Source organism: Orussus abietinus, unplaced genomic scaffold, assembly GCF_000612105.2.
Source record: "Orussus abietinus isolate OABI.00-Male unplaced genomic scaffold, Oabi_2.0 scaffold25, whole genome shotgun sequence".
Lineage (NCBI taxonomy): Eukaryota > Metazoa > Arthropoda > Insecta > Hymenoptera > Orussidae > Orussus > Orussus abietinus.
In genome coordinates this window covers 1,310,875-1,381,053 of record NW_019394504.1, presented here as the reverse complement: position 1 = coordinate 1,381,053, position 70,179 = coordinate 1,310,875, and the positions used below count along the sequence as shown (strand labels likewise).

Here is a 70,179-nt window from a genome sequence, read left to right as displayed (position 1 = left end):
AAATGTTCCGTTGTGCTATTTCTGAAGCATTTACTGTTGCACTTCGGGCTTCCATGGGCACCTAAGAAGTAAAAAAATTAGTCGAATCTTTTTTAATATCTCTCTAATTCAATTTGAATGTATCATTTTCGATTGTTACTGCACCAATTGAACTTGCAAAAGGCGGCTCGAAGGCAGTAAAGCTCTTACAACATAATTGCTGAGAATTTAATGTTTTCATTTCTTAAAATATGGTTGTGTATTTTTCGTACGTTCTCATAACTGAAATGCTGATTAAATAATTTTCTATTAGTTATTCCATTGCGTGAAAGTTCATATTCAGAATAGATCATCTACATTACCGACGTATAATCGTGATAGTTAGAATGTTCGTGTGAAGATGACGCCACATTCCAGCGAATTTTTCGTTAAACACGCGGACAGGAAAATCTTTACGAGTTTCGTCAAAACGAATTATTTCGACTGCTTTCGACATTTCGATCTCCAACCGACTTCCACAGAATTATTCGGTAATGTCAATGAAGTATGCATTTAACACCTTTTTCTTGGTACTTACACCGAGTAGTGTCATACATAATTGTTTCATCATACTTTCCATCCTTTGCTCTTTACGTATCTTCTTAACCTAACTTTTGTTATTTATGATGCATCATAGTCTGTTAAAGTAAGACCGTCCGAATTAATTATGTCGATAGTTTGCATCTGTGTGGAATGTAATCTTTGACCTTTTTGTCCTACCATTTCACACAGTTATATAAATGTAATGTTACTTACGTTTGATGGTAATTCTGGTAACGTTTCATGTACTTGACTAATGACTGCTTAAAGTTGATATTTTCTAACACACTCTTTTTAACAGAAAACTGTGAAAAATGGAAGAGTATTCAAGAGAACCTTGTCCTTGGAGGATAATAGACGATTGTGGAGGAGCCTTCACTATGGGAGCTATTGGTGGAGCGATATTTCAAAGTATTAAAGGGTTTCGCAATGCCCCTAGTGGAATGAACAAGCGCATGTTGGGTAGTTTAATGGCAATTAAACAACGGTCTCCTATAATTGCTGGGAACTTCGCTATCTGGGGAGGGATGTTTTCAACAATAGATTGCACGTTAGTGCGTATAAGGCATAAAGAGGACCCGTGGAATTCGATAATCAGCGGTGCTGCCACAGGAGCTATACTATCGGCGAGAAATGGAGCGATGGCAATGGCAGGCAGTGCGATCATTGGTGGAATATTGTTGTCTCTTATCGAAGGAATGGGTATCCTGCTAACTCGTCTTTCTGCGGAACAGTTCAAACCACCAAGTCTTATGGATGATCCTTCCCAATTAGGTGTACCTCCACAAAGCCATCCATCGTAATTCATATTTTAATGTCTTAGTTTTATTTTAAATTAGAATGACTTATTCAAGCGTCAATGCAGTCCGCCGAAAAAAGTATTTCTTGATTACAATCATCGGTACTGGTACTGTAAATCTGAACAGGTTTAAATTCCTTAGACTAAGAAACAAATAATAACGTTTTATGTTAATTTGTAATTAGAGTATCGTTTATTTTTCATTACCTGTTCATTGAAACATTAAATTAAATCATATATATACATCATAAAGATAAACAACTTGAAATTATAAATCGTGTTATATTACAAAAAAATCACAAGATCTTTTTGGCACGTTGTACATGGCTTCTTTCGTTATACCATTAAGCATTAATAAAAAATTGTATTAATATATTTTGTTAAAGTATCTATAAGCTTAATCATCTTCTTCTTCTTCTTCACTAAAGTGTGATGTCAATGATGGAATGTCAAGATTAAGAGCTTGATTTAACATATCTGTAAAATCATTTGATTTTTGTGTAATGGGTTCTGCTTTCCGAGCCATCGGCGGACTCTTGCTTGCATTTAAGGAATTAAGGATGTGAAGTTGTTCTACCTAGACATTTAACAATAATTTGAATAATTTTAAGCAATCTGTGACATTTATTAGAATGTTTAACATTCGATGGTTAGTATTGACGTACCTGAAGAGCATGTATTTGAGAATCAATGTTTGATATTAATTTCAAGATGAACTCTTCTTCTTGTTTGAGATTCTTTTGACAACCAATTAATTCTTTTGGAGTTTCCACAATCGGAGCGTTAATTGGTGGATTGGGCGGTTCCATTTCATAGAGATTATTTGTAGGTTAGAAATCGTTATATTAAGGTTAGGTCACCTGACTGACGTAGTCTGAAGGGCAAGAAGTCAGTGCTGCCACAACCTCGAATTTTGACTCGGATTTACCAACGTATTATTTGAAAGTGCTCGTTTCGTAAAATGTTTCTTTAAAGGTTTCATATTTCAAGTGAGGTTTCTACAAAAAAATCACGACGGAATCATCCGTTGAACATGTAAGGAATATCCATGATTTTATTCCATAAATCATTGCATTCCAGAAGTTAAGCGAATTATTAGTAATGAATTAATGCATTTTCCAGAAATCGCAGAATTGCCAATTTTTACTTCACTTTTTCATCAAAGTCACGCATGAAAAGGAATTAGCAGTCGACAAGATATAATAGAGGTCAGTTAGGAAATAAGTTATATTGTATAAGTTGGAACAATAGCGGGAAGTCGTAGTCATCATTGTTTTATTAACTAAAAACTAGGGTCTCGTGTTTCTCGGTTTAATACAATAAAACTTTATTCCTTCTACATAGTCTCTACGTAATATCGACTAAGCATAAATTATAATAATAGGAATTTCTGTGGATCACATTAACCCATGACTATAAGGTAACTACGGTTCTAGAATGTAAAGTAACGTTTTCGATTCGAACGGCTTCCAAGAAAACCATCTATAGAAGCGTATGGTTTAATTGTCGAACATATCACCGATTGGTAATCAATATTAACATGTCGATAAAATAAATAAGAAACTAAGGTTAATACATTAATAACGATCACCAACAGGTATAGTACCGATTTGGAAAGTTTATCTCACGGATACGCAAATGGCGAAGTCCAGGCCTTTTTGAAAACCTAATTTGGGAGGAGAAAATTCAAACTACACCAGAAACGATTTTCATTTCTATCAACTGATTCAAGGTTTGCGTAAGATCCTATTTACACGTACATACACGAAAACTTCAGCAAGACTTTATATACGTTGCTTATATGCGTGATACTCTCAACGTTTAGTTTCCGCTCGAGATAATTTATACAAAATCAAATTTGGGACTGCAGTTGTTGAATTCATTGGAAGGATCGGTATATTGGATGTAACCTAGGGAAATGGTCAGGAAATATTTACCCAACGTAAAAGTCAATTACGTATACGCTTCATACTTCGTCGAAACGTTAAGTAAAATAAATTACGACGTCGACGGGGAATTTTAGTTATCAATTATTTTTCATAATTATGCTCGGCGTATTCGTAAGCTGCTCCATGCTCCGAATGAATGATGACGTTTCACTCAGAAAAAGCATTCCTCTGGAAGTGCTCTGTAACTGTACATTGATATATCATTGCTGTACAATTTTCTGGTGGAACCAGTCTTAACGTCATTTACCATTTGGGGTCTTTTTACTGGATTTGTTAAATCGCCCGAACGAAACGTACCACGCTTAAAATAATTAACGATTGTTACCTCAGATTTTTCAGACACACGTTAGACTTATGTTCAGTAAAGTCATCCGACAGGTACACTTGTACCTTGGAGTCGAGTCATATAAATTAACATTATCGAGGGTTAAATATATTTCCGAAAGTTAGTATCAGTCATCTGATTAGTATCTTAATCCGAGCTAGTCCAGGTTTTCAATCTTCCGCTTTGTTTCACAGCGCTTTTAATGCTCTACTACAGAAGCGCCCATCTTCACAGTTCCTGCAGGCATTGAATGAGAAGAACTGGCGTCACTAAGTGTCCTAGAAAAATGCATCGTCCAATACTGGAGTCTCAAGGTCGTTCAACAATCGGTCCAGTAGGACATCACAAGTAGGATGTCCTTCCAGATGAAGCTGCCAGACTTAGCGAGGTCCATACTATTAAAAGCGTTTTCGCTTTGCACTTTACGTAATCCACGCAATTATGTCTAGAGTAAGGTGGTTCAGAATTCACGTATCAATTTCAATATTCAACCAGGAGAGCGGGTACTTTCCGAATTTCTTATCGGCCGGCGGAAGATCTCCAGGCAGATACCCCTGAAGAAAGCGGCCCCGTTCCTCGAGGTTGGCGCTATTAAAAGCCCGTTCTTTATATCGGCTCCGACTGTCAGAAACCGCGTAGGCTCCACGAGGGGCAGAGCAAACCAGGGCTCACGCTAGGGCTTAGTTCGGAAATTATGGTTGCGTGACCAGAGCTTGCAAAAGAACCGGGAGAGTCCTCCCCGCGTGGTTCGCGCGGCCGAGTGGCCGGTGGAGTTGCGCGACGTCCTTCCGATGGTATTCGAGGTCGAGGAGAAGTCGGGCTCCCCAAGGCTCCTAATAGATTTTTCTTTCAGGGAATTATCCCCGTGGAGGGTCCGGATTTGCTGCTCTCGATCGATTGTTCCGGCGACATGCGCAAAACTCGGGGCCAAGGGAGACAACCTGACCGATCTGCCAATAGCATTCGAATGTCACCCCAGAGGAACCCGAGGCACGACCCAGTCTCGTATTTACAGATAGACCGTGGAATACTTTGAGATACTTGGGGTCTTAAACGATATCAGTACTGCCCAGGAGGGTTACATCTCAAAAGAACTTTGCGTCATAGAGGAAAAAGGTTCCGTACTCGTTCGTATCCCTGGTAGCATTCATGCATTCACAAAGTCCTCATGGCTAGAGAACCAACTCGAGGACGACTTGAATTTTTGTCAATGCTCTGTACAGATTCCACGAGCATTATTTCTCCCATCTAATCGGCGCTTTTTCATCCTGCAGGTTTTCATCGCACCATTCCTGTATTCCGTTTACTTCATCTCCTATGCCAAGTTCGAAGTCCTTGGAATTCTTATCAAGACATTTTTCCACGTCTCCGTCCATTGTCTATTCGTTACCGTCCAAATGCAAGTGTTCGGTATCCCGAGAAGAGGTCCTGGATCCTCTTCTTGGAACGTCTCTCGGTAAGATTCCTTCTAGAAAGTGTAAACCCGGGGAACAAAGCCAGGTCCCAGGTCTCGTCATTCCTTGGCCGAGGAAGGCGGTGACTCCCTGCTGTTGTCGCTGGCGAAATTGGGTAACCCCAGTCCTCCCATTTCAAGACCAGACCCTGTGGGCGAGTTGCTGCTGCTCTTAGCCCCGCTGATGGGGACGGTCGAGGCGGATCCATCCGCCGGTATCAGGCCCTCTTTCATCCGCTTCTTCTGCTTCATCCGTCGGTTCTGGAACCAGATCTTCACCTGGGTCTCGTTTAGCTGGAGCGCCGAGGCGATCTCGATGCGCCGCGCCCGCGTCAGGTACTTGTTGAAGTGGAACTCCTTCTCGAGCTCGGTCAGCTGCTTGTTCGTGAAGTTCGTGCGTCCGGTATTGTTGAAGCTTCCGGAGACGCCCGCGAGGGGACTTCCGGCCAGGCAGCTCACCGCCCCCGCGGTCGAAGACGACGCGTACACCGAGCCCCCGATGCCGACGCCGACGCCGGCGCCGCCCATCGACCCGCTCCCGAACTCGCCCCCGTTCGGATTCGTCTTTGGCGCTGAAACAGGGGAATCTTTATTTATTTCATATTTTCAAAAATACCTCCGTCAAGATATCTACGCATATCTTCGCAAAGGAAACAAGAAGGACGAGGAACTGCGCGTTTACTCTAATTTAAGAATCAAGTACTGTGTACCCGTAACAATCCCCGAAGAGGGTTCGAGCGAATGAATTGTACCAAAGACCGACGCCAGTCACGGTGCCAATTAAACGCGCCTTGACAATGGCTCGGATAGCTCCGTCCCGCTAATTTTGGCGGAAGGTGTAGCTGCGCTGGGCAATATGTACAGATTAAACCCTTTAAGTGACAGCCGTCCGATGTCCAATACAGCTGGTCAGTTCGGAGGAAATAGTTCTGGGATCGTGGGGTGCGGGGGCGATGGGGTTGCACCCCCAAAGGCTGTTCGAAGTTCGACAGTTTGATGTTGGAGGACTTCCCGGGGAAATCGGTGGATTGTCATTTTACTCGGCGACTCGAAGAAGCACAGGAAATTCCTCGACGTCGACGCGGAGAGGAAATTCCCGTGGTACATTATGAAAATTAGTAGGTTATTTAGATTGCAGACAGGGGCTGGTCAATTTGCGTAATGGAAGAGGGCGGACGACAAGTGACAAGCCACCGCCTTGGCATCGCGCCTTGACGTATAAGTTGGCCTTCCTTTTGCCCTGCTCTTTGAAGAAGCAAAAATTCCGAAAATATTCCTTACGTTATTCCAATGATTTCTCGCGTACACTGTAACATAAATTGTATATCCTGCACGTACATTACCCGCGATATGGCCCGGAGACTACGGGAGAAAGCATTTCGAGGTACTCCGTACTCCGTTTATTTCACTTAATTTTCTGGAAACATTTCGAGCCGGGGTAAAAGGTGCGAGAAGGGAACGCGACGGGAGAAAAAGGAGAAACACAGATGATCCGTCTTGTGGCTCGTTACTTAGTGCTCGCGATGTCACAGGGAGGCGTCTTTTTATGAGTCCTCTTTGTGCGTTTATTAAAAAGAAGGAGGGTTTAAATATCGCGAAACTATGTGAAATGATAAGAAAGCCCATTTTCGAATAGATCCATAAATGCCAGAAATAGTTTTAATGTCTGCATTGTGGCGTTATAAATATCCCTTCTCTAAGCTGCGGGAAATGTATCGATGAATGGTTCAGTTAATTTAGAAAAAGAAAAAAAAAATAGAAACAAATTCGAAGGCGAACTCCCGAGTGCATTTGGCGCGAGTTCCGTGATAGCGGCGGCAGGAGTGGGGAAAATAGACGAGAGATCGTAGACTTTACGGGTCTTCCGTTAGTCCGATAAATTGATGAATGAGTCGCGAGGACGGGGAACATTTTCATTCCGTCTCGGCCGTGCGCTTAATAGAACTTGTCCAAGTTTATTATTCGGCCAGAGAAGCGTGAGCTTAATGGTTGCCCGCTAAGTTCCGTATTCTGCACGGAGTGACCGATCTGCTGCTTTTCCAGTGACCCTTTCCCTCGAGGTCCGCCTTTACGTTTCCAGCTTTTCTGGCCCATCCCTAATTAATTTCTATCCTTACTTCGGAGAATGAAATTCATCCGTTTCGTTTCTAGGAAATGAAAATGCAGAGTCGATAGCCAGGGCTCTTTACGTGGAGGTTTTTGACGCTGCCGCGTAAGGGTCGGCAATTTTCCGCGTTTCGCTTGGTAAAAAAATCGCAGAATCCTGACAATCGAGGGCTAGGAAGTTTTCCTCTTCTTATGAGTCGCGACTTCCGTCACGGAAGGTGTTCTGAAATTCCTTTAACGAGCATCCACCCGATGGTCTGAAACGAGTCGGCAGGACAGCCGGCCGGCGGAGCACAATGGTGTTATCACGGGCGAATATCCGAGGGAGATCTAAAGTACCGGCGGAGTCCGGCGAATCGCGACAGAAATCGTGATAGCACCGTCGGAAATAATATGTCGCCGGGACAAATGAGAAATGGGAAATGGCAGGTCGCCGAAGGAGGGCACGGGGTGAGCCACCGATAGTGCCGAGTCTTGTCAAGGAAGCCGTTGACATAGCTAATTACGAGGCGTTACTCAACTTTTCTCATCGTTTCATTTCGCACATGCTAAAGAGACGTTACTTCATCCCAAATATAATTTTAATCCTCCCTCAAATCACGCCCTGATTGCCTCTACAGTTTTTACCCGTAACCTCACTCAAGGGATCGGAGATCGCCTCGATTCAAATATTTGTACAAGAGGGAAGCCCGGGTGTCGTAGCGTATAATCGAATTCCGAAACTCGATACCCTTTTAACACAGCCGGTCGATACGATTTTTATGTGTTTTCAGGGCAGGCTGCCATTTAATTCCCCAACTGGAGCGGTTATGTTATACCCTTGCGCGCGGTCGCCATCTTGGAAATCTTAAGCAGCGTCCTTTTCCATCCTCGCGGGAACTACTTTGTTTTCTGGTAAGTTTCATTAAAATCTGCAGTTATAGGTGGAGTTTATATGCAGAGTTATACATTTTAATACATTTTCAGGGAAATGCCACTTTTGGGGAAGCCTGGAGCCTATCGCAAGGGGTTGGTGCTCGTGGCCGTCGGGACGGGAAGGTAACATTATCCCGAGGTTCTCCCTGCTCCGCTTCCATCTCTCCTTGGCTTACATCATCTGCGGGGCCTTCTGGCTTTTAGCCTTTGAATAATATTTGAATTGCGTAATGCGTTTTCAACAGGGGGTCCTCGCCGAATAAAGCAGATGATCCTGTGTGCCGACGGGATTGGCGGTCTTCAAATTCGGCGATGGCCGCGTGCCACCGGGGACCAGAAATTCACCCCTTCACCCACCCCTCCATCGAAATATCGAAATTCAAAGTCGGTAACACTTTACTTTATAATAATTTTAATTAATCTACAAATATAGACTAGGTTGCCCGTAAGTTTAGAATTTTTTTAATGAGGATTGTAGATATAATTGAATAAAATTCGGTATCCGAAAATCGCGATACGCAGACGCGTGTTAATCGGTTATACCGATTATATATAGAACGCCGCGTGCGTCTTCGATCTCGCATTGAACGCACTTATATCGAGAGATCGCATGTTCATTAACGCTTCAACGATCGCGGCTAGTAAGACACGCGAAATGTGGACAAGTTGAAAGGAAGGATTTTTTCCGATGAAAGGCCTCTTTGCATAGAAACGCGGGGGACACCGTACAGATAGCAGCGCGAGATAAATCCGTCAGGTTGACGATGCAGGTCCAGTAGTAACATTGACCGGTTATGTCTGCGGAATTAATTTCACGTGGAAGTACGCTTAATTAGAGATCTACGCAGTTTCTATGTCTCGCCATTAACCTGACATAACCGTAATACCTCGTACCGTGCGTAATCTAATTTGCCAATCCCGACAATCTCTCTATTTTCTATTTCTCCCCTCTTCTACCGCGTATCCACGGAATCACCTCTGATATTATTATTAAAATTTATGCCGCGTCAGTTATCCCAGATCCGCGAGGTCCGATAACAGAATTCCACGTCCCTGGCTCTTCTACGTGAAAATGCATATCGAGGAATAAAGAGATTCCCTAAATTAGTCAATTTTCAATTTCCATTGATTTTTATGAACCAACTCCGTCTATTTTGAACAAACTCCGTCTAAAGTATAAATCTCGGAATTTAATAATTAAGCCGCATAAATTATCCCCGATCTGCGACATCTGATGAAATTCTAAGTAGCTGATTGTTGTTTTTTTAATTTTTCTTTTTAATGGGAAATTCATCGTTGAGGAACCAAAAGATCCCTGAAATTGGCCATTTTTCATGTTTCGTTGATCTTTATGGACTTGCATTTTGACTGAAGTCTGTTTAAAGGGTGTTTCTGAATTTCAAATGGAGCCTGCCCTTTTCGGGCGGTTCGATAATCGTAGGTGCGCGAAACGTTAGAGCGAACCGCAGGATAGCCGGCCAGGAGGCCGGCTACGTAAAATAATAATATTAAGCCAGGTGAGATTTAATCGGGGGCCTTTGAACGAAGGCAGAGAGAGAGAGAGTGGCATGCACGACCAGGACGTGCTTTAACGGTGTAGTCGTAAGTGCCCGCCTACATTTACAGTAGTTACAGTAGGTACGTACTCGGGGCCTGCGCCCGTTCGAGCGTAGGACTACCCGAGTATTAACCGCGGTATTAACCGCGATATTAACCGAGTCCAGAAGAGAGTATCAACACTTTTAATGACGCTCATAAAGCCGCTACTGTTGCCCCTGAAGTTGGTCCCATATTACCCACAAGAGCCACTTCGAGTAACCCCATAAAGTCGCGACAATTACGACGGTGGAAAATGGCCCAAGGACGTCGTCGCCCAATGTCCAATCTTTAAACCGACAAATAATCTATGAAAACAGAAATAAATAAATAGCAAAAAAAAAGAAAAGAAACAAACAGAAACTCCTCACTTCCTCAATTTGACCATTTCTCCTCCATACTCGGATGTAGAAATAATTTATTTCAATTAATTAAAATGAATTAAGAGGGACATGAAGTTTTGTTCGTATCGCGATTTAACTTTTCATTACGTTCCCTTTTTTTTTTTAAGTGTGGGTTAGATTGGAAGAGAGGGATTTTGTAGGAATTCGAGGTCTGGGTGTCGGGAAAATGAGAAAAGCTCGGGACGCGTCGACCTCCCCTGATCCATTCTGGTCACTCTTGTCGAGTATTCTAATTTCGGCATTATAGTCGCTAATATCCTGAGTCATGGTGAACTATGGAAAGGAAGTGTCACGTCCATATCGTTCGTAACTCGGGGTGCGTGCCGGGCGCACGCTCGCGCGTGCGCAATCGGGTGCTCGGACGTGGAGAGAACCTGAAACGCGAGTGGGTGAGTTTCTCCGGGTGGAAATCGGACATGTCCTTTTTTAACCGTGCACCAATTACTCCGACTTCACATCCCGCGGTCGTTAAAATCTAATCTGAACGTTCTGTAAACGATGGTCTCCCACTCGCGGGGCGTTAACGTTATCGGAAGTACCTCCAGCCGTGCAGTTTTGAACGCAAATCGTGAAGAGCTACCGGACTGATAGGGATAATCAGGTGGTACGACTTCGTTACCCTGATCTATCGCGCGGGATGAATCTACGAAATGATCCTCTCTTTACGTAAGGATGCTTCTTAATGCCGCGAAGAAACTTTCTTTCCTACACCGTTAGACTGGATCCCCGGTAATTCTTGACATTTCCGATTTTTAAATTCCCGAAATTCGCGATTTTAAGGGGATGTGAAAGTGACGTCAAAGAGGTCTCGTTTATGAGACTTATCTCCGAACTGGGTGTACCGAATCGTTTGAAACTTGACAATGTGAACGTGGAGGCTATAAGGAAGTTCCTGACCCCCATGAGATTTCCATTTTTCAAAATTTGTCTACAGGCATTTTTACCATTTTTTGTAGAAAAAAAAAACAATGAAACTTTGTGGGCATCGGGACCTTCCTTAATGCCTTCATATTCACGTTGTGAACTGTGAAACGATTCGGTACATCCATTACGGGAAAATGTTTCATGAACGATTGATCCGGCAGATGCTTTCACCTCCTCTTAAGATTACTGAATTTCGCAATTCGCAAGTTCCTGGAATGCGCGATTTATACGATATTTCGATGATCGGGCATCGATCCGGGATACCGTGGAAGCGAAGCTCGAGGTGAAAATGAAAATGATCGAAACACGTGCACAGGACCAGGTTCCTTCTACGAGGGTGCCCTCTCGTAGAGGGAAAGCTCGCTCGCAAGGGTTCGCCGCCTCTAAGGGCTCCCAGGGTTCCCAGGGCTCGCAGGGCTCTAAGGCTCTCGGGTCCGGCGGGTGCCAAGGTGGAAACACGCGAGCGATCCTCTGATCCCCTCGCAAGATATCGGCCGCTCGCTCACGCGTCCACCGCGCCGACAACCCGGCCCGGCCGGTTGCCGCCGGGTTGCCCGTCGACGGTCCGCCGGTTGCCCGCGGGTTGCCTGGGGGTTGCCCAGGAGCGTCGAGTGCCCGCCAAGTTCAGGGCCGGCTGACGGTGGCGCGTCCGAGGCCTCCTTTTTCCTTTTCCCGAGTTTTCGGCCACTTCTGGGAAGACACTTGTCGCCCCCCGTAATCGGTACAATTACTTGAAAAAAAAAAAAAAAAAAAAAAATTGCGGACGAGGAAAATTGTTCCCCGTGTTCTCATACTTTTAGGGGTGTTATTGATTTCGGGTGGGAAGTGTTTTCGGGGTGTGGGCGATACGGGATCTGCACGGTCTTGCGACCTGTGAGTTTCGGGGCTGGCCGATGTTGCCTTAACTGAGTATTTCGTGATCCCGTCATTTAAGCTGATATGATTATGAAATATATATGTACATATGAAATGTAAAAATATTTATAAAACTTTTCTCCAAACTCGGGGCATCATTTGAAACTTCATCACGTGATTGTGAAGTCCCTAAGGAAGAACGTGGTGCTCATGAAAATTCATAAAAAAAGAAAAATGTACTCTTAGGTCTAGTCTGGGAGAAATAAACAATTTTTTGTATTACAATTGAAATTTCACGAGCACCGCGTTCTTCCTTAGGGCCTCCATAATCACGTGCTGGAGTTTTCAACGATTCGGTGCCTCCAGCTTGAATAATAAATTTTATGATAATATTTTGACGTTGATATGCACAGAATGATCCTATCGTAACACTTCAATTGTTAATGCAAAATTTGGTATCCGTGAATTTTTCTACCGCGCGATGCAGGACGAGGGTTGGATATGTTTTCTCACGTTCCTGTTGTTGGGTTACTTTTTACGTGTTTATTATTTTGCGGGATTTGCGAAGTGCCGAGTGCATCGCCAAGTTCGATCCCACGGTTACTATTGATCTCTTCTCGAGTCTCGCCATTTCCTCGACGAGACGAAGCGCAAACGTTCGACACGATAGCGGTTTATCAAAGCCAAGCTCTCTTCCGTGGCGCCGCCCCTGATTCGGCCAGGGCGTCGATAACGATATGCATAATTTAAATATGCTTAAAAGGCGATAGGCTTCAGGAAAGAAGGGTAACCTTTCGCGAGTCGGTTTTTCCTCTGGCGAGAATCGTCCATCCAGGCCAAAAGCCTTTCCTCCGGAATTAATTCAACCCTTTCCTTCTACATTTTTCTGCATTCCTCCTCTCTCTCTTTCTCCTATAATTCACCTCTCGCGAGCTCGAGGGTGTTTCAAAAGGTCAAGAACTTTCATTCTGCCCGTGACGCGATGTCGTAAAAGCCTTGCAAAACCACGGCGATACAAAACGGAACGCTTAAACGTGGCGCATAATAGGGTGCTTTGCTCGCTCTGTTCGCAAATAATCCGAAACATGCCGTAAAACCGTTGAAGTAGCGCAAACATGGGCGCAGGTTGACGAACATTCGTTCTACCTACGATTACACGGTGTCGTAAAACCACTCAATTGCCCACGTTGAATGCGACTTATAACCTCAAACCCGACTCCCGGCTATACGCTGCGTTCCCAAAATCGCGTTCTCCAAAAAAGATGTTCTTACCTAACCTCAAACTTCCCTCCTACCACCATCGTCCATTTCATAATTCAATTCCCCACGAAAAAAGAAACCCCAACAACCTAACCTGAAGCAACTTTCTCTCCCATTCGTTCTCCAAGAGAGAAATAAAAATGCCAACAAAGTGCCTATAATCGTATAATAATTTTTTCTTGATTTCAGAATTACTTAGAAAAATGTTCTTTTTCATTTTTCTTTCCTTTTTTTTTTTTAATAAGGATAGATATGAATAGGGTCGTTTCGTGAAAAGGAAGACATAAAGGGAGGTCGAGTGTCCTGCCCAGCAGGAACCGGGCTTTTATTCGGTTTCTACCGAATTGCCAATCTCGCAGTTGCGTATCGCAGGAAGAAGAAATCAAGTCCGGTATGATAGATCGGGTCGTCCGGCTGACAGCGGCGCGACGCTAAGCGTCCATGAAGGGTGGACGGAGCCCTGCACCCCCTGCAACGCCCTGAGTCCTTTCTGGACCCGGCCAGGATCCGGCCAGGATTCGGGGGAGAACCTTTTGTGAGATCCGTCCAATGAGACCCTCGCCAAACCCTATTCGTGCTCCGCCCATCCAGTTCTCTCCACCCTGGCGGTTGCGCCACTTATCCGACCAAGTACGGCAGCTGAGCGGCCACTAATTCTATTAATCCTCCATAAATCCGAAGACGGAGATCCAACACGAGAAAGACGTTAGAAATATTACGAGATTTTTTACGCTATTTTATAGTGCCTGCGTATGACACCGAAGGAAAATTCAGGAATTATTTTTTGAGGCTAGAAATCTACCATTACGTCCGACGTCTCTGAGTGAATATTCACAGACTTTTTACGCTATCTCATAACGTACATGCTTATATATGCCACTGAAGGAAAATTCAGGAATTATTTTTTGAGGTCTACCATTACATCCGACGTCTCTGAGTGAAACATTCCGTGAGTTCCAATATGGAGGTCCAGTATGAGAAAGACGTTAGAAATGTTGATTAACGTTTACGCTATGTGATAATGCATATGCATATGCGTGGTATAGACGGAAAAACCCGGAATTATCCTCTGCAGCCAGAAGCCCACCGTTACACATCCGACGTTTCTAAGTGAAACATTCCGTGAGCTCGCGGCCGGCAATCGTTCGGATCTAAATTCTAACACCCGAGGATTCGGGAACCCGGGAAGAGCGAAGCGCTCGTAAAAAGTGCACCGCTGATTTACGGGGTGCGAAATGAAACGATTGTTAACGAGTGCTCGGATAACGCCCGGTCGATAATCCTGCGCTTCGCCACTTGATTCGCTAGGGCACACGAGTAGGTCTCTCGAAGGGTTTCCAACGTGCAATGAAAAAACATATCCGAGTTTTGTACCGTGCCCCGTTATCTACATTCCACGTGACAAATAATAATTGTTCTAAGGATTTTAAAAGCGGTGTCCACAGACTGGGGCTATTGTCTGAAACCACTTAAAAGTGTGGAGACAATTTTGAGGAGTATTTGTGATTTTTCCTTGATAACGATTACTTGAATTTATGAAGTCGTTCCGTTCCGGATTTTTAGGTTATATGGATTCAAGTAGGGTAAAGAGCCGCAGGAAGAGCCGAATTTCCGTAAAATCTGCTAAAGGTGGGAGTTAAGGGTCGGAAATTGAAATCGCGGGGGTCATGGGGGGTGATTCGGTGATCGAGGGTGGCCGCCCCGGGTCGGGCCCGGTTTGCATGTTCGGCTGCAATGACTGTCGCGGTCTCACCCTCTGGAAACGCGTTTGCGTTATTAATTCGTTTATAATGAGCTATTAAGCGAAACGCGCGTAATCCCGACAAGCTCGACCGAGCGACTAAGCTCCTGCTTCGAGCTTTAGCGCCAAGTACCGGGCTATTAAGTAAATTAAGCTCCGTTGACACCGCGAAGGGACGTTAAGACGGCATATTGTCTCTCCTTCGACTCGGCCGATAAATCCGTATATATATTTCCCTCCGATTTATAACCACACGGTATTTCAAATTCATCCCTCGTGATACCGAAAATAATTTCCTGGGTCTTTACGACGTCATTATACACGTGTCGATTGGTTAAGGTCACTTTGCGCGTAATTCGCCGATCCGCCCGGCGGTCTCGATTAAAGTTGTACAATTTTTCTCGAAACCGACAAATCCGTATACAAATTTTCCTCGAAATTTGAAACTCATTGCTTGGGGCTCCCAAAATAATTTCCTGGGTCTTTATCCCTCGATTATATAGACACGTCACTTTGCGCATAATTAGCGGATCTGGCTGGAGGTCTCGATTACGTTGTAAAACTTTTCTCGAGAGACCATTACTCCAAGCTATCGGTTCTCGTGACGCAGCTCTTTATTCCCGTGGAAAGGGAACGGGACTAATTTTCTAAGGGACGTAAATCTGAGGCGTTATCGTCCGAGTTGTCCGCGGAGTAAGCTCGTCGGTTTTGAGGAGCATTGTCAAGATAAGCGGGAGCCGACCGAGCGGTCTAACGTTTTAATCGATTTAACGCGTTTACCTGTACGTTTCTCGCGAGAGATTCGACGGACTGGCGCCGGCGGGTTGTCAGCTCTGGTCCCGCCAGAGAAAAAAGTACCCCAGCCCTTCGACAGTCTCATATTTCGATATACATAGTGCAATTCCGTGTCGAGTCGTACGGCCGGCAGATAACTCCCACGAGTTCGTTTCGGGAAATTCGTCCCCACAAAAGCGGAGAAGAAAAAGAGGATACCGATGCAAAACCTGGCTATCGAAAAGTTCCCAAAACCCTCCGCAATGCATTTGGCGCGAGACTCTACCGATGTTTTTTTTTTCTTTTTTGTTCGGTCGAGCCAGGTCGAGCTCTATCGTCGATCCCGTGAAATTGCAGCCATATTCGCGATACATTATAAATAACCGTTCGATAATTCCTAACTAAGAGATCGAGTCGACCCGATCGATGTCGATTATGTCATGAAATAATTCGCGGGAAATTTCTGGCGTTATCAACTGTCGGTCCTTATCACCCAAGGGTCTTTATCACCTACGAAGGACTCTTGTCGCCGGTCGACCCTTCGAGTCGCGAGAGCCAGAAATCGAATCCGTAACTCATGTCGCGAAATCGATCGGATCCGATATGGAAATCGGAACAAGCTTTCGACTCAAAATAAGTCGTACAAGTCGCGGTACTCTACCGGTTGCCTAGCGGAGCATAACCGGGCGGAATACTTTCGCCGTGTACACCGCATTGCGGAAACCGCCGGGCATAGCTTTCCCACCGTGGCGAATAATTAAGTTGCGGCTACTTTTTCGGACGACGATCAAACACGATCTTACCGCCATTAGAACCGACAGCTTGTCAAGACTCCCGACAAATAGCTGAGTACATATATTTCCGTGGAAAAAAAAAAAGAAATTAAGAAAAATCCTGCAAAACCCATTTTAATGCGTAATACGCTGGGTGCACCGCATTGCGGAAATTCGCGACACCGCCGAGCACAGTTTTCCCACCGCAGCGAATGATTAAGTTGCAGCTACTTTTTTTTGTCGGATGATAAGCGAACACGATTTAATCGCCATTAGAATCGACAACTCGTCAATCCACGCGACGGATAGGTGAGTAAAAATAGTCCCTAAAAAGATGATGAAAAATCCTGGAAAATCTGTTCCATTCCCGAGGATGATAGAGTTCAGAGGATGATAAGAAGTGGACGCGGGTCCGGAAGCGGCTCCTGCTTGATCCTTTTAGCCGATTGAATTCGCTGCAAGGACTCGTGTATAGTGTGGCTCTTGCTCGAGACCGTTTGCATTCGGCAGATAGAGATCCACCCAGCAGTTGTCACGTTTGATTTATAGCCGCAAAGGAGCAGCTTCCGTGTAAACGTCGGTATCTTCCGTATCGGCCATATAAGAGAGTTATCTGCCATGTCCTTATCCAGGTTGTCGCGGGGCATCGAGCTTCGAGAGACGGCTAAATGGTTTTCGAAATTTTCCTGCTTCTTCTATATCTCGATGAGGGAGGACGATTTCTAAACGTTACTAAATCCATTAACGAAGCGAACGGCGACCGGGAATAATTTCCAACCCTTCCAAGGAGTCAGAAGAGAAGGGTTTTAATTTAATTTACCACCCTTTAGAAGAAGGAGGTGGAACCGCCCCCAAGAGAAAGCAAACGTTCGACCGTTCCTCCGGCCTCGGGATCATTTTTCAATTTTCGGTCAACCTGTTTCGGTGCCGAAACTTCAACGCGTGTAGGCTCTCCCGCGAGGACAATAGATAAGTGTACGCCTTAAAATAATTGAGTAGTCGTGTCCTGTCAGGGCCGGGTTCTGGTTTTTATCGCGGCAGACATTCCGAGATCGGTGGAACCCTGGCAGGCGGACAACGTTTTACTCGACTGCCACTCTTAATCGAGTCATCATGGATACGGACTTCTAAAACGTCAATCGATGGAGATTAATCTACCTCTCGGAGTCGAGCACCGAGCTACCTGGCCGTGAGGTCGAAGTGGTCGGTTTAAAACCTCGAGACTCTCGGTAAAACTGAACAAGGCCCGCCATTTTGAAAAGCAGGAGGAAGTCGCCAAGTTCACAGGCCTCAATCGAGCGTGTCTCTATCCTGCAAGCATCTCCCTACCCGTTCGTATATTTTCCGTTAAACGACAAATATCGCTACTAAAAGACCCCCTTCACTTGGTATCACGCTCTATCGGCTCCGTAAATACCAAGCGTTCTCCAAGTTCCCCTCAGGAGCGACTTGGATCGAGACTCGAAATTATTTAGCAGTATTCATGTAAATAAGGTCGTAGCATTCGCTATAGAATAAGACATGCTCGTTCTAGAAGAATGGGTCCCAATTAGAGGCCCCGATTACCGTCCAATCGGCAGAACGAATCCTGATCCGATTTCACGGTACCCACGGAGCCAAAACGAGAAGCACGCGTGGCCTCCTTCGGGAGATACCTACCAACAGGTTTGGGCACGTTCCTCTTGACTTGCATCCACTTGTAGGTGGGCACCTGCGCCTGATGCTGCTGGGTATGTCTCGGATGAGCGTGTTGCTGATGGGAGTGGGCGCGAGCATGGGGATGGGGGTGCAGCGCGTGAGGCCCCTGCTGGATGGCGTGATAGGGCGACTGATCGGAGCCCTCCTCCTTGTAATGCGTCCCAGGATGCTGGGAGTACTCGGGTTGCCTGACGGTTGCGGGTCCATAGAGCAGCGGGTCCTCGGATAGCGGGTGCAGATAGCCGGCTATCTGGTAGTCGGCCTGGTGACTAGATTGCTGGTGATGGTGCAGCTGGTCGGGGTGTTCCTGGTGAGCATGGGCCTGGACCTGGAGCTGAACCGGCTGGTGCAGGCCGGGAGGTTCCTCCCTGAAGGAGCCCTGCTGCAGGTGATACCCCTGGTGCCCCGAGGCCTCCGGGTGGTGCGCGGAGGGGTAATTCGCATAGTCGAGGTTGGTGTAGCTGAGTCCATTCTCCGAGGAGATGATGGCGGTGCCGTCCTCGTGAAGAATAGCTCCGGACGGGGAGTAGAAGGTCTGCGGCGGGGTGACGGAGTTCCCGGCCTCCCCGGAGGCCAGGAAGCTCTCGGGAGCCGCAGGGGACGAGGCCGTCGACGTGTAGGGCGCCACCGCGGACTGAGGATAATAGGGCACCGAGGCCAGCTCCGGGGATGGCGCCACCGGCGCGTGTCCCTGAGCGGCGCCCTGGCCCGCGAATCCGTACGCCGTGTACGAGTCAGGCTTGCCGTAGGTCCCGTACATGCCCATGTCCATCGTCATCATCCTTGCTGGGGATGGTCATCGATAGGGCAGCCGGCGCGCTACGCCCTCATCTTACCTCCCACCCACGCGACCGACTCCGTCCACGTTCCCGCACCTTCCCTCTGCACCAACTATACTGCGAACCATGAAATCCACTGTCTCCCGACGCGCTTATCCGGGGTAACTCGTCTCCTTCCCCCGGAACGCGGTCATTTCGAGTGGTCCACTGCTGGGGCTTCCACGACCAAGGCCGATCCGAGGTTCCGGCCTGGGGAAGAGCCCTCTTCACCTCAGCTACCGATTCGTTCCCCTTTACCCGGTATAGACCTGGTTCCGGTCTCGGGTCGTTCCACTCTCGAGCTCCGACCTGCTGGGAGTGCGGCGACCGTCTGGCCCGCTGGGAGTCGGTCGCCGTCGACCCGTCGCGCGGTGCGACCTTTGCACCGGGCGCAGTCGGTAGCCGGGTCGCGAGGCGCGGTCTCTCCTCGGGCGGCGCGGACGGACTGCGGCCTCGAGTCGCAGGCCGGCCGCGGGCAGGTGAGGCCGAGCCGTGGTTCTCCAGGAGTCGGCAGGAGGCGCCGCGGAGTCGCCCGGCCGCGCAGAAGTGGCGGAGGCGCGGCTTCGACCGTCACGTGACCCGCCCTGGGCGGATCCGACCAATCGGGCGCCCCTCCAGGGCCGCGCACCCGGCCGTATGATGGATCGCTACGGATTTTATTTTCCCTCCTTTTATCTGCCGTCCTGCAGTTGACACTTATCGTATACCCGTAATATCGGTGCCACCTTCGTACGACCTACCTCCGAGGAAACGACCGGAAGCCTGATGCTCGAAGCTGGACCCGTATGTAATTATGCGCGGTGAGGTCTTCTTAACAAATTCCTGGACTGTAAACTGTAACTGCAGAGGTGAAATGTTGGCCTCGGGACCTGTCATTCTAGACTTCCATACTGGAAACGGGGTCTGTAACTGCCACGGAAGGGTAACTTTTCAGATCGAGGTCATAGTGGCGGATATTTTTATCTCTTTTATTTTTTGCCCCGAGATAAAATTTAATTCGTATTGTTCGTATTAACCCTTAACGCTCCAAGTGTCTGCCTCTCAAGCACCACCGATCCGACCGACTTGCAAGTCGAAGTATGATGAGAATAAGTTGGAGTTGATGGTCGATATTCAAAATTAAAAGTCGGAGCGTTAGGGGTTAATTAGTATTAGAGTTGAAGGTAAGAATAATATTTCGTCAAGGATTGAATTATTTTCAGGTGGCGCGTTCCGAGTCGTTTAATTGAGGTTTTTGGTTGGTAATTGAAATATAGGAAAGGTAGGTTTATCGCGTTTATTTATTGTAAACTGTAAACGAATTTCAGGGCCCGGTCTTATCGCTTGACCCTTGAAATCGGCGCTGCAAGTACTTCGGGTCTGCGCGTAGTCGGACTTGAGGGGGTGTCGAGACCGGTACACAATTTATGAATAAAATATCACCCAATTTTCCTTCCGCCCCTCCGCTCGCGAGCACATTGACACGCATTCCGGGGGGTGCGTGCGGAAGAAAAAAGTCTCCCGAGGCAACGACTTCCCGGCTGAGAAATTCATCACCTGATATGCCGAGTGCCAGAGCCCGATTCCGCGATACAACGCTTCTCGCCGGGCTCCGCATACATCACCGACTTTATTTACATATTATCTACCGCTCGAGGTATGGAGTTAAACCCCCGTGATATCGATTTTAAGCTCAACGGATGATGCCTCGGATAACGAATTAAGATTATAAACAATGAGGATGTCGGAAGATCGGAGAGCCTCGACGTGGAGAAGAGACGCGTCCCCCGCGGATCCGTGGCAGACGTTCTGGTCTTGTACCGTGTTAAGGACGCTTGACAGGACCCGAGTTCAGTGACAGGATGACACATTCCACCGTGAGAGTTTTCGAGCGCAGACTGTATCAGCATTTGAGCCAGAGAGATTACGTGGAAGGCGCCACCTGCGGCCACCCGCGACATGAGGCCGACCTGGCTCATGGATCGAGATCTCGTTGATCTCGATCGAGGGTCCTTGATAGTCCTGAAATCCCCATCTCGAGATCCTCTTATTTCGCCAACCATTCCCAGCCTCGGTACCACTGGGTCAGGGTCGTCCTAACTGCTCCCCGAAATTCATTTTCCGCAGCCTCGTATCCCTCCACCCTAAAAAGAAAGAAAAAGAAAAAGAAAAAGAAAAAGAAAAAAGAAACCAATTCCTTTGAACGATGCCGAAGAATTTCAAGAATTCATTAATTTCAAGAATAATTATTTCACTCAAATAAATCCCCATGGTTCGCGAATACCAGTTGCATCCAATTTATTCCGGTTTACTTGAGTCAATTAATTACTCCTTTAATGGACGAAATATTTCTTCGGTACCATTTTTCATTGTTACGCGACGATGACGTTAAACAACGCTTCCGCACGACCAACGCGACGGCCGAGCCACAAGTTCCACTCGGCCGGAGACAATAAAGTCATTAATCATTTCATTAAGTAGATATTTAGAAATCAATAACACCGGAGATGTCACGGGAGCCCCTTCGCCGGATTAATTGGTCGGAGCTACTTGCCGTTCGTTAACCGTCACTCGTTAATTCCGCAAAATTGATCGGTGGGTGTCACTTCCTGGGAGCTCCTTCCGAAGGACGACCCAGGACGAACGGGAGAGGTTGTCCGCAAGGGTTTGACGAACTAATTAGATGTCCTTGGACAAGCTTACGAGATTTCGCTCCGACGGCTGAATTCTCGTCAATTTGCTCCCAAGAATTACTGCCGATTCGCGGTTTTGCGGTAATTAGGTACCCGGCATCATTAATCGTCCTATAAACAGGCTGTGGACGGTGTTACCTGGTCCGCAGAAAAAATAATTTGCCAGCAATTAATACAGCGACGTAGTTAAATTATTCCGGTAATTTCGAGAGCATCGAATCATCGGCAAGGGGCTGCGTGGAATTAATTTTATAGATTTCTTTATATTTAATTATTTTTCGCGGGCTGTGTGGTCCGGGTCTTTCCGGTCATCCTGACACTGATCTCCAATTTGGGAGCCGTGCCAACCGATCCGCGTGATTTAACGAGTAAACATCCTGACTTTTAATGGGACTTCCGAGCTTATCCCGGTTAATTCGAGTTTAGCCGTCTAATGTCGGATAAATATGAGGCGGTCCTTTCCAACGGCGTGTAAACTCCCCGGGCTAATCCTCTTAAACAATTACGGACCAGTTGATCTTTGGGTACCTATCCTGTTTGGCGCCACGCTGGGTTTTGACGTGGGATGAGGCACCTGCACTGTCATGCCGAGCCACAAACGTCACGTCCAGCTAAGACTGCACCTTTTGTCCGAGGCCCACCGAGACCTCTGGTTTTCGAGGAGTTCAGAGGAGGTAAAAATGTCCAGTCTACGAGTTCGCAAACGTGGCTCCAGTTACGACCTTTTTTATCCTCCAATTATTCCGGCTGAAATATGATTTTTAAAACGTCCCAGGACGTAAGAGTGCCCGTACTCGTCTTCCGCGCCTGCGCAAAGAGACGTCGTAACCCATGCTTCTGTTATACAAAGTATCATGTGTATTGTTATCCCAGATTTTTAATACATTCCATATATTTTTGAGGGCGTGGGAAGTCCTCGGCAAGGTGCACCATGGGACCCTCGGACAATTTCGGTTCCTCTTGTAGGAGGCGCATTGTGTCCGATCGTTGACTTCCGGCTAAGTCAACCTGTGTCTTTGAATCTCTGGAATTGTTGCGGTGGATCTTCCGAATGTCACGTCTTAAACGTTTCCTCAATGCCGGACACCTTGTCAGTCAAAGACCGAGTCACAACACTCGACGGGGAGGTCCTGCGTTGGGCTGGAGGAGATCCATTGAGCGCATCTTTGCCAGGGCCTGTGCATAAAGATCCATTGAGGATGCACCTCGTCTCGATGACAATGAACACGTCTATCTTGGCGGGGAAGCCGGGGATAAAGAGTCAGAAGATGGGCGGAATTTGGGAGGAACTCTGCTCCCTCGAGAGAGACCTCAGGCGAGGGCTCCTGTCGGACCCCGCCTCACTCTGAAATTCACCTTGTGCATTGTATACCTTGTATATTGTGCACATCGGCTGCCTAGAATTGTCTCTCGTAGACCAGTCGAGGTCCCTCTCCTCGGCGTCTCTGTCATCCTTGCAAGAATATTTAGTCTCCTACTTCTTCCACGAAAAAAAAAAGAAAAAGAAAAAAAAAAAAGAAAAATGCAATTTCTTCGGGATTTCAAAGTGAACATTTCGGACTCGAGAAAAAAAATGTCCGATGATTTTTATCAACGATTTGGTGACACCAACGAAAATGTTGATAATATAATTTTGGTAATATCGATGCACGAAAGTTCGCGTTTCAATTTACGGAATAGATTCTTTTTTCTTAAATATGGAAATTTAGTACCGTGGTGTAAGAAGTTTCGCTTGAAAAGAGGATAATAAAAAAATTCTTTTATTGTGAATAGGTGCGGAAAGAATCGGGATTCTGGCGATGTCTGATACCGCAGCTCTGCAGCGGTCCGAAACGTGGAGGGAGGTACGTCGAATCTCGCAGTCACGAATGGCACGCGATCGATCTTCCACCCTGGATTTTCCCATTTTCCGTAATTCTTCCCATTTTGGAAATGGCGCCGGCTTTTTGTACGCCGGCCGATGTCGGCCGTGCGCCGGGATATGGGAAACTCGGCACAATGGAGTCATCGATCATTTCGTACGAGAGCCGCTCGATTGCTGCTCTAACTGCATGGCCCTTGCGGCCTCCTCCGCGAGAATCAACGCGAGCGTAATCGAATACATTCGCAAATACGCGAGCATGTGTGCCGGACTTACACGAGCTTACACCGACAAATCGGTCGTGCTCCTTTTTCACGCAGGCGGGAATCGCCGGGCGACGTTCAATCTCCATGAGCGGTAGAAATTCCGGGAACAGTATTTAAAATTCATAAAAATAAAATAATTCCCCGTGAACCGCCGATACATACTCATATACGTGGTAGGTAGATAAATAACCGATAAAAGAATATTCCCTCTCCAGACACACAGCTGATGTGCTCGCAATTAAAATAAAATATAAATTAAATAATTGTGAATCGTCGATAAATATCCATTTATGTGTAGGGAGGTAAATAAGCAAAGCCAAGGGAAATAACCGGTTAAAGAAGTATTACTTTTCCAGATATTGCTGATTTGTTCATCGACGCCTTGATGGATTCAAATTTTGCCGCCCTGCCAAGATCTCGAAAAATTCCCCTAAATTAAGGCAAGCCATTGCGTAGCCCGTCGAGTTACATGAGTCCTTTTACGTTGATCGTTACTTATCGTGTCGACAGGGTCTTTGAACGTCCTCGAGCACCGAAGAGTGGGTCGTCGTCCATAAGCCCGAAACAGAGGGAGCCCTTTAAGTAATGGCGATAAAATATTTCTCCACGAGGGCGTCGCCGCCCCTTAAATACTCCAACGCGAGGAAGTCCTTTCGGATACTTTTTGAGGGAAAGAAAAAGCCACGTTAAGAAGGTAACCAGACCTGAGCAGTACACGGAAACGCAGGCCGGTGTTCGATGACTTCGCAGGGGGCATTCTGCCGTTTCATTCTACCTGACTCACAATATTCATCCCCTGGGTAGATTTTATCGGCGTAAATATTGAACAAATCTAATTGGCCCTTCGCATTTGACCGACGAATGTCGGGGATCTACCAAGATCTACCTAGTTGCGTCGCCGTCCTCGAACATTGGTGAGCTAATAATCCGTTCCGCGTTTCATGAATTCTCGGGTGAAACGATTCTGGTAGGCGACAGGTGTGATTAATGGACGGGAATTATATGATAAAAAAATAGGTAACAACCTTAAGATGAAATTTCTTCCTGGGGAGAAATTCTAGAAGCGAGGATTGGTCATAGGGCATTCGCTGCTGCACTTTTTAGGAGTTGGTCGGCACGATATGGGACGGTTCTATTAGCGAGTGCTGTGAAAAAGGAATTTTTAATTATTTCTTCGCACTCTTGGGAGGATGATAAACTGGAAAATGAGGGTAGAAGGAGGAATATGAGGTTTTCTGTGGGGGTGGAAGTGCAGAATATTCCTGGCCTTCTTGCAACCCTATTCGTACATGGCATTGCACCCTCGGTCGCGTAGACTCGATTCGGGGGATGACGCATGCGAGTATGGCATCCGAGCATGTATCTGTAGTAATAAAGTTAGCACGGTAATTATGACAGGCTCGTTACCGGCACGTCGCGCGGGATATGAAGTGTTAATGACTGGAAGCGTCGAGCCACGAGGTGGCTGGTACCACCCCCTGTTTAGTTTTGCAAGCGAAACTCCTCGCAATTCTGCAGTTTGCAGGTTGATAACTGCCAGTCGACGACTGCCATTTCATTCATTCACTATCATTTGACGACTGTCAACCGCGTCCACTTGGCAGAAAGCGCGGAATTTCTGAGTCTCATTAACAGAGTCAAACCGCACATGTATAAGAGAACATCATTTAGGGCATGTTCCCCTCATTGCGCATGAATAAGAGAACATCATTTAGGGCATGTTTCCCTCGATAACGGCGTCGATAATCATTAGTTGAATTCGCCGTTAACGATGATTTAACGAAACAATTCCGGGTATGCTCGAGTCCATATCGTGGACTTTAATATCGGATCTCGTCCGGCCAAGCTCGAATTGTGGAGCGACTTTAATTTCATGTAAACCGAACTACTAAGCCTTTTAAATCCGCCGATAAGACTTCCGAGAGTGGAATGTTTGCCGAAAGATAGGACTATCTGCTCGCAGTAGGACAGATAGTCTCCGATGCGGCGATGGCGCACCTTAGAGTGGATTGCCGTGCACCCTCCTTCTTCCTCTCGCTTTTCATCGGTACTTGCGTCCTCCAGGTGTACCGTGACTCGTGTCGAACATGGACACGCGTGTCGAGGTATTATCGTGAGAGTCGTGTACATACTTCCGTATCGTTGGCACATCTACGCTCTCTCTTTAGGGCAGCGCGCTCTTCTGCGGGAAAGCGACCGGAGGCTTAAAAATTCCACTGAAAAAAAATAAAAAAATAAAACCATATTAATGAATTCAGAAATTTCTTACCATTAAATCCTGCATAACGCGTGACATCGATACACGGAATCGAGTGACTTGGTAACCTGAAAAATAATTGTATTGAGAATTTCTCTTCTTTATATTCCGAGTGAGGAGGCGAGCGAAACGAAGCCAGAGGCGTATCGTCTCGAAAATGAGAGAAGTCAAGAGGACGATTACAGTCTTATCTAGCCCGATGTCTCGTGGTTCCAATCCTCAGGTCTCCCAGGTGAGCGGTGAGCCGGAAGGCGATTCTTTTGGACACATAGACCCAGGACCTGCCGGCCTCTCCATGTACGGAGTATCTCGTGAACAACGAGATGGAATCGATAATCGCGTCCGTCGACACCAACGACCGTGCGAACCGCTCTGCCCGTAATTCCCAAATCTCCATACCGGATGGTCTCCAACCGTTGAAACGACAAACCACATATGAAAAAGAAAAAAAAAAAGAAAAAAAATTAAGAAAGGAGATTTAAAGACAAAGCAGACATTTTTATTCCTACGGTTACATTGATAACGATTAGAATAAATTTGCAATTAATTCCTGAAACTTAATGAAATATGGAATTGTCATAGAGAGTGTTGTCCAGGATCCCACATGTTGGTCCAGTCAAAGGACGCATCAAGGATTATCCACTCCTCTGCGTCATTTGGCCTTCTAGGTACTGATTCATCTTTCTACCAGGACTCACATTGTCGTTTCTAAATATATTCACGGGGAGTACATTTCCACGTTCATTCGGGCCCTGTTTAAATTTCCAGCCACCAGGATCTCGAGATAGGACTGTCCCTCGTTCTTCCTCGCTTTGGGGGCGTCTAAGTCAAAGGATAGGCCAGATTTCCGCGTCATTACTTGGGCTTGGCACCGGGCCCTCGTTAATTGAATGCAGCGTGTGTTGACAGGGAGGCGTATTGGCAGGCAGACAGGAGAGGAGAGGCGAGGTCGGGACTGACCGGCGACCAGGGATGTGTCAGATGCGGTCGCGATATCAGGCCAAGTCCTCGGCTCCGAAATCCGTGTACCTGTCATTTTCGGTGACCGTGTCATCCGGCCTCTTTCACTCCCTCCTCCTGGTCCTCCCCCTTGCTCTTTCTTTCCTACCCACGGCTAACTAACCCGACTAACCGCGCTTCGGGCCCGAAACGTCCCAAATAACCGACTCGAGATGTCGCTGGTCCAGTCTCGTGATAAGAACGACTCGAGGCGTCAGGTGGGTCCCTCTATCTAGTTCCCAACAGGAGATCGAACTTTGTACCGAACTATGGATTACAATGGAGAGGTCATACCCAATTGCCAAACGGTAGCGCGTGTACTTATTTCGGGCCTCCTCGAGTTTGATTGTCCCGAAGTCACGTTATCGATAACGGTGATAAGCTCGGGAGTAGGCACACGCGGAAAACAAATTTGGTTCCTTTGACGAAATCTTTTGGTCCACTGTGTTAGATTAAACCCAGAAAAAGTTCAGGTCGAGTCAATCGAATTTTAGGTCACTCGAAGCTCGTTCAATTGGCTGCAGAAAATAGCCTAATTAATAAGCCGTGTTGATTAAATGTACCAAATTGCATTAATATTTCGCGTTGGTCTTTCACAATATTTAATGGAAGATTTGTTGTCACGCTAATCGAATATTCGGGTGTCAGGGTAATAACCATATTCTGTGGGTGAAGCGGTAAAAAAAATTACATCGATCGAACGAAAGATTTTCCCGCGCATAGGGGAGGGGAAGCGAGGGAAATGTGGAATTTTAATAAATATCTCGACTGCTTTTTCAGCGATACGTAAAATCGACCCGGATGACAGGCGACGACTTCGAGGTCGGTGTAAATACGCGAGATTACTTTTAATAAGGTTGCGTAAAATATGTCGGATGGCTATCGGAGTCGGACGAGGGACGAAAGGATCTCTAATCAGTGGGACTCCGGGTATCCTTCGGGACCAACGTAGGATGCTAATTAATTCTTCGCCGGCGATGCATCGCTATATGGAGAGATGGACGCCGCTTAAACGATAATGATCCGGTTTCGGGACTGCCAGTTTTTAATTTGCGAGCGTCATCGTCACATTCGCACGTCCCGAGACGGTGACAGAAGACACGGGTCTTCTCGCCGTTTCGCCTACGGAGGATGGAACTCGACTTTGGAAGATGCGAGCGAATTATGATCGTCAACGAGGCCTCTAAATCTCACGAGTACCGTAAAAAAAAAAAAAAAAAGAAGTTTACGGTCGTAAGAGTAGAATTAATGATGACGTTCGGAAGAGTAGAATTAATCGTGATTATAAATTTAATATGATTTTTTATCTATCCGGGAAAATGACGGTTCCTCGTTATAGGAGGTTCGCGTCCACGAGGAGTCAGGAGACATCGATCACGAGATACAAATGACGCCGCCGATGACAGGACTCGCAAGGAGTCGTTACAAGTCGCTTTTCCTCTCGAGGTCCTCCGAGATGAGCGATAGCTCTCTGATAAGAGACGCTGCCCCGAAGGACGAGAGATTTCGGAGGAATGTTGACTTTTCCCGGGCACCGAAGTCGTCTCTTTGGGTCCTTCCTGGGTATGGCGTCCCTCGGCGGATGGCCAGGTATTCGAGAAGTCCCCTGGGACTTTTTGGGACTTCTCCGCCCGGCTCCAGGTCTGGAACCTGGTCTCGCTATTCCCACAAGATCCCGTACTTGCAACCTCTCCCGGGTCCCAAAGGATTCGTATTCCAAGTCACGCGTTTAATCCCTGGAAACGCATAACCTTTCGCTCTTTCCCGCCGCTCATCTTCTTCCAACCTCCGACCTTTGAAGACGCCGCCGAAATTTTCTCATCCTGCGTGCAGGAGACGTCTCATCCCAACTTCTCCAATCTATATAATCAAATTCAGAACGATCATACGTAAGGCTGAAATGTTCAAAATGTTCATTTACTTACTCAAAGAAGGAGGGATTAATTTGACAAGGAAGAAGAGGTCGAGGTCTATTCAGCGCAATTCCACCTTCCAACTTTTGAATTTGCCGCCAGCATTCTTCAACCTGAACCCTCTTTTCTCTTTTCAATTTCCCCCATCTACGTGTACCATAAAATTTCGTATGATAAGATATATTGCTCCGAGTTGATAAATCCTCGTTCTACTTACGCGAGAGGAATTCGTCAGAGAAGAGGAGGTCGCGGTCGGTCGAGGATAATTCACCGTAGGGTCCTGGGACCTGGTCCGGGGACGGGGATATCGGGGGATGTTCGGGATATCCTCGGGGACAAATACGTCAACGTGGACACGGTGAGTGGATGCCGGTGTCGGCGTCGCGTCCGCCTTCGGAGGCGGCAAAAGCAGCCCGTGGGATCCTCGCGATGCGGCGGTCCTGCGGCCGTGCGGCCGCGGCCGCGGCCCGCAACTCTGTATCGCGAGTCGCACGTTTCGCCCCACGGCCGAGGGAGCCCGAGCCTGGAGAGAGAGAAGGGTGAAGTGGTACTCGATCCATCAAAACTGCATGTCAGTAGCCATTAGCACGCTCCCACCGGCACGGCGCGGCACCAACGCCATCGCCCTTCTCGCGCCCACCGTAGCCACCTTCGACCGGGAAGTGAACCTCCTGGTACCGGATCTAAGTATTTACCGGGACTGGGATTAAGATTTAACCGTTCGCCTAGGTACTCTTGAGTCTTCGCCTCCACCTAGAAAACTTACTCTACCTTCGAATAAGCGTCAACGACGCCAAAATCGAGAACCACAGCCACCCGAGAACACAGTCAGACCCTCCTTGGAAACAGGACAGCGTCCATAGCAACCTCGAATATTAAAAAGTACCACCAGAAAATGATATCGGTGAATTGCCGACATTTCATTCCTGACCTGGAATCGGGACGTGGAAATTCGTTACGTGTTCTGGTTGTCGTTGGTATCCTCGTGGTTTTGCTGAGGAGGTGGAATGGAAGCCCTGGTTCCTAGCAGGCATCGAGGGATCCATTGAGAGATGTAAGTGCTCGGAGGTGAAATTGTTACCTTAGATTGGCGTTGTTGGGGATCTTCTAGGGCGACTCGCGACCCTCGGAGCCGCGGGAACGGCATCGGCAACGGCAATGGCAATGGCAACAGCTTTGGCGGGCGGTGACCATCCATCACCGAGGTGTCAGCTTCCCTTCCCGCCAGAAACAACTAGCTATGACATTCTTCTCGCTGCCACTGCTTCCTCAGCCTCTCCTCGGGTCTCTCCTTCGCCTCCGCCTTTTCCACCTCCGCCACCTTGGCCAGAAGCAATCGAAGGTGGCGGACCGCCTCGCCAACGCGTCTGGACGTCTGCTTCGAGATCCACCAAGGATGTTGTCGATGAAACCTTGATGAAAAAGTCCAGCTTGCCGGACCTTGGTCAAGGTGTGCAATGTGTGGGTTTAATTACCGATTTGCTCCCGATATGGATGCTGATGGTATTCCTTTCATTCACCACAGCGACGTCTTCTTCTCCTCGAGTCTGCGTGGTCGAGTTCCCTACATCTTTCAAATCGATTCCTGGAAACGGTGAAATTTATTGGAGGGTTTATATTAAAATGGAGGAGGAATGGAAACGTTAGATACATCAGCTGATCTCACTCACCATGGCCAGGTCCTCTTTTTAGCCTTTGGATTACATCCTAGACTTCTCTGGTGGAATTTTTGAGATGTTGGAGATCGATTCCTGGAAACGATGAAATTGATCGGAGGGGTATCATGGAGAAGGAATGGACATATTTGTAAAAACGCGTAGGTTTAGGGAAAGTCCGGCTTTGGGTAAATTTCGAAAAGGGCTGTTGACAACGGCCGGCAGTTGTGAAGTCCTCGGGGTGCAGGCCAGGAACGGGGCAACGTACGATTCTATTTGTTGGATGATCGTACCGGTGCGAAATCGAGTCTGACGAAGATCGATCGGCCGGCGCGGCGTTTCAGGCGTCAACGCGGGATATAGCGGTCCCCTGTACCCTGCCAAGGTGGAGCGCACCAGAGCTCGCAGATGCTGCCAATCTTGGCTAGTTTCTATTAAGACGTTCCTTTCAATGGACGAGGTCCCTGCGACGCGAGCTTTCCCACTGACAGAGGCGCTAGAAAAGATGGATCGAGTGCGGCTCAAATAAACCCGAATTTCGAATAGGGTATCGGCTACCTCTTTCTTCGACCTCGAGCTTCCCACCCGCGTCGCTCCAATTTTCCCTAAAACACGAGCATCATATAGATTCCTCTGAAACGATAAAAATCAAGAATTATACATTACTACTATGATATTAAAAAATAATCAATGCAATTTGCTACACCTAGTTTCAGGATGATGTTCTCGATACCGACGGTGAAGGCTTTTGCCAAATTTATCCGCTAAAGGTAGGAAAAGTCTGATTATCTTGTTATGATGACTTGTATCCGATGCATGGAAATCTAACAACGGATGGTACTGTACCTGCGGTTAATACGGTAGAGTCGGATGTACTGTCGTCGGTAAAGTGGAGGGGTTTGAGTGGTTAATGAAGAAGCGGCGTGGCGCCATCTTGCGGCTGGAAGGATAACTCTCTTCTGGAACGTTGAGAGACTCCTCACTTTTCTACCATATCGTACAGAGATGAGTTGGGAGATGGCTCACGGGTGGCGCGATCGCATCCAGGTAAGCCACCACCGTCAACTGCCGCATGGTATTACCATCACGAGTACATACGTGAGCCACCAACGGCGACTGGTAGATGGTTACGCCATCGCGAGTGCGCGAGCTCCTATCAGAAATTCGTTGCGCCGTCCTTGGGGGCAAAAAACTGTGAAAGCTAACGTACGAAACCAGAGGGCAGCACAGGATGCGATCGCACGATCCTGCCCGTGAGCAATCTCCCAACTCATCTCAGTATCGTATCTAGTGGAAAGCAGAAGTGGTCGGAAGAATATCTGTGGTAACCGTTGGTACAGTAGGAACTGACCGTGTTGCCAGTGCAGGGCACAGATGGCGTTGAATTCGGTTCTCGTTTCCCTTGAAACGTTCCATGGCGTGACCAAGCAGCTGTCGAGTCTCGGGGGTGGTATCCACTGTCGGATGCTCCGCCTATAAATCAAGTCAGCTCGTGGGGGAGACAGAGCGACGCCATGTTAACACACATAAACAAACGTGTACATCCTACAGATAAACGGCCGAAGGTACGAGCAACAAGCGATTCCATTTAACCGCGATAACGCGCCGCCATTATCATACACCTGAAACTTTTTCTCCGCAGCCACCTAGCAACAGTTCTGTGCCACCGTTTCTTTATTCTTACTTTTAATTTCTAACCTTAAGGACTATTTTATTAGTGAAATGTCATTTTTTTTCGCTGTACCGGAGTAATAAAATGTATTCCTTGTTGCGGCGTTCTGATATTCAATCCTCCACCTGGCACGCAAGTTGCGATTTTGATGAAATCCTCGCAAGAACGGGGAGACTTTTTTCTGGGCTTTCGGGGGCAAGCAATCTAACGTTATCTGTCCTTACGGACAGAAATCGCAGGTTGGCTAATGATGGAAGACTCCGGTGCCACGAACCCCGGGACTAATCAGAGAGGGCATTAATCTTTCCTCTGGATTCTCGACCCAATTTTCGGTCTGGCCGAAATGGCAATAGAGATGTCGATTGGTTTCCAAGTTGCTCCTTCTGCAAAGGCCCTCTCGAGGACCTACTTCGATTTTGTTCCGTACTATCATTTTTTCCTCGCAAGGCGCCTCTATCCCTTCCTCTATCCCTTCTATGATGTCGTCGAAACATGACCCGAAAAAAGGGTGCAAAATTCAACGGAGGAAACCTCTTAAAAATTCAAGCTTGAATTTTCCGACAACCTTAAAACTGTCGATATTTCTGAAACTGAATTTTTCTTGTTTCCTTATTTGCGGTTTTTGCTCTCTTTTTTTTTATGAATCGCCTCGTAGATTTTCCCCAATCGCTGGAAATCCATAATACGAGGAATCCGAAAGGCGTCACGACTCTCAGAAAATTCGAGCCGGTCGTGATGCCAATTTAGTGGAAGATGCTCGTAGGTCAGGCAGGGTGCACCGTGTACATTATTTCCTCGATGGCATGATCGATCGTCCGAGACTCCTCCGCGGATTTCCATCCCATTACAGCGAATCCACGTATCCAATTATGTTAAATCACGTATTAATTATCTATATTGTTTTACGGATAATGATTAATGCTTTGGGGCGCCTTCGGAATAGACGAGGTCGTTTCGAGATAGGCGAGGGGAGAGAGCACCAGAACGAAACTCATTGACTGGTCCAAGGTGCTCGATCTTCCCAAGAGCCAGGACTCTTTGTCGGATATTAGTCCGAACAATGGCCAATAATCCGCCTAGTTTCCCGGAGGTCCATTGTTCAAACCTAGCAGGTAAAAGGAAATGAAAAACGAGGAAGAGAGAAATCAGATCGCGTCCTTTATAAGTCGAAAATCACAGCTTTGAGGTACTACTCGCCGGTTTCGGCTTGAAAACAGATTTCCCCGTCCCCTCGATTTCAGAAAACGCAGCCAATCCCTGAGGTGGAAACCGGGGCAAGATATTATGGAAAGGAGGTACTGGATAACCATAACATCCCCCGGTTATGGGCCTAGACCGTTTATCATCTGCGCTCGTACGCCGAGTCGGGTTTGGGGTTCACCGCGCTAAGAGTTAAAACCTCAGCATGACTGGTGGCTCGGTAGCCGATAGACGTGTCACTTATGCATCCACGAATCAATAGCCGCTTTACTTCACACCCACCTCGCATCATTAGTCATTTTACACATAGTTGTTCGTCCGCCGAGCCTCCCGCCATGCCCGGGACACGCCAATGGGTTAGTTAACAATAATTGCATCGACTCGTCGAACCGTGCAAGTATCGGATTTCGCCACTTCCAAGGGTACCACCCTATTAACCGACTATTAAGGGGTAGTTTGTCTTCGGTTAAAAATTTGTCGAGCGTACATACTCCTGGAAAAAGTTCCACTTTAAAAATGGAGAACGTTCAACGGAACTGCACCCGGACATCATTTCTGACGTAGATTGTTTTCCTAGAGACCTCAATGACAGAGTTATTTCATACCGTTCATATCACGTGGATGAATAATTATGACGCCGTTGCGTACCTCGGGGCTTGATTGCAAAGTTTCATTACATCTCGGCAGCATTTATTGTTAAAGTTGGCTGCCGAGAATGTCCACGTGGAATGTCCTGGCAGTGCGTAGGTGCGACGAGAATTGACTCACCAACTGCAGAATCTGGGAGTGCCTTTTACGCAACGAAGTCGGGCTCCAGGTCGAGCAGTCTAACATTCCCATGACACGATAGCGGTAATCAGGGTAATAATCTATGGAATAGACAGCGCTCGCTTTTAGGAACGTTTTGGAAGGCTCGGAAAGGCAGTGCTCGACACATAGGCCCGGCACTTTATTCCCGGGTCCTGTCACCCAGGGGAAACCCCGAGGAACCCGTAGGAACCCATAGGAACCCATAGGAACCCCCAGGCACCCCCAGGCACCCTCGCCAGCCCCAACTCCCCGCGAGATTTATGATGCATGCCCAATCGAGGGATAACCCTTGACTTCTTAGTCAGGCTGCAAAACGCGCCCGGATCGGAACCCGACTACCGGTGACTGGAATAATTTCAAAAGCTTGCTAAAAGTCATATCATACTAACATAAATCAGCTCAAAAATAGCTATCTAACGCAAAATGCAGCGATAATTTAAAAAACTCCATAACGAATCCCACAGAAAAGATCAAGAGTGATCTGGACGACTTAAGGCCATTAACGTAATGAAAAAAAAAAAAATAAATAAATAAAACGCAATAATCGTACCGATTCGGCACCGAAAAAAGAAGACAACAATTGTTAATAAAATGCACAGAGACGACTGCGCTTCAAAGTGAACTCATAAGGATGGGAAGGAAAAATAATTTAATTTGAAAACCAGGCGTCAAATCATAACCTACGACAACTGCAATAACTGTCTGGACAATTAATTAGTGTTGGGCACCGTAGAAATAGACTGCAGTAAAAAATGAATTGCAAAATCTCGAGATATACCTAGGTAAATCTTGGAGACGAAAGAACGTTATAACCGTGTGTCATTTTTTGTTACTAGTTATTTTTCTTTCAAACGATCCTTTAAGCGCCCCGAAGGAAGTTCGAATTCTGGAAGCTCTTGGAAAAGCGCGTTTCGCGGGAAAGTCTAAAAAATCCCAGAATCGTCTATTTCCTCTGCGGAAATCGAATGCGGAGTCGGTGCGGCCTGTAATTAATCATCCCGCGATGTCAGCCGTAGTCACTCGGCCGACTCGGGTCTTCGACTTACCAAGGATGTCCTCGCCGCCATCGTGGATTTGCACCTAAGAATAGACGAAAGAAATCCACCAGCCTTCCTCTCAGGGTATTAATCCGCGATCGGTCGAACGATCTTCGGAGCTTTCGCTGATATTTCCAGAGTACCTCCGCGCTGGGGACTTTTTTCCCCGTTCCAGGGAAAATGGCCTTGCGTGCGGACCCCTTGAATTACGCGCGCTTCCCGACTGGAAATGGCACCGGCACGGGTTTATTCGCAGGGGACCGACCACAAGGTGTTCTCCAGAGAGTGGAGCGGCAAAGTTAACACCGCGAGGCTCCGCTGGTTCCATCTATCATGCGAACCATGACAAACCGAGCTCAAAAGCGGCCGCCGGGAGAGCGGCCTTCCTTCACTTAGTCACCACCACCCGACGCCTTACCTGTCCGACGTCCCGGGACCTCTATCCTCTATCTACATTTGTTAACGTTTAAGCGTTAACAACATTTCTCCACCGGAGAACGTCGAAACGGGAACGGGTCAGTCCCCTCGAGGACCCGGGAAAAAGAGGAATGGCATCTTCTTTAATTAACCGTGGGCGCACCTTTGGCCTGTTGCTAGACCCTATATAGGTATATATNAGTACCACTGTTCAAATGCCAGGATTATTATTAAAATTCCATTTCAAGAAATTAACTCGCAATAAGGCAATAAATACCCTCCCTTGGTCAACCACGAGATATAACTAGGTACTCTGGGATCTACTCTGCACTTATGGGGAAATGATACGAATTATTGCTATCAAGATTCCGATGTTTCAGGGAGACAAATTCGAAGGGAGGTCTGGAAAGTGTTCAAAGTCGAATCAGGTGGCGTTTCGGGGTTAGGACCACTCGGGGGGCGAATCGGTGCATCCCGGACGCGGATGGCGGTCTTAAAGCCAAGTGGCGAGGACGAGTTGTCCCCCGACGATAGTAAGATTTATGGTCGCAGGACGAGAGTCGTTCCGGAGGTGGGCAACCCTTGACTCCTGGTCGCCGTGAGGGGCCCACCCTTTCGGTGACCTAGCAAGGCCGCGGAAGGGACCATCGATGGACACGATTGCCAAAGGCAAAGGTCTTCTTAACCAGGTCTTCTTCCTCAGGAGACATCTTCCTCACGAATGATAAAATGAAACGGAACGAAGAGTGAATAAATAAATTATTTTCCAATTTTCTTTGCCAAGCAGTGAGGGGTTAAAATTCCCCGGAGGGAGATAACCCGTTATCGAGCAGCTGACGATTTCTCGATCGGATGAAAAAATGGAGGGAAAAGCGACGGTCGAGCAGAGGCCACGTCCGGTCGAAGGACGCGCACGAGAGGTCGCGCCTTGGCCGAGTGTGGGCCCGACTCGCACGCATCGCCACGTGGTCATCCATCATTGTCACGGTCTCTTCACTGACACGAGAGGCTGCAGCCTCCCGGCCGAGCTGGACCAAACTCTCGGCCGAGCTCGAGCCGCGACTCGGACCCTTTTCCGACGAGTAAACGAGTAAACGAGTAAACGAGTCGACGCGTCGATACGTTCTAGGCTCGGAGAGAAAGTCTCCGACTCAGCTGGGCATTTTTCCTGGTCTCCGATCTGTAAACTGGATGTAATTAGCGGCCCAGCTGCGACTAAGAACAAGAATAAGAAAATAAGACCGTGAGATAGGACTAGATCCGAGTTATCTCCAGATCGGCAGATATTCCGATGACTTAAACATAATGATGATCCTATCATCCCCAAACAAATGTCGTACACTTGTGATGACCTTTAATGACGGTTGTAGCGTCGCTCTACAACTCTTACGTACAATCAGGAGGGATAAACAATATGCGATGTGGCGCATTGTACTATTTACAAGGAACCTTCGTATATAAACAAGAGTGGCTCGTAACGTATTATACAAAAGAGACGCAATAAACATCCTCGTCAAATCGGCCAAAGGACTAAACGGTGAAATGGTGCTTCTCGGTGGCGGTGTCTCCTCCGATCGGGGTGATGCCGATTGTTCCTGGATAAATTAGCGAGTGAATGAGTAGAAAAGTGTGGCGGGGTTTGTTCCGAGTAGAGAGAGATTCTCGACCGTCGAGCTCTGTCTGCTGGAAACGATTGTTATTCAATTTGCCTTATTTTTATGGAAATTTTACGTCGCAGAAAGAGAGAGATCGACGGTTTCGGCTCTCGACGGTTTCAGGGAAATATGCAACGGCCGGTGTGACAACTATTCCCTTTTAGAACTATTGCATCGTACCTACTCGTGTTTATAAATTATCGGTATACTTAGTACGTCCTAGGCGTGATTGCGTATAGAGATGACTTCCGTACTTAACTCGTTACTCCTTTTCGTCGAAACTACTTTTCGCGTATGATACATCCACGACGTAAGGGATTCCGTTTCATTAGTTAATTATTAGCGACCCTATTCGTTCCTGGCGAAGATTCGAGCTGATCGATGGCCGAGCAAGCCTGGGATTCCTAGGCCCAGCCCAAACCCGACTTAACCGGCACGAATGATAAAATAATTCAAGGACAGCGATAACACGGTGACAACTCGAACCTCTACCCTCGATTTCACGTTCCCTCCATTCGGTCGATCGTTCATCTACATGGCTATTTCGCGTTGCCTCCCGCTCGAGCGATCGGTGATTTTATATCTTTACTCCTAGGTACGTGAAAAAAGTGACATTTAATCAAACACGTGAAAACCCATTCCTGCTAGTAGGATTTTGCCCCAAGCGTTAACATGCCCTTTCCCTGTCCCACGTGCACTCGTCTTCCATGTTTCACAGCCAAAATATTACTTTAGAGTCTTCCCAAGAGTCAGAGGACCCACGATCCTCTACCTCTAAAACCAATAAAAGTAATCCAATTTCACAGACGGGTCCAAGTGCAGAAGGGACGTCATTCCGAGCGTCATCCAGAAGCCGCATCCAGGCTCCCAGACCCCATCAGCGGACTATCTCGCTCGGCCAGGGGACGCCCAAAAAACGATCAGCTGCGACCAACGGATCTACCTAATCCCAGAAAGATTGCACTGGTTTCTTACTTTTCTCCACCCGAAGACGGTACGAGTCCGCAGGATCCACGGTCACCTATATACAAGGAGCTACTAAGTACCGGCAGTCCTAAGGACACCATCAGCGGTCCAGGATGGGGCCAACGGGCAGTCAATAGAGTTCATTCAGCAGGTACTGCTCGTCGCTCCAGTCGAGTTGCCCTCCGCCATCGGTCTCGTGGACTCAACTGAGCTGATAGTACTCAGGTGCGAAGTCATTAGCGAGATTGCTCAGGAAGTTGAAGTCGGACGAGCTGTTGCTGTTGTCCGCGGACGGAGGAGGAGCCGAGGTGTGCACGGGGTCCCCATAGAAGTTACCAAAGTTCCCATAGGCCTCGCTGTTGGCATCGGCCTGTCCAGCGGTGCCGGATGGAGTGATAACGGCAGCGGTCGCAGCAGCGACCGCAGTGGCGGTCGTGGCCATCCCAGGTGCTGGGAAGGGGTCCGGAGAGGAAACGTAGCTGCTGGGAATGTTGGAGGCCTCGCCACCCTGGTGCGGATGCAGCTGACTAGTTTGCTCGTAGTAGGCACCAGGATGACATTTGTTCCCGCTCCTGCAGTCCGCAGAGCCGCCGTGGATGGACGCCTGATGGGGCCCGTGGTAGGCCTCCGGATGTTGCTGCTGCTGCTGTTGCATCTCGTTGTAGTAGTGCTGTCCACTCTGGGCGGAAACGGCGGCATGTCCATGAGGAGCCATGTTATCGCCCGAATGATAGTTCCCGCTGGTCGGGTATCCGTAGCTACCGCTAATGTAGTTCTCCGATCCAGGCTCGGCGGATCCCGAAGAGTAGACCTGGCCAGTTGGGTAGCCCGTGCCGGCACCTTGCATCGTCCGATGGTGATAGGAGCCGTGATAGGCGATGCTCGGCTGAGGGTACCCATTGTAGTCTCCGGTATTGCCGTATTGAGCTTGCTGCTGCTGGTGGAACTGCACCGGTGGGTTGTACACCGGACGAGTGGTCCCGGAGCGAACGGGGTGGCTGCGAGCTGTAGTTACCTGGTTCTGTCTGGTGTAGAGAGGGTGGATCTCGGCCGGATAGGCCACTCGTTGCTGATAAGCTTCCCTGGAGCAGTAGTTGCTCTGTGGCTGACCCTGCTGCTGGCTCCCCGGAGGCACGACCTGTCGCGTCGGTCCCACCGCCATTCCGTTCCTATAGTCTATCCCTGGAGGAGGGTACACGTTCTGCTGCTGGAAGTGGGTCTGCGGATTGCCGGGAATGCCTCTCCCTCCACCATGAGGCGACATGGTCCCCGGGTTCACGGACCCGTGCAACATGGACGTGGGCACCGAGGGCACCCCGGAGCTGGTCGAGCTGGGGGAACTTCGAGGTCTCTGCATGTACGCCGTTGCGTGGCTCGGTTGCATGTTCAGGGGGCTACCCTGCTGCAGGTGCACGGACACCGGGGTGCTGGGTGTCGAGGAGGGAGTCAAGCTTCTCGCCGAAGTTTGTCCCGACAGGGAAGGCGTCCCCACCGTGGAATCGGGCATCGCCAGCAGGACTCCGTTGCTGGTCACCGGGCAGATGTCCTTGTTGACCGCCGATGGAGACTTCTTCCCCGGGAGCTGCTGCTTCCCTGGATTCGGGCTCTTGTGTCCACCTTCCACCTTCACCCTGATGTCGCCGGCCAGCTTCTTGGTGCCCATGCTGGGCGACGTGACCTCGCTGCCGTCCTGGGACCGCGAGTCGTCGTCCGCGATCATCTTCTCGAAGGAACTCGACACGCTGTTGGTGCTCCCAACGCTGCTAGCTCCGTTGCTGTTGTTGCTGAACCCTGCGCTGTTGTTGTTGGTCGCGCTGAGGGTGTTGTTGTTGGTGCCGCTGCGCATGGCGCCGATCTCCGTCACCTCGCCCAGGGTGCTACCCACGTCTCCGACCCCAGAAATATCACAGTTGTGGCAGCTCTTCTTCTCGTCCTCATCGATGGCCAGCAGCTTCTCCCCTTTGGTCTTCTCGACCCCATCCGATGGCGCCCCGTCCTTCTCGTCGCCATCTTCCTTGCTCAGGGTCTGACGCTTGTGCTTCATCCGCCGGTTCTGGAACCACACCTTCACCTGCCAACACACAAGTTTCTTCCTTGTCGAGCCCGATCGAAATCCTGGTCCTCGCGACCCGACTATCCATGATATTTCGAGGGTCTCGTTCGCCATGTTTGCCGACTCTTTTGCCACCTTTTCTCTTCTCACCTGTCGCTCGGTCAGGTCCAACGAGGCGGCGATTTCTATTCGACGGGGCCGACACAGATACTTGTTGAAGTGGAACTCCTTCTCCAGCTCCAGAAGCTGCGTGTTCGTGTACGCCGTTCGCAATCTCCTGGGAAGGCCATTTTCTGCAACACGAAAACATCTCTCAGTCCTTCTCACGACTTCCACGATCTTATCCGACTTTTCACAAAACCTGGGCAATCCTTTGCCTTCGGGCTATTGTTGCGAACGACTACGACAATTAACCGACGTGCCTTTTTCAGCCCGACGAGAAGAAAACGTCTACTCCACTACAATTTGTAGCGGATACCGGTCACCGCTGTCGTTTAATTAATTATTGTTTGCGTCAACCCGTACGCGCATTAACGACGCAAGACTTTGCTGCTTTGCGTCGCTGCGATGACACGTTCTGCTGGGAACCAGCGGGGAACTTTTTAGAAACTTCCAAACTTCCCAACTCCAAGTATTTCGCGTAGAAATATCAGGTGCCCCTGATTGTTATCACGCTCTATCCTGAAAAGAAAAAATATTCACCGAACCAGAGAAATATTTTGTTAATTGTGACTACATATTTGTGCCAAATTCTTTGAATTAAAAATATATTTCTTTGATTCAATGAATTTTTCTAAGTGTTAAAACATGATGGTGATAATGCGGCGTGTTGTGTTGAAGATATACGAGTGGGTACGAGGTGCGACGTTAAAAAATTTGTATCGTTCTTGTTTGATCGTTGTATCAGGTTCTGCCGTTGATACACATAATTAAGGACTACAGGATTATTTTAAATCCGGCGGTGGAGACCTTTCATGTCGGATATCGCGGTCGAGTGTCAATTAAGCCAAGAAATCGGGTTAGCTCGAACGTCGAACGGTCTGTTAGGAAATTTCCGAGTGCACTTAATGAAGAGCCGCGTAACCAAACAACAAGGCCGCGTATTCGAGCCTCGTCGACGAGGCGTCGGATAAAAATACACCGACATGTCCTAGCTTTTCACTCTTCCGAGACGAGGTCCGCGACGATGGACTGTCAGGCGACGTCACAGTGCGACGACCGAAGAGTGACAGCGTCGTGTGCGAAGCCGAGCGGATCCAGGCATCGAAATAGCTCCTTCTCGAGTCCTCTGATTCGCCTCCTTTCTGATCTTTCTGAATATCGGACAGACCATCTTCGAAGACCCCAACAACATCAAACGACGTAGAACAACGCCTACCTCGGAGGATCGGTCAACCGGATCCGCTCGGCCAGATTCGCGACTCCCTTAAGCTTGATCAACGCATCGCACAGAAAATCACCCTAGACAAAATATGTAGAGGCTGAGGAGACCCACATCTTTTGTCCATGACTTTTCCTCGTAACTTTGATGGTCAAGGAGCTGGAGCCGATTCAGCAGGCGCCATGCGAGTTCCTCGGGTAGCGTTCGGCGGCAGGGAATAGCTCGGCGATTTCGAGCAGTACAATCTCCCTAGTGGTACCATCTTCGGTATCCGCGCCCGGCCGCTCATTTCTCAAGTGAAAACTCTGATTAATGGGTAAAAACGACAAGAAGTAGCCACTCGTAAGTGGGCGAAGGGTGCCCAGCACTCACTCCAGCGATTTACGACGCGTCACTCCGAGAACTCGGCATCGCGGTGTAACTCTTGCACTCCGCCCAGGTGGAAAATTCAAAACCTGGGGATCCTCCCCGGGAAGAATCGAGATTTACGACGGCACGCGTGAAACCGCGCGAACGTCGGGCCTCGAGATGAAATTATCTCGGGATGGAGGAGATGCGCCACTTGTGCACCGAGAGAGTAATGATAATTCGGTCTGTCAACCTGGATCGCTACCGGAGGAACGGTTAGAAGGCGAAGCCCCTGGTAACGATCTCCAGGGTACCAGTTAACGTTAATATCGTCGTTAGCTCCCACCTAGTGTGCGCATTGTACACTTTGTACCCACAAGGTACATACAGGGATGCCACCGTAATAATTGCCTAAGGTAGCGTCGATTTTATTATTCATCCCTCTTCGGACTGACGACGAGGCAAATTACAAGGGCCTCCAGTCCGGTAATTCCTCGTCGCCGCTAATGCGGCCATCTTCGCGGCCAAGGGAAATCGAGGAGGATGTGAATTATTTAAAAATCACCAAATTACAAAGGAATCGGCTAGGTGGTACCACTGGCAGCCCGAAGGACGAGGCATTGGGGATGGTGCAAGAGTTTAGGGTGGATTATGCGTGGTTCGCGTAATGCCATTTAATGGCGCCCTTAATGTATGGGCGGGTTGTCGATGTCCATTATCCGTGCCTAAAAAGTAGATTACTCGGATAATCTGGTCTAATTTCCAGGAACAAAATATACAACGACAACGGCCCTAGGAGAATTTTCCGATTCCCAGAAACTGGGTAACGAGGAGACTTATATTACTCGTCCGTTACTCGAGTCAAAAAGAAAAATGACCTCCTTCGTTATTACAGCGTTTGACTCGTGTTTACGTAGCGGTACAACTCCGTACGCGGTGTTAGAAAATTATAGTAAATCCAGGGTTTATTTTCGCACTCGAGGCGGTGCCAAGTTTCGCGGGGCGCCTCCACTTTTGCGTCCGAGTTACGTACTCTGGTTCCGTAATGCCGTTTTTAAATGTCGAGGCAGAGTCGAAGGGAACGAATAAACATCCCACCGTGGAAATAACGACGTTCGGGCATGGAAAACGTCGGGGCGAGGGGGTTCGCATTATTTCTGGAGATTTTGTCAGTCGTCGAGCCGAGCGCGACGGCCGTCGCTTCGCACCTCCAGCTCGACAAGATGGCGGCCGAGCTTTCTTGAATTATGACTTACGAGTCCCGAGTCGACTCGGCGAGTGACACGTCCCATTGTTTGTTCAGCCCTGGATTTCAGCCGGGAGTGTCGATTCCCTTTCTCGGTTTCTCCGATCCGGAATCCCTGGTACGAGAAGTCGAGTCTTTGCCCCGAGGCGTCGCGACGCGGCTCGCGTTTGCTTGTTGTTTCTTCCAGGGTGATCGTTTATTGTCGTAGGAGAAGTTCAGCTTGTTCCGTCAGGTCGGAATCGGAGACACTAATAGTAGACTTTCTTGGAGAAAGCCTTTGGCGGCCCTCAATGGCTACGAAAAAAAAGTACCAGAAGGCCAACGTCAAAGCAATATCGGTATTCACGGAGTCTCGATACATAACCTAAGCGAATCGATGTTCGCGCCTCTTTCCGAATTTATACGAGTCTTTTAGGAAAACCGTGCTCGTCGTCGACGTTGGAAATCATCAATAGTAACGTCTGCAACGTTGCTGTATCCCATTGCCGATAGTAAAACCTCGCTTAACGGTCTCTCCTCTTCCAAATCGAGCCTTTTTCCCGGGAACGTCGGCATTTAAAGTGTACGCAATTAATTAGGTTTACTTTATTTTATAAGAGAAACATGCCTATAGTAAATAGGATCTCGTTTTCGGATCCACCGGCTTGGCGGGGGGTGCAGGAAGAGATCGCGGAGTATCGTTTGCGAGCACATGGAGGGATGGAAAGAAAAAGGGCCCGAAGAAGTCCGAATCCGCACGCGACTACGAGTCGAGGGCCTCGCAGGACTCCTAGGGGCGTCCGAAGGATCCATTCCGATCCTTTTTCCACGGCCTCGACCGTGGTCTTTCGTCCGTGGACAGGTGGGAAGGGTCACACGATGGCCGCCTCTGTAATTTGTCTTTTGTTTCCTGAGCGGCGTGTTCGCCCGGAGGAAGAAAACTTGCGGAGAACAAAGGGCGGAAAGAGTCCGCGGCGGAGGGAGGGAAGAGAGCGGATAGACGTATTCATAAGGGCCAGCGTGGAGAGGGAGAGAGACGGAGGCCGCCTCCTAGAGCGAGTCGGCGACGGCCAGGAGAGCGTTTAGCAGGGAGCGAACCTTTGAAAAATGAGTGACGAGAGTTTGAAACAAATGACGGGACAGCCGGTTCCGCGTCTGTCAGCTTTCGCCGGCGAGCAGGGGACGCGGATCGCCCGAGGAAAATTGCCGGGTGGCTCGATCGTTAGTTAAATACTACCCGCCATTGACCGGCGAGGAGTGCTATTCCGCTCTCTTTCGAGCGAGACGTAGGTAAATAAAAATTAAAGGAACCCCCTCGTCGCATCGCGTTCCATCGGTTCCACGTCATTCAAGGAGTCGCCGGATTTCGAACTGGATCGTCATGACCTGGGTTCCGATTCTCGAGTTCATCCGGATTTAATTCCCATGACAAAAATCGTATGAATTCCTGATCAATTCATCGAAACGAATCGTATGAAATATTTTATTAATTGAAAGAGCACTTTACTCGCCTCGAGTAAACTCGAATAAATAGGAAGCATCGTTTCTCGAGAATTACGAGAATACATCTGAGTTTGTAATTCGAGGGAAATAGATTATTCCTTGAATTAACGATAGATTTCCTTGGTCCGATCTTTTTCTCAGCGTAGGGCTGACTACGAGAATCTACGATTTAATCGCCTCATATCGGGGGTGAAATTAATAGGATTATTAAGAACATCTTCGACGAATCGAGAGGGCGATCCGAGTTCTCTAAGCTTCCTCAAGACGCGGCCCAAAATTATTCATGGCCGCGCCTCGGAGTGCCTTCTTTGCGGACTGTTGGGTAATTTGCGGCAAGGCGAGGCCGCGCAACCCAGGGGAGAGTATATCGCCGCAAACTGTGCTTATTACGGATTTATGCGAGGCAAGGCTTCGCCCGGGAATGGCAGGGCACCGAACAAAACTATATGCGCGCGGCTCTGGTTTTGGTGGGCTGCTCGGCCCTCGGGTCGGGTCTGACTTCGACCTATAATCAATTAACGCCCCGCAAAACAAGAACCGCGGCTGACCAGTGGCCGGCGCCGCAAAATATTCCGCGGCCGCCCCGCAAACCGCCCAGCGATCGCCGCTTCGCCCACTCTGTCGAATCCCACGATTCTAGTTCAACTTCCCACCTGAATTATTCTAGAAATCGGACACCATGAATTTCGATAACAACGCGATGGATTGAGTTTTTATCCTTTTTCAGCGTGATTTATTAGTTACAAGAAATAACGAGTGAGATGATATCCGCAGTAAGGGACGCCATTTTGAATCGCGGTACACCTCTGAATCTCTCGTTTTTCTCAATGATTCCTCGAAGTCACGAGGAAAGAACCTTAAGAACCGTCGCATCGAGTTTAATATTGCATCCGGGATCGATTTTATGCATACGCGCACCGTGTGATTATCCCTCTTCCTCCGCGCGCACTCGTCCCCATTTTTCAGACGTTCTCCAGAGTTGCAGACTCGGTGCCGAGCGTGACGGTTCATATCGACGATGGTCCGTAATAATACGGTGAACTTGGTTTGCGGGAAGAACGAAGAGGCAGAACGAACGATGAGAAAGAGCGAGGGAGAGGGGGCGAGACGGATTGGAAAAAGGGAGGAGAGATAGCCGCATCGCAGCCGGTCTCGCTTGCGGCTTGAAAAATCTCCCAGGATGCGCGTCCGGGTGTGGAGAACCGGGGAACGGGCAACGGGCAACGGGGAACGGGGAACGGGGAACGGGGAACGGCGAACCGAGGAACGGCGACCGAAGAACGGGGCGGGGAACTAGATACGAGGAACGGCGAACCGGGTGGACACGCCGGGCCGCGTGGAGAACGGAGAGAAATGGAGAACGCGCGGCGGCCATCTTGCGGGCGTGCAGTGCGGCCAACCTGTGATTACGGTGGGCCACGCGAAGAGCCTCCTCTAGAAAATTGGTTAGAGGGATCCGTACGTGCAGCCATGAAGGCCAGACAGAAGAAGGCTGCAGAGGCGTGCCGATGCAGCTCGCAATCATCGGGGTGGAGCGAGCCAGGTCGTTCGCCCCCTCGCCGAGGAGTAGATCCCGAGGGAACCAGACCTGGACCACGGCTCGGATTTTACTTTGGCCGATTTACATGAGAAAAACGCGCGATTTGCATGGGATGTGAGTTTCCCATGGTCGCGGCAGTCGACGTAATTTACAAAATTCGTCTTCGCCTCCTAGGTGCCCGTTAAACCGGTAGAGACCGCAGAAAGACGTCATAATTACTGATATTATAGGGCTATATACAAGATACATTTGAGAACAAAATATGTGAAAGCTCGAAAAGTTATTTTACCTCTCCGAGAGTATAGGTTTATTCTAGGGTTTATTTCAATACTCGCCATGGAAAGGGTTTATTCGATTTAGTAATGTATACGTAATGTATAATTTTGGTAGTGAACTGGACACGGGTAGGTTTTCCAGCAAGCTCGAATTTTCAATATTTTTCGCATCCCTCGTCGAAGGGGGCCCGTTTTGGCTCCCCGAGGAGGCACTCGAGTTGGGTCATCGCGCTAGGGTTAAGGCCGAACTTTCCTCGTTGGCCACCCTTGCGTTTCCGAGGGTCTGCGTGACGGGCCACCCCAACCCCCGTGCACGAACATTCAGCGGTCACGCAACCACCGGAACCCACCCCGCGAGATATTCATCCCTCTGACATTAGTTCTTCCGTTTCCTCGAGTTGCGTTTCTCAAATTCTAATTGCGCGGAGCGGGCCGTGCGTGCGCGCGGGGGGTTGAAAAATGAATTTCGAGACACCCCAGGGGTGGCACTCGTCCATCGACGCGTGTCTTGGCTGACGTTGTCCTCGTTTCGAGACATTTCCGTCCCGATGGCCTAGCCCGTTTCCACGTCGCAATGTCGACGAGAATGAAAATTCAACCCCAACGTCCCCTAGTCGTCGTCACGCTTTTTACCCTTTTTATCCCGTGATCGATCGGAGAAGATACCCCGAGGAGATCTCCTTGTATTGGATGGTTTTAATCACATTAGTGATCCACCCCCCGGTGCAGGGTCCCCATCGGAAGATGCCTCGCGAAATCAATGTGCCCCCCGCCGAAGCTGGTGCTTTCATCCCCCGAGACTTTTCCACCCCTCCACCCCCGCCATCTCCTCGAATCTTCTTATTTCCTACGCAAGCGACGCTTCCGGAGGCGCGGGATCGCGAGAAGTCCTGGTGGTGGAGAAGAACTCGAAACTAATTCCTTGATAATTTGCGCCAGGGGGTGGGTCGCCACCCCCTCGAGTGCGCTGGTACCAAGGGAGTTCCGTCCCCGAGTTGGGGAGGACTTCGTCGTTCTTTTCTGCCGGGGACTCTTCGTTCCGCCCCCGAATCGCCGTTTCCTCTCGTCCGCGGTTCCTTGCACCCCCCGCAACCCCCGGGCCCGGATAAAAAGTTTATTTTAATCTTTACGAATTTCAAATCCACGGCCGCGGAGCGGCATAAAGTGCGCTACAACGACCTAAATCTTCCCTCCTCGGCGCCGGCTTGAACTTCGGTCCTTCGAGTGGACGGATATAAATCTGGGAATCTGGCTCCCATGTTACCGAAAAATCTACCCTGGTTCCCATTGTGTTTCTGAGTTGTATTTGGACTCGAAGTCATTTTTTGACACGAAATTCGGGGACTATGGATTTATCTTTTCCCTCCATGGCTCCGACTCGATTCTCTCGGGTCGGAGATATAAATCTAGGAATTTGGTCTTGGAATTTTTTGGAATGCTGTCAGAAAATGTAGGTTGGATCCGATGATGTTTATAATTTCTGTGCGTACTCGAGGAATTACCGAAATTCCGGAAAATCCTAGACGAATAATTTGGTTCACTCGCGAAGGGTGATTTTTCGGTGATTCGAACATTTTCGAATTCCTGGTGTTATTCAGGAAGCCAACTTACGGGGTTCTCCAGGCGTTTCCGCGACTTTCAGCGTGCGTCGACCTTATCCAAGGCCATTAAAGCAACTTTGCTCACTACTCTCACCGTTAAAGTGCGCAGGTCAGGGTCACTCTCGAAATAAAGAAGCCGCACGTCGGCCGGTAGTTACGCGCATCTTGAATGGTTTTTAACGACCTTCCGATGCAGCTGCAATCACTGCATCGCTCTGGGCACCTCGTCATGCATCTCGCCATCGACGGATTTCCGCCCCTGAAGATGCCCCTGAAGACCTTAAAATGCAACCTTAACAAGTGGTTTCGAAATTTTTCGCGTTTCATAAATTGTTACCAAACGGCGATACGCGTTTCTCACCCCGGAGGGTGTGAGGAAGGGAAGGTTAGGGGGTGGAATAAAAAGGGGACGAAAGTCCTCCGGGTGGAGTCGGAGAAAAGGAGGACCGTAGGGGATGTTTCCAGGGGAGGTCGCTCGGACGGGCGGCATGTGTATAATAATGTTAAAGAATGTTAAATGCAGGAGGGATCGGGGACCCTGACCGCATACATTAGTTGTTAACAATGCCATAAAGGACACTCGCCGGCACCCTCTTCTCCTTCCGTGGGGGGTGGAATTTACGAGGCACCTTCCAGTGTCGCGATTTTTACTCCGAGCTGCCCCGAAGATCACCCTTAAAAGAGTTGTCCAAAAGTTGCACCTTCTCGTTCGAAAAATTCACCGCCCGGTTTTTCACGGATCATCATTTTTTTCAATTTAAATCTCACTTATTTCCGCGCGATTAACCTAAGTCGCTGTGCGATATGCATCGGTTAAGTTCACTTGGACAAACGGTCCTGGTAATGGAACCCGAGGTGGCCAGACCTCGGAGTAGCCGGTGGTCGGTTTAAACAATTATCACGAGGGTCGTGCGTTGCGTCGACAGGGGTGCTAAGTTATGGCGAGGGGTAGCTTAGGAAATCCCAGGGAGAACTCCGGAGGGGCCTTCGGGATTATTGCGAATTAATTTTTGCTGAGGACTGACCAGTTAGAATTAGACTCGAATTACCTTCTAGTCCTCCCCACTATGGATTTTAATAAAACCCTCTAAATTCGGAAAAAAATTTCTCTACGTTTCAATCAAAAAAATGTGAAACATTGTTCAGAGAGGTAATCAACCGAGAAAGCGCTTTGGCAATCTAGTTCGACGATGTGCCTATCTTTCGGTGATTCTTTAGGGTTGGGTCGGGGGTCGCGACACAAGGCGCGTTATTCTCGTGGCCCGGAATTCGCGGCCGCGAAAAATGGTACTTGTAAATTAAAGGAAAAGCGGTCTACGAGGAGAACGGGAGGGGGAAGAAAGAAGAGCGCCGAACGCGCACCACAATGGATAAGGTTTGGATTGCCTCCAGAAAATATCGCCCGGCCCCGGACTCTGAATATGCGGGGAAAAAGCGAAGGCGAGGACCTCCCGCGAGGCGCGCCGAGGAAATAATAGGGAAATGATTTGCTCCTTGTTAGATAAAGACTCGGGGGACCTCGCGAAAAGAAATATCGCCCCCCGATGAAAGGAAGAGAGGAGGCGAGCCTCGTAGACGCTCTTATTCGGCCGTGCCAGCTCATCCGTGCGAGAACCCTGCTCGATTAGGAGACTTAAATAGGACTCGAGAGTCCCCGTCGAATCTTCCGATGTATGCTCTTCCGGATGGCTTCATCCCCAATTTCAAGATCTGGACCAAAAGGGATGAATTCCTGCACCCTGAAGGAGGCGAATTTGCTTCCGGCGCCGTCGAGGTGCTCTTCCTCTTTGACCGCTGGAATCAACGAGGTAGGGTCCAGGTGTCAAGGAATACCCGAGTTCTCAACATGACAGGGACAGGGCAATGACAGTGGAAGCTCCTGCTGTCATCGCAACCGACGATCGGTCATTCGAACACCCGCAAGAAGATGACCACCAATCTGCCCCCGCACCTAAAACGCTCCCTGGGCGGGAAGAGCGCTTCTGCCGAGTCACTTTTCATCACTTTGGTATCACCCTCTCTATCTCCCCGAGCTTATTCCAATCCCGCTTCCTTTTCCGTCTCTTTTCCCTCTATCAGCCGCCGATCCCATCGGCTCTCGTTGCGATCGATAGAACGTCGGTGCGCTCGTCATCCTTCGCCGCCATGAAATTTCTATCCAGTTCGTCGGGGAATCGAAGCCCAGATTCCTTGCGATCTCGGTTCCGCAGATACTTCCAAGTTTCACGTCATCAAACGTGGTTGCAGAATTTTTATATCCGATTTAAATCCTCTTAGAATACCTTCTAATGCGCATTAAATATGTATAACTCCGGATGGAGACACTTTCGCATGGTCGAATTGTTGACGAAGACGGCGCTACGTTTGATTCGAGTTCTTCGGGAACGTTTCCAGGATTCGATCGTCATCAGGCTCGAGTCGGGTCTTGGCAAAGTCGGGAACAAGGTGTTATTCCAATCCGAATAGGTGGAAGGCGTGAATCCAGGAACGACTCGAGGAGCAAAGAGGGTGGCTGGATGAAACGGGATGAAACGGGATGAAACGGGATGTGCCGGTAGGGTTTGCATGGCGGCGGAGAGTCCAGTAGCGATCATCAATCAGAAGGGCAGTCAGCCGTCCGTCGGGCGGCCGGCTGGTCGGCTACGTCCAACATGGGCCGCGAGGTCCGGAGAGGTCCGGAGAGGTCCGACGTGGTCCAGCGTGCCGACCCAGCATCCCTTCGCTCCGGATCCGCCAGTCATGCTTGGCACCATCCACCGATCGATCCGCCCTGCATCCGATTTTCTCTCCGCTGCTCCTTACGTTTGACCCCCGGAGCAATGTTCCAATCAGGACCTCCCAGTTCCCCGGAGGTCCTGAGTCCTTCCAATCGGAGGAAACCCAGTAGACTGGATCCAATTAGTAAATAAAAACAAGGATGAAAATTAAGTCAAGGATATTTCAAGCCCACTTGATCATTTTATGAGCGGAGTTCATCCGTGATTCTTGATGTACTGGGTCTGCCGGAGTTGGGGTGGACTATCGTTTAAAAAATGGTCACTTATAGGTTAGGGGGAGGATTCCTTTGTCGCGGGGTTTCGATAAAAAGGAAGGGCCTCGGGAAAGAGCATCCCCGCCGGGACGGCGGCAACCTTTTTCGGAAGTGTCGCCCTTGCGGATGGGTCTCTCCCTGGTCGGGGATGCACCCTCTTCGGCAGACATCCGAGGGGTTCCCGAGACGTCGGTAAAGGTAATTGCACGGCTTGATAATGAAGCCGCGAAGCGCCCCGCCTCGCATCTCTCCGTCGTTCTCGGCTGCTGTTTGATGTTGCATGACTTTTTATTAGCGGCCTGACATTTTCCCACACCCGAGTGCCCGGCAGGAACGACGTCGAGGAATCCTCCTCGAGTCGAGGCTGGTGGCTAATTACCTTGGTTCAACCCTGAAGAGACTCTCCTGGAGGTGGATCTTCCAGGATGCGGAATTAAGGAGTCAAAAATGGTCGCGCCGAGAAGTCCCATTTTCCTCTAGGGACTAATGTCCTTTGAACCTGAAATGGTCCAGGAAGATACCTCCACGTCGGATTATGATTTCTGTAAGGATCCCTATTTTTGGAAAACGTTAAAACCTTTGATGAACTTTTTAGTTATCCCACCGCAACCCCTTGGGAGCTTCGACGACTCCAGAGGCTCCAAGCCAAAGAGAGGGTGGAATCTGCACCCCCGACAAAAGAACCGACCCCAGTAAGCAGCCCTCCCTATTCCCTCGGAGTTAATGTCCCTTAAAACTAAAATGCTTAGTCCACACCGGATGTAACCGAGCATTCAACCACCACCGAGTGGATTTCGAAATGCAGTCGAAAAAGCCGCAGAATCAACGCGCGATCCCTAAATCCTTCACCCCTGACACTTGTCATCCCTTTTAATCAGACGAGTCATCCAGTGAGAGGAAGAAAGCTCCCCCGAGAGGATTAGAATTACACAAAATTTCAGAAAAGGTATTAACCCTTCTCAGAGTCGAAGTGTACTTGTTCGCGGCTGCCTGTCCTCAATGGGCACAGCGAGATGATACATCCCGATTCCGACGATAAAAAAGGAGAAAGAATATCCTCGATTAGCGAGTCTGGTTAAGAAGGGACAGTCCCGGATCTGGTGTCCAGGAGACGCGCCGACGATGGGAGCAAAGGATCATCGGCGGAGTCCTGGATCCTGAATGCACCTTGTCCGAGGGGCGGCGCTTTGATCGTGGGTGACTGGCGGATCTGCACCGGTACAATTGGAATGGATGAAACGTGGGATTCCGCCGCACTTTAGTACTTTTTATCTCCCTGTGAGGCTCATTGTGGGTGGACTCGCGACAAAGAGGCGGATCCAGCGATCCTCCTCTCGCTCGGTAGCAAGGATGCCAACGTCGAAATCCCCACTGTCAACCATGGCCCCCTCGAGTACTCTAAAAAGTCTTCGTCACCTTAAAAAAAATCCATATAATCAAACGTGTAAAAATATGTAACACATCCCATCAGCAGAAATCCACTTTTCCATGAATTCACGTGGAAAATGCATAATGGTTTAAAAATGCCCAGTCCCTCTTCGAGTACTCCAAGAAGTACCCGTCATTAAATGAGTTTCCAATAGCAATAACCAAGAGAAGTCATATAAACGAATATACATAAAATATGTAACACATCCTGCCTGATGGTTCCAGAGAGCAACCATAACTCTTGCGGCCTGTCGCGCTCATATGTACATGAAATACACGAAGTCAGGGTTGTGCCGGTAACCAGAATTCTGGCATTTAGGGTGGTAACGTTTCGTTCCTCTCACCGGATGCGAATATTAATATCACGGGTCTGGGGCCTCGTACGACACGCCACATCGGCCGGGAAACAGCGCTCCTTCGCAATATCATAATGACAAATTATGTAGATGAGTTCGAGGTTCGAAGGAGTCGTTGCACCGCAACAAGGAGTCCTCTTCAGGGAGTGGAGGAGCGTCGGGGCGCCTTCCGCCCCATCCTTGACACGGGGGCGTCCTCATCCTTCGGATCGTCCCACCTCCTGGGTATTCGGGTCCCCTGCACCCCCTGCACTCCCCCTGGACGTATATACCCAGGATGTCCCCCAGCAGCCACGTCCCTCAAAAGCTAACCACCCTCGCGCGCTACACCCTCGGCGCCATTCGGCGCTGCCAGCGGATGGTACGAGCCGGGGAAAATAATGCATTAGAAATTCAGATGACCGAAGGAGGAGGTTGCTCTCCGCGATTTATCAAATAAAAGCGGTAGTACAGTCAAATACCCGTCCGCGTCGTCGGTGGAAGCGACAGTTCATTTTTAATATCAAAGGGGAAGTGGACCGCCGGGGCAAAAAGAATAAGGCGGCCCATTCACCTAGGGATCCGCGAAAACCTACGAAAAACCACCCCCTGCGAAACGGGGATGATTTATCTGGGAGAGAATTCCAAGCTGACCGAAACGTTTGTTCCCGATACGCGGAATTAATACTCCGATATTTTCTAGCTAGGGAGAAGACCCCATTTTATTATGGGAGTAATTTATAGAATTTCTGGAAAATCGGGGATTTCAACGCGGGGAGATTTTAAGAAGTGTTTAGGTTATTCGCACGGGGACGAATATTGACTCGATGGTTTTATTAAATATTTTGAAATTATCTAGAAAGCGGGATACATCCCGTATTAGTGTTCAGGGTCTATGTGGATCTTGTAAATGTTTTGAGGGAGGAAATACATGGTTCGTTCCTCCCCATTTGGGGGTAGAAAAGAAACGGAAGACGACGAAGCCGAGCGAGATGCGCCGAGCAGTCGCGACAAATAACGATTCGCGTAACCTCAGGAAACGTCATTAATCATCGGGACGGAAAGATTGCAAGGAGACATTTGCCGATCGATGCGAAACCGTCGCACCCGCTGCGGAATCGCAGTCCTTATCTCCCCGGGCCCCAAGGAACCGAGCTTTACATTTTCTAAGACCGCGTTGCACAACTCGAGCCCGTGATTGCATTCGCGCATGTCAATTTCCGCGAGCCGATAACCGATTTTCCTATCAACGAGCGAGACGTCATACAGGTAGACCCACAGGTCGCCAGGTATACCTGAACACGGGGGACAAAAGTTACGGCTTTGATTCATTACTTTCCGCCTAGCTGCACTTACGCACCGGTGCAATATCTGCACTTTCGTCTTGCTCGACGAATAATAAATCATGCAACCGGTTGATGTCATCTCAAGTTGTCCAATCCCGGTTACACGGAGGTGTTGCAATGCACCACGACTTGCAAATTTCTCGAGCAAATTCTAAAGAGACCTAGGATCAATTTTAAAGGATCTTATTAGGACGAATGCACATCTACGAATCCATGGGTACAGGTGTTCAAGTGTACCGTGACCCCCGAAATTCTGGGATAAACTTTTTAAGAAGTTCAGGATACAACTTAAGAAATATATTTCGTGAGATTGAGAGCGATCGTAAGCGGTAGGATCGATCAGACGTGGGGCGATCGGAATTAATTCGATTTCCTAGAAGGCGGCGAGTATAAAGCTCCCGGAGATACCCGTTGATTGGGCGATACAAGTGATCGAGTGGGTGGCCTTTATCTCTTAGAAGCTCGAAAGGAAAGAGAAGACGGTGCAATTTAAAGATTCGTCGAAGGTAAATCCACTCGTCGGATTAGAGACGGGGAAGTCCTCGAGGACTCGCCGATCCTTCGGTTTCCGTGGCGATCGCTTATAAGGACAAATTTCCAAAGAGACAATCCGTGACAATCATCTTACACATCTTACACTTTGAATAAACGAAACCTCGTTTTCAATAAAATACAGAACAATTTTTGCTCCTGCTCAGAAATTTGTTCGAAATTTATAAGGAATTCTCCGAGAGCGTCGTTGAAATTCGCCACAATCGACGCTCCTTATTCTTTGGGTGAATCAAACCGCGTCGTCTAAAAGTAGAAAATACGCACGCCATTCAGAAATTCGGTCTAAATTTATAGTCGCGACTAAACCGCTCCGATTTTCCCGGAAACGGCGGACTCCTTGAATGACCGTTCCGAGAATGGTGTCGAAACCGGACGTTTATTTTGTGGTAATACGTAACGCGCGACACGCAACGCGCATCCGGATTATCATTGGAGTCACGGGTCGTCGAGTATATATCGCGAGAATACGCGCTCGCGCCTCCCCGCGCGAAATAATAAACAGCCAGTAACAAATTGATAATCCGGAACCCCATAACCGTGCGCATATTTCGGGGCGAATCAGCGGCTCGATACTAAAAGAAGTTTCCGCGCTCGTTGTCGCGCCAAATGGGTCGCCATAAAAGTGCGGGGTGGTTCGCCGATTTTCCTTCCTCTCCGAGAAATCCCGAGACCCCGGGGAGGGTTTTGTACTTAGGAATCCGAGCGTGAATTCCCTGCAGGGGTAACGCTCAGAAATTCGTGTGCCATCCTCTGACCAACCAATTGCCGAATTTTCAAAATATCAGCCAAAGCATACCATAAATAAATAAAAAAAAAGAAAAAAAGTAATCCCGGCCATGTGGGATAAACAATAAAATTCTCACTCTGGAATTCCTCCAGAAAATCTTTCGGAAATGGGAAATTAGATTCTACGGATTTTAATTTCTTTCCGAAATATTCCGCCGCGGGGAAATAATTTCAAGAGAGATGCCGAGGGTGGCAATGCTCGCTGCCGATTTTGGAATTTTCGAAAGTCCCACATATCTCTAGGTCGGCGGCATTAATAATAATTTCATGTAAATGGTCTCCTCGCCGGCAGGAAGTGAAGTCGCCGGCTCGTATCTGCCGGCCCGGGCCGAGGAGGGGTTCCTATATCTGTTACTTTAGTCACTCGTAAAAGGGAAGTAGGTGTAAAAATTTGCAGGGAGCCCGAATAATAGCATATGCAGAGAGGCGTCGGCGTTCCCGAGGATGGTCGTAAGGACGGGGCGAGTCGTAACGCTTTGCCGTTTGCGGATAGGGAGAGTGCTTACTCACCGAGGAGGAATCCTGATTACGGCCGGAGAGGGAAGAGGAAAAATAAGGCCAGGAGAGTTTCGAGCCGTCGCCAATGGACCCGAAGGACCCTCCACGGATCGCTCGGGTTCTGTTCAAATTCGAAAAAAATCTTGATTTTCCATAAACCGAGAAAATCGTCCCTCTACGGTATTTCCACCCCCAAAACAGGAGCCAGACCCGCAATGCCCGATGTTCCCGAATTTTCTCTCCCGACAAATGTTTTCGATATCACTGGAGGTATCGTTCTTATCGTCCCGATTTCCCCGTTTCACTGTTTACCGCGTAATCCGGCATCCCGGTATCCAGGGTCCATTTTTCACGGGGATTTCCCCCCATCGCCTCAAGGAGAATTAGATCAGCTATGACGGTGCATGTCCTCTCCTCGGACGAGTGAAACGGAGGGCTAAAATAGGGATACTTAGAGGACGCCTCTCCGAGGGGGGACCGGGTAGGATAGCCTAGTATAGATGGGAACAGCGGTATCCCCAGGGATCCAGGGATTAATTGACACATCGGCGTCTAGGAGAGTCCGCCGCCGCCTCCTCGTGCCTTCGGTGACTGATGAGGCCTCCGGAACAAGCCGGCGGAAAAACACTCGCGAAATCGCGTTTTTGCTCGCCGCCAAGAATTACCGTCAAGCATAGACGTCGACCGAGGGCCTCCCTGCAAATAACTCAACTAATCAGCCGGTTGCCCTATCCCGGTACCCCTGCTAAAACACACCGATGGGGGCCACGTCGTCTCCTAACAGATTGGAATTTAATACGAGCAAGGCGACACCAGGAGGAAGACGTTCGTTAGCGCGCACGTAGGGGAAGACGTTCGAATTACTTGTTGGAAAGTGATCAAGTGCCGGTAGAAAGTTTGGCCTCGACAGATGTCGCGATACCGTGAGATCCGACTCTTGAGACCTCCCCGGCTTTCCTCTTTTTCCTCTGCATCACTCCTCGGAAGCCCACGTGACAAAAATGTCCTTACACATTTGGGACGGCCATCAGGATCAAGAACATACCCTAGAAGTTGACCCCCACGACCAGCGCGTTCACCAAGTCCCAAGTTTCCGTCATCCCACGCATCGTTTAAAAAATCTAGTCTGCCCCATAGTCTCCAACGGGGTAGATAAAAACTAAGACCACGAGGCTCGCAAATCATAAGGTCGTCCCTTGGCCGATAAGGGCCGGTGTCGGACGAGGCGTCCCCGCTGGACCTGCCGCCTCCACCTCCTGCATTCGGCGAGCTCCGGGTGAGTTATAGGCGTCCCGACGGTCCCGGAGTGGCCGGCGCTCAATTTACAGATGATTCCGCGTGTTACCGCCGGCCAGCGACTGGTTAACCTCCGTGCCAAACACTTAATCTTCCCTGGGTCCGACCAAGGGGTAGCCGGGACCCGGCGTCGTCGTTAAATCGTCCAAAGGCGTCCTCGCCGACACCGAGGCTCGCCGCGACCCTCCGAGCCATAAACCCCACCATAGGATTCCCGATTCCAGGGTGGATCCCGCCACGGGATTTATTGGCCGCGATGGCCCGACAATGGTTAACAAGTTGGCGGGAAACGGCCGGGTCGACGATACGTCTCCGTTACGGGATGGAGCGTTTTATTGGACGATGATGGATCCGCCGGCACACGCCGGCCCGTAGCGTTTCGGAAAATCCGCCCGACTCCCATGAAACCAGGCACCGCACAGGTAAATACGGCTCCAGGGTAATATCGGGCAGAAGAGATAGACTCGTCTGCCCCCTTTCGGAAGTGGGCGTGTATAAATCGCACTTCCTATCGGCCGGTTAACGAGAGGACCGCGACGGCCTTCCACATAAATATCAGGAATCGACTCCGCCATCCCCAGAGGAGGGGTAATCTACATTTGGGCTCGCATAACTTTTAACCTCCACCTAGGAACCGAGATTCCCCCAGCGGTGGAAGGTCTAGGATTTCCGCGGTCGACAGCGGCCAGGGCGATTCATTCCGGGGACAATAATTCATCTCGGCGGGTTCAAAGGGTTTTCGGGAAACCGCCATGTGCTGGCCACCGCTCGGGTCGATCGCCCCACCCCGGAAGGGTCACTCGGAAAGAGCGATACACCGTCATTTGCGGAGGCACGCGTGTTTGCGAATCCTCGGGAACCGCCATGGTATCCGGAAGCGATGGACTCCAGATGGGGACCGGGTAAAGGAGTGGCCCAGGAGGCTCATTAACGTATCCCAAACCAGGCGTCCTGGCAAGGCCGACAATGCTCCCGCGTGAGTCCCTCCCCCGGGTGTCGCGTTCCACCAGGTCCTCGGTTAAAGCCCCTGACACGTCGCTCGATCTTTCGGACCTAATGACGAGCCTCTTCCCCGAGGTCCAGCGCTTGACCACTGGGCCCCTCGCACATGGGGAGGTTCCCAGAAGATCATCGCTCCCGAACGCTTCCGTGGAGTTCCAGGACAATGCGAGGGGACGGATGGACCCCGAATTTCCGGGAACCGGACACTCTGGGTGAGGGTTAACGTTGGTATCGAGGCGGGCGGGCTTCAAAGGAGGTAATAATCGGTGGTACATGGGTCCTACCCTAGGAGTAGAGGCTAACAGTCGCTACGTTCCATCGGGACCGGGAACGGTATTCGAGGTAGCGCGCCCTCGTCATCGGACAGGTCCTTACCTTGCTGGTTGCTCTTCCTAGTGGTCTTCTTCTCCTTCATCCAGGGGTACTCGGGCACATTGACTCCGGAGGGGTCCTGGACCCCGTGGGGGTCCATGATGGGGTGGTAGCTCGGGTGATGGGGCCCCGGGCTGATGGGGCCGCCCTGGGCCGGGGAGTGCTGGAGGGCGCCGTCGGCGGCAAGCTGGGGCAGCGCGGTCATGAACTCGGCCATGGAGGGCTGGCTGTTGATGAAGCCGGTCTCGTTGGGGCCGACGGGGCCCACCGGGCCGCAGTTGGGGTCCATGCCGGGGTGGGCCCCGCGCGGGGGCAGTCCGGCTCCGGCCCCGGCCCCCGCGGCGACCGAGGCGAGCCAGAAGCCACCCCCGTCGTTCGCCAGGACGGCGGGACTCGGGGGCCTCGTCTTCGCGGCCGCGAGCTCCCCCTCGAGCGGGCCCCTCGGGTGGGCCAGCGACTGCGTCAGCGAGCGCGCCAGTTGCAGGCCCCCCAGGCCCAGCTCGAGCGCCTGCTGCCCGCGGCTCTCCTCTTCGTGCACCGTCTGCTGCTTGCCGCGCATAAAGGCGCCCGGAGACTCGGAACCTCTTCCGCTGGTCACCACTCACTGGCACTCCGGGCCCCGCGCTGGCCGGCCGCCCCGGCGTCGCCCCCGGGGCTGCGGCCCGCCGACATGGCGGCGCTTCGACTTTGTACTCGACCCACCGGCTCCTCCGAGTTACCCTCGGTACCGAGTCGACCGCGATATTCGTCAATTCCACCGGGAACCGGTGATTCCCCTCACCCTTGGGGTATCGATGCCTGCTCACCAGCGAACGAGATCCTCCGAGTGCGCCTTCGCGCGTTCTCCAGGGTACCACTCCGACATCCGGATGGTATCTCCCCGGTATACCTTAAACGAGACGACCAACCCCGGCAACGATTCGTCTCTGCCCAGGAAGGGCGTCCACGATGGGTCGGCTGGCACAAGCACCTCTCGATATATCCGACGCGGGGGGCCGCGGGTCCGATCTCGCGCGACACCTGCGAGCGCGCGGCTCTCCGTCGGTCCGTCCGGGCCCCGTCGAGCGACGTACGCGGAATGAAGAAGGGAGGCCGAGGAGGAGGGCGAAGAGCGCGGCCCACGGGGGGTACCCCTTGGTCTCCTTCGCCTCGGGACGTTCTCTTCGCGGCGTGTCTCCGCGCCTACTGCTGTCTCTCTCCCGCCGCGACCGGGCTCGCTCCGCCGCGGACAGAGGGCGCGTCACGTGACCCGGTTCGCGCCGACCAATCAGCGCGCGGTAGCGCGCCCGCAGCTCAACCCTCTCCGCGGAGGCGGGCTGGCCGGCGCAGTAGCGAGAGGGACGCCGCGGAGGAGAGCGGTCGGAGGAGGAGGAGGGCTCGCGGGGTACCAACGGAAGAGCCGCCGACCGAGCACCGCTTACCGGGCGCGAGTGCAAGCGAGTGCGAGGCGCGACCGACTCTGCGCCGCCCGAAAGAGACGGGGCGCCCCGTGGGCGGGACGCCTGCCGTCGGTGCGACGGGAGGGGCGCCGTCACGTGCTCGGCCACGCGGTTCGGTACTCCCGCCGACGAGACGAGATGCGAGACCGAAACCGAGACCGAGACCGAGACCGGTTCGACCGCGACCGATCTCTGCCCCGGATACTCCTAGGACTCCAGGGGAAATGAAAAATCGCCACGCGGTATTTTTTTTCAGATTTTTCAGATTCAGGATTATCAAGAACTTTACGATTTTTTTCTTATTTATTATTGGATCAGCGGGAACGTTGAAATCATAAGTCGAGATAGAGAGAGATTGTCATTGGAATGGTTGCTTCAATTGCGAAGGGATTGCTCGTTTAATTTATAAAAGAGGGAAATAATTTCAATTAGGGCTTTGGAATCTTCCAAGGTGGAGGTGACAATTTTAATCAAGTGCGATTCATTTTTACTACTGCACTGGGATCAGAGGTCGCTGCACTCGCCTCTTTGTTCTTTATTAGCGGATCGTTTGGACCTCTTGAGAGACCCCTCCGCCCACCATGAGAACGTCCGATTCTCTTGAAATTAATGATTTTTATATGAACTTGATGGGTGATTCTGGTCCGATGCAATGAATGCATAAGTTCTGCTTGATATAAATTGTCTTTGTATGGTGATTTTAATCAAGCTCAGATTTTAGTCGTGTAGGGGTGCGTTTTTACATTAAATTATTCATTGGCGCTGGGCTGGTCTATTAAAAAATTGGTTGGAGGAATTGGGAATATTCTCTTTCGCTTTGCCTTTTTTGAATTGCTAATGCATGCGTTTCATTAAACGTGACTTCGTGCTTGTTCCGACCTCGAAATTTTCTCATCATTACCCTGTCCCATCTCTCGCGAGCGCTTTCCCCTGCAAGGAGGCATTACAATTGCGGAAACGTAAAAATTTGTCTGGCAAACTGCTGGGCTTCGCGAAAGTAGAAAAGATCCTCGAGGATATCTCCTAACGACGACTCCAGCGGTCTCATAAATATCCGGTAAATTATCGCGAGGAAACGCGACGAAGTTGGCGTAATGAAATTTTCTCCGATGCCCCGAGGCCTCGATCCGTTAGGAAAATAACTCCTTTCCTTACTAAACTTCTCGACATGGAGATGCGAAAAATGTAAAAGAGATTATATATTTCGTCCAAAAGTCAATTTCTTCAATTTGCACATTCTTGTTTCCTGCGATTTGCGAAATCTACCGAAATAGGACATTTGGCTGAGTAAGCCGAATTTATCTTGTATTTCGCAGATGCAGCCGAAACAATTGCGCGTGCAATAGTCGAATGCATCTCCGAGGTTGCATCGTCGGGCGAGGCTGTCCTATGGGGTACCGGCTGGTGTCACATTGACACGGTCAGGCAGCTTCGATGACAGATTACCCAGATCCGCTTTGTGGAGGAGCTCTCATTTCGACAGAAGGTTTGATCGAAAACTTTCGCCGGAGTTCCGCAAAAAAAGTTCGCCCTTCGACCCTTGTCGAGGCGACTGTTGCATCGCGGAACTCCGACTTTTTTTGCAGCCCCAATTTCGGTACCACGTAATTGATATTTTTGTCGGTACTTTCAGATCGGTGTTGAGGTTGAAAAATTTCGACCGAGGACGGCGTTTTGGCAAGATCGATAATTACAAGGTGAAAAATGTATTTCACGGACTTCATGGATTTTGAGGTACTCTTTAGGTTGGAGGATATTTCCGTTGCTGCTAGAAAACAGCTCGATAGGTGGCGCACCTCATGGCCGGGTTTCCCGTTTTGCGGTGAAATATTCGATTCAATGGCAGATTCGGGGGAGAAGTTGCAGCAGCGCCCCGAAGCGTCCCGGAGCGTCCCCGAAGCTCGGGACGTCGGGGCGCCGGGACGCCGCGGGGGCGGCGAAGCGCCTGCCGCATCTGTCGCCAGATTTAACTATACATTACAGACACACGATATGTCAAAGTCCCATACTTCATATCGACTCCGCCATTTATTAAAAGTTTCATCGCGTAGCCCGCCGTGCGAGTGACGCTCGCCCTTCCTTTTAACCCCGAAGAAAGCCTTGAAATACGAACGATGAGAAGTTCGGAGGCCGCGCAAGGTGGATGGTATAACTCATTTATTTCAACTTCGATATGACGAAACGTGGAAAGGCAAAAACCATCCCTCTGAGCCCCATTCGATGGACCGTCACTTTTTGCCCCTCCTATATTGGAGTCCATTTTTGACGAGCGGGACATCGCTTCTTGTCGAAACGAGGATTTTCATAAATTAGGAAATCCGGAAGCTGATGTTGGAGCACCCCTAACACGTGGTCTTAGGCTAAAGGCGTGTACTCGGTATGGATTTCTCGGGGGGTGTCTTTCGCGACGACACCGCCATTTCTATCCTTCAACCCTCCTCTCGATTCTGCCTGCCACCGATTGCGAAATGAAGTTTTATATTAAGCTCTGAGTTTTCTCTCTCTTCCCTGAGGCTCACCCCCTCGTCTCTTCTCCACCCTCGACGCTCTCCCTGTATATTTACGTACCGATAGATCGTTGCGTCGACGTTTGCATATATATTGACATTCTGCCTTACCGGGTCTCAGAACATTTTTTAAGGAATGCGTATTTTTGGCACCTTTTCCAATTCTACATTGAAAAAAAAAACAAAAAAAAATCAGTGAACCATGGAAATATTTCTTGAAATGGTACCAAAGACATATATCGTTCACTCAGAGAATAATTATTTGACTAAAATAAACTGAAATTGTCAAAATTCCGAAGAAATATAGCATGCGATTTATTCGAGTTTATTTCAGTAAAATTCTTTGAATTAACAAAATATTTCTTTGATTCAATGAACATTTTTTTTTAGTTCAAAATGCCGATGAAATATAGAGTACATAAGTATCTCCCAAATGTATACGACATTTTACGTAGGAAAATTTTTTTAAAAAAGCGGAAAGTATTAGCCCGAGGGGGTGCGTCGAATGGCGAATATAATATTTCCGCCATTATAGACAGAACGCCATGGGCGCCATTTTAGCGTTACGGCATGGCAGGATGTCGAGTGGGGTTCAGCTGTCAATCAGCGGATCACTGAAACGGACTGGGCCTCCAGTTCCGAAGGGTGTGCTTCTCCCCTCATTTCCAAACTCGATTTCCCTTCGTCCCTTTTCCAACTTTTCCCTCTCCACCTCCCCAGGCCTCCCCGCAGGCGTTTCCGGCTCGAAGGGACCTCGACAGTCCATCCTGCTTTCCCACAAATTTTTCTCAATTTTCTCAAAGTCATTTGAAAGGCTGTCCGTCACGGATCCCCAATTCCCATAAGGGTTGCAGCGAAAGTCAGGATTTACCGAAACAAATACCGAGAGATATCTTTAATTCAATGTATTTGGCGCGCACCGATCAACGTACCCATTGTCTTCAATTTCACTCTGCATTTCAGTTTTTAAACATTTTCAAGTGACCTCGCAAAATGGTCGAAACGATACCTCGGGTTTGACGTCGAGATCGGGGGTGGGTTCTCCTAAAGAGCGGCTCTTCGTCGAACGGGAGCACTTCTTGCGCATACCTCGACCGAGGGGAGGGAGTCGAGGTTGAGGTTTTAATTAAGCATTCACCGTGGATGATATCGCGTGCCTCTTTATACTTCATAGCGACCAGATGTTGCTGCGGCATCACCGGCATCCTTACATCGTTCCTGAGCCAACTAAGGGCCGCTCCTCCGACCGCATCGAGGCTCAAGGAGCATCCGCTCCCTTTAATTATGCACGTTTAATTTGCTTATATTCGCCACTAGGCGAAACGTGCCGCGGTTCGGGATGACATCGCCGCAGAGATGTTTCCCGGGGAAAACATCACGGGCGAGGGAGGAGTTTCATCTCGGGACGAAAGGGCTCCGCTGCTACCTACCTCTTCTAATTTCGCCACTCCTTCATCTCGAGTTTTCCCCTAGAAAATCTCAGTGAACGAGGGACGTTTTGTCCCCCGTTTTTCGGGATTTCCTGCCGAGACAATTGCGGAGAGCCTCGAGTTAGACAATTTTAGAGAATTTCTAAAATTTTAGAGAATTTCTAAATTTTATAGATTTACTCGTTTTATCGCGCTGGTCTTGGGGGAGGCTTTTCTCTCCGGGCTTTCGGACGTGACTTCGAGTCCTCCTCGAAAAGGCCTCCACCCCTGATGGACGGACCTGGCGGTGGGGGAAATTCCGGGGCAAATCTACCCCAAGCTCCGGCGAGGTACGGCGAGCTTCTGCAAGCTCCGGCCGACACTTGGCGCAAATTGCCCCAGTAAGTGTAGTGCATTAATCTTTGGTTTGGTTTGGCCGAGGCCACCGCGTGTGTTGCGGCCGCATTTCTCGTCGCCGACACGCCGCATCCCGGGTTTTCGTATTCTCAGGTCCTCTCTTTTGCGCAAAGTGTGCGTGTAGGACGCGTATGTCGTAATACACGCAAATAGCCACCCTGCATGGCAACGTTTTCGTTCGCTCTCGGTACCCTCCTCGGTATTCCGTTCTTCCGTAATGCGAATACCGTGTCGCTCCTGGAATTCGGATCTCGGGCACTTTCCCTTCTTTCTTCGATTAAATAAATTAGGAGCGATTACGTGGCGGGTCGTTCACCCCGGGATGGCCTTGTTGATTAATTTTAACCCTTAACGGAAATCCCTTCACATCGTGTGAATATATAAAAAAGTATAAATACCCGTATTCAGAAAATAGATTCAAATAGGTTTTCCCTCCTACTGTTATTACCGCGATTATCTCATTAAGAATATGCAAATTGGGGATTTTTATTTCATGACATTTGGTCAAAATCACCAAAATTTTGTGTAAGTCGTGCGCAAGCGTCGTCTAAATTTCAACTTCAATTTCAGGTGAGTCGCCGAGTCGCCGTCGTGCGCGGCTTTTCCTTTATAGATTATTATGAAGCTTGGGCTTTCTAATATTATTTTGGCTTAGGAAATTAAAGGGTGGCTCAAAAATCTATGATTGATCTGTACGGGTTTACTTCGGATCGGGACGTATTGCCGTTCAATCGTTATTATCCCATCAGGGGAGGTTAAAGCGGAGGTCGGCGCGGAAAGTTCACGATTCCGCAGAGGAATCGCAAAGTGCGATCATGACTCGACATTAGGCGAGCTCTTGCACATAGTTGGCTCTAAACCTGCGACGTCCTCGCAGATTGCACCGTAATGGCGTCATAAGTTGACGAGTAATAGCGGGTCCGCAGCATCCGGATATCGTTCGCGGTTTCGCCGAATTACCCTTGTCCATCTCTGGCAGTCGTAAGTTTACGAGGCCGAGATTCTCCAAATTTTCCGACACAGGTCCGAGTAGTACCACCGAAAGGGGTTCCGAATTTCCGCCACGTGTCGCGAGAAAATCCAAGGCGGCTTTAGTCATCTCGTCATCCCTCCGACTATGCAATGACTTGACAAAAGAGACATCCCCCGAGAAGACACGACATAGGATGTCACCCTACCAAGATGTCGAGTCGCTACATGGATCCATTTATCTGTCTCGTGCATGAAATTACCCCGTGACGTCATTATCGTCTCAGGAGACCCAAACACCAATTTCATTTAGGAGAGAAAGCAGAAAATATCTGAAACCAAATCTGAAGAAAACTCACTATGATCGATTTTATGCCTCGTAAATAAATTGTCCTTCGCCATTTTTTTTTTCCAGGCAGATGGACACGCGAATTACCATGACATTATTCCGGGTATGCCACGGGATGCATTTTTGACTCGCAGGCACCAATTGGCCGTGAAGATCGATCACGCGTCAGCATTTTGATGCATTTTGTAAAAAAATTAGCCCCCTCCTTTGAAGGATATGTAGGAAGGCTGTTACGTCGGCATTCTCTACTCGCGTAGCGTTATTTATTAGAGCAGATGCAAATACGAAATTCTGACAATGGTTCCGGCCTTCCCCCAGGAAGGAGTGTCTAGTTGCCGAACGAATAGGCAACGAGTGATGGCTGATTATGATGAACGAGCCCCCAAAAAATGCGGCCAATAATAGAACACGCGTAGGACGTACGGTCTGTGAAAGTGTTACCCTGTGGGAAAAAGTCGAGCTTTCCTCCTGCCTCGGAAGGGTGAAGTTATTTTGGCGACTTAAAAGCGAAAAACGGTTAAATTTATATCAAACAGTGAATATTTCTGTAACAGGCAAGAATAATTCAGTGTACTAATTAATACACCTCGTGACGTGGAAAATTCTAACGTTATTTAATGTAATATTAGATGAAGTCATGTGTAGCGTGCGATCGCGTAGCGAGAGATAATTCGTCATTAGAGCTAATGGCAATTTTTCCTCTGCCGTGGCGAATGGTAAATTTGATTTCTCGTTAATATCAGAGCGCGGTACATTACCTTAATGAATTAGAAATTGGACGGGCATTCGGGTGGCCGGGGTTCAATTAACTCTAAGAATCAGGCGACATATTTAATTTCCGTGGGATAATGAGAGTGAGTTTGGAAAGCACGGGGAAAAGATAGGAGTGGGAGTGCCGGAAGGAGACGCCCGCTTTTCTGCCGAGGGCAACGAGGAAGGTGAGAAAGGGAGAGTTCGACTTATCGTAGGAGGCCTTGTTTAAAAAATTAAAAACACTTATGTTAATTGCCCGGGGGAAAGGGTTCGCGATATCGCTCGGCCTACTTTCCCGTTCGATCTCGAGTCCTCGACTTCTCCTCTCTCCTTTGAATTTCTCCGCTCTTTTCCACATTTCGGCACCTTTGATCTAAAAATCGTTCCTTCACATTTTTTTATTTAAAAAATAGAACCTGCCTAAACATTGAGTGGGAGGGAATAACGCCACCGTGACGAAAGAGAACATATGTTATTATTATTGTTGGATGTTACATCTTGGAATAAATTCTTTTTAATGAAAATGACGAGGGGTTATGGGAGGACGTGGCAATTGGATTTATGATTAGTGAATAGTAGTTTCTTATGAAATTCTGATGAAATTTGGGACTCTAATTTTTCATCTGGTTTTCAGCTCGGGATTCGAGGAATGTCCAGGAGGGCTCCCAGATTGTTCGTTCCGGAATAATTCCGGCAAGAAGCCCTCGCGTCGACCGCGAGGATCTATTTGTCACGAGGCGACTCGCAGTGGACGTCGCAGGACGCTGGGCGTCGCGGCGCTCGCGGACGGAGACGACGAGGCTCTTTCTTCGGGCCGCTTTCCCTCGAGGGGCCACTCCATCTTTCCTCCCCGGACTGGACCGCGGACCGAGGGCTGGCGACCGGCAACCCCCGTTAAAGAAGTAATTTGTGTCATGAGCAATCCACCGGAGTTCCAAAAGTGTCCCATGGTACTTTCCCCGAGGAGTCCTGAAGGGGATTCGCCGAAGAGGTCCTGGTAACTCTGACCACCGGAAATTCGGATTCCCAAAAATTCTCACTAACGCGTTAATCCCTCATTAAGGTGATACGAAAGTGGCGCTTAAGAGGGTTTTATGAAAATTGAGCGTATAAAATCGTACGAAATTTTCCACCGTGAATATGGAGGCTATAAAGAAGGTCCCGAGCTCCATGAAATTTCAGTAACAATTTTTCTTATAAGCAATTCCTACGTTTCTCAATTAAAAATGGAATATCACGAGTCGCGGTACTTTCCTTGGAAGCTCCATATTCACATCGCACAGTTATAAACAATTCGGTACACCCAGCTCGGAGGAAAGTTTCACAAACGATTGATTCCTTAAGCGACCCTTTCATATCACCTTAAGGTTTACCTCGCAGCGGCTCGAAATTCGCGCTTAAATATACCTTTAAGGGATGGCGGAAACCAATTTGTCCGAATGGGAACGAGGAACCAAAAGCCTCGGTGGGTATCGAGGACTCGCAATTAAGAGGCTCCGAATGCTGATTTAGTGTCTCTTCCTCCGAGGGGAGCCACTCCGGAATAAACCCCGGAGGAAGCGGATCTCCACTTTATTTAGCCATCCCGAGGCTCGGTACGAGGAAAGTCGGTCGTGTACTAAATTTAAAAGTAAAACCTCCGCCTTTGTAGCCGACTCCCCGCGTTGAAAGAGGAGGCCGCCGGGGTAGAGCCATTCGAGCGATTTAAATGGAGCTCCTAACTCAATCGCTCCTCATTGTTTTAAAGGACCGAGCGCCCTTGTCGGGAAGATACAAGGCCCTGCTTCGACGGAGTAATCCCTTCGAGAAAGCTAGGATCCGCTTTCTGATGGAATCGGCGAAACCAAGGATACCTCGCATCGACCCCTCGGGGAAAATCGGAAATCCCAGGATCGCGATCTCAGGAAATCCAGGACGCCGGTGTCTGGCTTGCTCTTCATCGATTCCCATGGATTCATCTCGGAAGCGGTCTGACTCGTCCGATTAATTTCAGTTAAATCGAGGCCGATGTCAGTTTTTTTTTCCCGCAAATTACCTCCAGGATGCATACGTGGATTGCAAGGTACAAGGAAAGAAGACGATCCGAGGAGTCTGACGGGGAATTGATCACTCGGTTACCTTACGGCCGGTTACTATGGCGCCTCGTTGGAGAAGAAAAAGGCCGCCATTGTCCGCGGCCTAATAGTCCGCTAATTCTTGCACAATGTGCCATATTTAGAGAGAGGCGCGTTCAGCAGGTTACTACCGGCCTACCGGGGATCGGTTAAATCAATTCATAAAAGAATGATAATTAACCGGTCTTTTGTGAGCCGGTCGTTCATCCGCGCGAAAGCCCGGCCTCGTTCCTCGAGGCCGCCATTCCCGACGGAATCCGGCCTTCCGCTTTTACCCTTCGCTAATTTTGAATAATACTTTCGAGACGGCGCTCGATTTCTTTCCCCCCTGGGAAGAGGTCGGAGGTGGATCGGACGAGGAAGTCTCCCTGGCGAAATCCGATCTGCTCCCTCTAAATGCGAACCTACGCGTGTATACGTATATTCTCAGTTTACATTTATCTCGGTCACGGTTGTTTCCGATCGTTTCGGCCATTCTTGGCCGCGCGTGCAAGAATTAAGGCGGGTAATTAGCGACAGTCAGTGCTCGCGGGGGGTCTCCGGTGTCAGTGGGTCTGGGACACTTTTTGGGAAAGCGCGGACCAAAGTCCCGACGTAAGGTCCGGGGAAAAAGTGACCCTTGACCGCGGACCACCTGCCTCGGTCATAAAGGACTGTGATATTTTTATAATTGAAATGAATTGCAACCCGGCGCGGCCATCGCCGGGGTGCGGGCGAACTAAAAGCTCCTAACGTGGCCGCGTCGTCGAGTTGGCTCATCCGCGACAAATGGAGGCAAAACGCCGCTTGTACGGCTCGCTTGCCGGCAAGAACTTTTAATTTGAATAATCAAACGGCGTGACTTATTGCTTGCGATAACTTCCCCCATTAACGGTGTCCTTCTAGGGTGCCGCGGAAAAAAGCTGCGCGCTTTCGCCGCCGGGACGCGCCCCGTTTTGTCAGGACGAAACGCTATCGAGGGACGTCTATTGGAATATAATTCACATCCCTTGGTACAGTTCCCATAGATAACTATTGAATACGTTATTTCAATTTTTCTAATACATGTGTAATCGGTATCTTGTTGCAGATCGACGTTACAGTGTCCACCTTGAAGACGCTGCAAGAGAAGATGCGAGGTCAGGGCTGGAATGGGACTTAACTCACTCGAAGGCGAGGTATCGAATCGCTTGAAACTATACAACGTGGACACGGAGGTTGCAAGACCAGTCCCAATACCCATGGAATTTGAAATATAACAAATTTGGTTTATAGATATCTCTAAAATTTTGTATAACAAAATAAAATTCCATGGGTGGTAGGACCTTCCTTGTAGCCTCCGC

The 70,179-nt window shown here is 49.2% G+C and overlaps 5 protein-coding genes across 9 annotated transcripts in view; 1 reads left to right on the top strand and 4 right to left on the bottom strand.

Annotated features, from left to right (window-relative positions):
* LOC105697698 (centrosomal protein of 112 kDa) overlaps positions 1–855 on the bottom strand; it is a 3,069-nt gene extending 2,214 nt beyond the window's left edge. Inside the window, exons 1-3 of one of the 4 annotated variants that reach the window (XM_012421275.2) lie at positions 775–834; positions 557–656; positions 1–61 (exon numbers count right to left, since the gene is read on the bottom strand). The exon at positions 1–61 is cut by the window's left edge and continues 22 nt beyond it. In XM_012421275.2, coding sequence (XP_012276698.1) covers positions 1–61; positions 557–575 — 80 coding nt within the window. In that variant the 5' untranslated portion in view covers positions 576–656; positions 775–834. Of the gene's footprint in view, positions 62–341; positions 406–556 lie in introns of those variants that run through there. The other 3 variants (XM_012421276.1, XM_012421274.2, XM_012421277.1) reach the window with 3 other exon arrangements.
* LOC105697699 (mitochondrial import inner membrane translocase subunit Tim17-B) lies at positions 400–1,732 on the top strand. Of its 2 annotated transcripts, none has more exons than XM_012421278.1 (2): positions 400–509; positions 860–1,732. In XM_012421278.1, the coding sequence occupies exon 2, from the start codon at positions 873–875 to the stop codon at positions 1,359–1,361; it is 489 nt and encodes a 162-aa protein (XP_012276701.1). In that variant the 5' UTR covers positions 400–509; positions 860–872; the 3' UTR covers positions 1,362–1,732. The 2 variants fall into 2 exon arrangements, with proteins under 2 accessions (XP_012276701.1, XP_012276702.1); XM_012421279.2 differs by having other exon boundaries at positions 417–523.
* On the bottom strand, positions 1,528–2,250 carry LOC105697700. The gene is made up of 2 exons (XM_012421281.2): positions 2,023–2,250; positions 1,528–1,934 (listed from the first exon to the last, which is right to left on the bottom strand). The coding sequence occupies exons 1-2, from the start codon at positions 2,164–2,166 to the stop codon at positions 1,755–1,757; spliced, it is 324 nt and encodes a 107-aa protein (XP_012276704.1). The 5' UTR covers positions 2,167–2,250; the 3' UTR covers positions 1,528–1,754.
* Positions 2,251–5,067: 2,817 nt separating this feature from the next.
* Positions 5,068–19,370, bottom strand: LOC105697511 (homeotic protein labial). The gene is made up of 2 exons (XM_012420870.2): positions 18,092–19,370; positions 5,068–5,656 (listed from the first exon to the last, which is right to left on the bottom strand). Exons 1-2 carry the CDS (start codon positions 18,909–18,911, stop codon positions 5,145–5,147), a joined length of 1,332 nt encoding a protein of 443 aa, XP_012276293.1. The 5' UTR covers positions 18,912–19,370; the 3' UTR covers positions 5,068–5,144.
* A 19,160-nt stretch (positions 19,371–38,530) lies between these two features.
* Positions 38,531–59,459, bottom strand: LOC105697510 (homeotic protein proboscipedia). Its single transcript, XM_012420869.1, has 3 exons — positions 58,904–59,459; positions 40,532–40,674; positions 38,531–40,399 (listed from the first exon to the last, which is right to left on the bottom strand). Exons 1-3 carry the CDS (start codon positions 59,457–59,459, stop codon positions 38,531–38,533), a joined length of 2,568 nt encoding a protein of 855 aa, XP_012276292.1.
* Positions 59,460–70,179: the final 10,720 nt, after the last annotated feature.

Excerpts from the sequence above, each read along its gene's own strand:
- LOC105697699 (XM_012421278.1), top strand. The coding sequence starts at position 873 with ATGGAAGAGTATTCAAGAGAACCTTGTCCTTGGAGGATAATAGACGAT.
- LOC105697700 (XM_012421281.2), bottom strand. The coding sequence starts at position 2,166 with ATGGAACCGCCCAATCCACCAATTAACGCTCCGATTGTGGAAACTCCA. Across the intron at positions 1,935-2,022 it reads CTCAAATACATGCTCTTCAG|GTAGAACAACTTCACATCCT; the intron begins GTACGTCAATAC and ends TTAAATGTCTAG.
- LOC105697510 (XM_012420869.1), bottom strand. The coding sequence starts at position 59,459 with ATGCGCGGCAAGCAGCAGACGGTGCACGAAGAGGAGAGCCGCGGGCAG. Across the intron at positions 40,675-58,903 it reads TAGGAAGAGCAACCAGCAAG|AAAATGGCCTTCCCAGGAGA; the intron begins GTAAGGACCTGT and ends TTCGTGTTGCAG. Across the intron at positions 40,400-40,531 it reads TGGACCTGACCGAGCGACAG|GTGAAGGTGTGGTTCCAGAA; the intron begins GTGAGAAGAGAA and ends GTGTGTTGGCAG.
- LOC105697511 (XM_012420870.2), bottom strand. The coding sequence starts at position 18,911 with ATGATGACGATGGACATGGGCATGTACGGGACCTACGGCAAGCCTGAC. Across the intron at positions 5,657-18,091 it reads GAACGTGCCCAAACCTGTTG|CGCCAAAGACGAATCCGAAC; the intron begins GTAGGTATCTCC and ends CCCCTGTTTCAG.